This window comes from Quercus lobata, chromosome 6 (genome assembly GCF_001633185.2).
Source record: "Quercus lobata isolate SW786 chromosome 6, ValleyOak3.0 Primary Assembly, whole genome shotgun sequence".
In the NCBI taxonomy this organism is placed as follows: Eukaryota; Viridiplantae; Streptophyta; class Magnoliopsida; order Fagales; family Fagaceae; genus Quercus; species Quercus lobata.
Genome location: NC_044909.1, coordinates 13146315 through 13218403, shown reverse-complemented (window position 1 = coordinate 13218403; position 72089 = coordinate 13146315). Strand labels below are relative to the sequence as shown.

General features: G+C 33.0%; 3 protein-coding genes and 1 long non-coding RNA gene across 5 annotated transcripts; 2 read left to right on the top strand and 2 right to left on the bottom strand.

Moving 5' to 3' along the window:
• The first annotated feature begins 2453 nt into the window (after nt 1-2453).
• Nucleotides 2454-6488, top strand: LOC115994296 (alkaline/neutral invertase A, mitochondrial). Its single transcript, XM_031118380.1, has 6 exons — nt 2454-3519; nt 4141-4306; nt 4593-4804; nt 5067-5560; nt 5635-5683; nt 5818-6488. Exons 1-6 carry the CDS (start codon nt 2740-2742, stop codon nt 6151-6153), a joined length of 2037 nt encoding a protein of 678 aa, XP_030974240.1. The 5' UTR covers nt 2454-2739; the 3' UTR covers nt 6154-6488.
• Nucleotides 6489-6864: 376 nt separating this feature from the next.
• On the bottom strand, nt 6865-12273 carry LOC115994297 (gibberellin 2-beta-dioxygenase 2-like). Its single transcript, XM_031118381.1, has 3 exons — nt 11696-12273; nt 8435-8804; nt 6865-7413 (listed from the first exon to the last, which is right to left on the bottom strand). Exons 1-3 carry the CDS (start codon nt 12073-12075, stop codon nt 7162-7164), a joined length of 1002 nt encoding a protein of 333 aa, XP_030974241.1. The 5' UTR covers nt 12076-12273; the 3' UTR covers nt 6865-7161.
• Nucleotides 12274-46486: 34213 nt separating this feature from the next.
• Nucleotides 46487-47695, bottom strand: LOC115995025. The gene is made up of 2 exons (XR_004093298.1): nt 47564-47695; nt 46487-47166 (listed from the first exon to the last, which is right to left on the bottom strand). It is a non-coding gene; the product is annotated as an uncharacterized LOC115995025 (long non-coding RNA).
• Nucleotides 47696-64250: 16555 nt separating this feature from the next.
• LOC115994793 (beta-glucosidase-like SFR2, chloroplastic) lies at nt 64251-71194 on the top strand. Of its 2 annotated transcripts, none has more exons than XM_031119059.1 (11): nt 64251-64496; nt 65838-66195; nt 66342-66480; nt 66658-66824; nt 67223-67444; nt 67759-67927; nt 68005-68238; nt 68334-68483; nt 68577-68706; nt 70019-70287; nt 70868-71194. In XM_031119059.1, the coding sequence occupies exons 1-10, from the start codon at nt 64325-64327 to the stop codon at nt 70201-70203; spliced, it is 1926 nt and encodes a 641-aa protein (XP_030974919.1). In that variant the 5' UTR covers nt 64251-64324; the 3' UTR covers nt 70204-70287; nt 70868-71194. The 2 variants fall into 2 exon arrangements, with proteins under 2 accessions (XP_030974919.1, XP_030974918.1); XM_031119058.1 differs by having other exon boundaries at nt 67756-67927.
• Nucleotides 71195-72089: the final 895 nt, after the last annotated feature.

Here is a 72089-nt window from a genome sequence, read left to right as displayed (position 1 = left end):
CCCATAAGTAGGATGCAAATGGAAAGGTTGGGGAAGGTGGTCCGAGGAGGAGTATCTCCTTGGATAGACAAAGCACAGATCAAATGTATACCCTATCGATTAAGGTGACCTTCCAAGAAATTCCATTGATAGGAACGTGCATTATGAACGTACAAGAGGGATGGAAGCTCAGAAATATCTAAGGAAAGGCTGCTGCCACTACATTAAATGCTCTGCAACTAACTTTCTACCTGCATTAATGTGGAGAAGACCCCTGAACAGTGCTGCCTTGGCTACCCCAACTCACAGAAGGCCTGAAAGGGTGTCCGATGGGACAAGCTCTTAAGTAATGACTTAGATGATCAACAAGTGTAGGGCCAAGATCATTCAAAGAGAACTATATAATGTAAGAGACCCTCCATGGAAGAGAGGGATCGGAATCAAGAGAAAAACATTGTAACAATCAAGAAACAAACTCGTAATCATACCTAAGAGAAATATATAATAACTGATCTCCTCGGACTATGCCAAGGGCGATTTTCTTTAGTTGAGTCTATTTGTCTTTTTGTTCTTGTCATTGGAACCCACTTTATTTGTGATCCAACTCATTTAAGCCCAGTTCTCCAACCCACTCTATATAAATTCATTATTTTGGGCTTTTTGGGCTTGAGTCCATCTATCATTTGGGCTAAGAACATGATCAGGTGCTTACAACTTATATGGCTTATTAATATCTTATATTATAGGGATTATTATGATTTCATTAATTTTGATAATATGGTTTAAAAAATAATACAAAAACATTGTTTTTTTTTTTAATCGAGTAATGTCATAGATATAAACTATTTTACAACATTTTTACAAACTGCCGATGTGGCTTTAGTATTTTCCAAATAGTTATTGCAAGTAAAAATGTGATGTTAGTGATGGGCCCATATTAGAACTAGTAAGAATTTGCCACATTAGTAGTTTATAAAAATGTTGTAAAATAGTTTGTGTCTGTAGCATTATTCTTTTTTATTTGCTGAGTTTTTTTTAGATGGGTTTTAAATGTGAAAAATATTATTGTATTCAAAAGGCATAACTAGTGTCTTTAGAGCATCCACAATAGTGGAGCTAAAAAACTAAAAAGCTATTTTTAACACCACTATATACAAAAAAGGCACTACAATAGTGGTGCTATAGGTAAATATTTTACCTACCTTGCTATAGTGCATAGCTATATATGGCTGTGCACTGTAGCTGAAAGCTATAAAAAAAAATTATTCTACCTCTGATTAAAATATTATTTATTTTTTTCTATTTCATTTTACTCAATGACCTTTCAGACCTCTCTCTTAACTCTCAAATCTCTCTCAACTCTCACCTCTCTTTCTCAACTCTCACCTCTCTTTCTCAACTCTCACCTCTCTTTCTCAACTCTCACCGCTGCTAGCCCACCCCGATGCTCAATCATCCTCTCACTGTCGCTAGCCCACCCCGAAGCTTAACTCTCACTGGCCCACTCCCTTGACCCACACCACCACAGACCCAGCTCGCCTGCCCAGCTTTGACCCACCCCTTCCGTTGACCCAGCTCGCCAACCCACACCGTCATATATCCGATCCATGCCGACACCATCCTCCTCACCGAAGCCCAGCTCTGTTCATCCATTATTCTCACCAAAGCTCTCTATGCAATCAGCCATCATCGACCCACGCAGGCGTGATAGGTGATTTTTTATTTTATTTGTGATTGGTGATTTTTGATGGTCTGGGTTGAGGAAAAAGATTGGGGATTTGGTATTAATAATTTATTGTTGTGCTTATTATTTTTTCTCCACTCGAAACTCAACGTCACCGACCCATTTTGAGCTACTTGGTTGCTTTTTTTTGTTTTTGTTTTTCTTATTGTGGACTAGTCATCGTCATGGCTGTGGCTAATGGTGGAGGTGGTTGTGGTTTGTTACTGAAGTTTGTGGTGGATGTTTTTATTATTATTCTAATGATTTATTTGTATTATTTTAATCAAATAACTAAAAATATAGATCAATTGATATTAGGTGTGAAGAAGTAAAATAGATAAAGTGACTTTTGTAGAAGCTAAATAGCTAAATTTTTAGCTCTACTGCTATTAGCAGTTTGAAAAAAAATTTAGCTCTACTGCTGTCATTTTATGCAAAATACATCAAATTTTATTAGTTTCAATTTTAAAATTTTACTCAATAAAAGTCAAAAGCATAAATGGTCAAAAAAATGCTGCCAATGATAAACCCACTACTAGAAATTTATGATAAATTCAAAAGATCTAAATGAAAGCCCATATCCGTCATTCCATTCTCAACAATATCAAACACTTTACACGTGCAAGGACAGTAATGTAAAAACCATATCCACTTTTGAATTCACATTCAATGTTTTCCTAATTCCATCCTTTTTCTCTCTCCATCCACGAACTTTCCCATTTGCGCCTATAAAATATGGTTTGAGCAACCATTTTGAAATTTACTATTCTCACACACAAACAAACACCCACACACAATAAAAATCTCTCTCTCATTCAAACCGTTCGCTCCATCAACTGTAAGTAAAATACTTTCTAACCAAATTTCCACTTCCATTTCCAGTTCCGTTTCCATTTTCTCTTTCTCATAACACTATTGTATATAACATATTGTTTTCATTTCACAGACTCTGTTTTTCAAATTTTCAAAAAGATTAACGGAGCTTGAAATAAAATAGTACTAATATATAAAACCATTTAATTTATAAAAAAAAAAAAATGAATACTAGCAGTTGTATTGGAATTTCCACAATGAAACCCTATTGTAGAATTCTAATTAGCTACAAGAGCTCCTCAATTTTCAGTAACTTTAACAATTTGTCGAAATCACAAACCAAACAATTCAATTCCCGTCGATTTCGTAGCCGTGATTCTCAAATCACAGGGTACATAGGCGTAATCGAATCGAACCGTAGGTGTTTTATTGTCTCCGGTTCGAATTGGGGTCGGTCTAAGGTTTTCCTTGACCACGTTGATAAGATTTGGAGTAGCAGTAGCGGTAGGGGTAGGGGTAGTTTGGTAATTTCACATGTTGCTTCGGACCTAAGGAACCTCTCGACGTCCACCTCGGTGGACTCAACAGCTAATGTTGTTAACGAGAAGGGTTTCGAGAGGATTTACATTCAAGGTGGTTTGAATGTGAAGCCTCTGGTGCTCGATAAGGTGGTCGAGGCGGGTCATGGTTTGGTTCAGGAGGAAGAGTCAAGTAGGGTAGGGTTAGATGGGTCGGGTGTAAATACCGATGAGGATTCGAAGGGTTTGGGTGAGAGGAAGGTTTCGGAGATCGAGGAAGAGGCGTGGAGGTTGCTTCGAAATGCTGTGGTTAGTTATTGTGGGAATCCCGTGGGGACTGTCGCGGCTAATGATCCCGTGGACAAGCAGCCGTTGAATTATGATCAGGTGTTTATTCGGGACTTTGTCCCGTCCGCGCTCGCGTTCTTGCTTAATGGAGAGGAGGAGATTGTGAAGAATTTTCTTCTTCACACATTGCAATTGCAGGTAATTTATTTTATGATCTTAATCGTTTCGACTATTTTTTTACGTGCACATTGTAAGTAATTGATAGCAATTGTTTGGCATAAGAGACTAGGATAAAACTTAGGCACAGTTTTTATGAAAATTAGGGTGCGTTTATATAAGTTGTTGGAAAACTGTGTTTTGAGTTTAAAATGAGCGTCATAAAAAAAATTGTGGGGAGTTGTGGATGCAAAATAGAGTTTTGGGTTTTAAAAATACTATTTTAATCTCCCAAAATGCTTAACCAAACTGATCCTTGAGGTACAACCATTAGCTTGGTTTGCTTAAGTTAGCTACTGATATAGTATGTTAGAAAGTTTCTTGATATAATGCTAATTTGGTTTTGTTTTTCGGTTCATGGGTTGAATTTTGCCAAATGAGATAGCATTTATGCTCATTGTTTGTGAGTATCAAAAATGCTCCTTGCTTTTGACCAGGGAATTTGGTACCTTTTGAAATACCATGCTTGAGTAGGGAAGCATAATGACGAGGTTGTTGATTGGGTTTTGGAAAATTAGCTTGTAATCATGTAGTCTATTGAGTGAGTATTGTCAATTTATTAAATTTCCTATTCTGATCCTTTGTTTTCTGCTTCATTATTAGAGCTGGGAGAAGACTGTGGATTGCTACAGTCCTGGGCAGGGGTTGATGCCAGCAAGCTTTAAAGTTAGAACTGTCCCTCTTGATGGAAACGAAGAAGCATTTGAGGATGTTTTGGATCCTGATTTTGGTGAATCAGCCATTGGTCGTGTTGCACCTGTTGATTCTGGTAAGATAATCATAGTTTTGGTCACTATAGTAATTTTAAATTACTAGTTATTTTCCATAAATATCACAGCATAAGCTTCAATTATAATTGCTTGGTTGCTGGCAATCTTGCTTTTTATTTGTTGATGCTTCGAATTTGAATACTATTTATTTATTTCTTGCGTACAATGAGTGCCTAAGCTCAAAACCATATTATTCTCAACTCTTTGTGACATTACAAATTTCACATTAGTGTTGGCATAAGGGGAAAAAATAGAGTTTGAAGTATTCATTTACCACTTTGATAGGATTGTGGTGGATTATTTTGATGAGAGCTTATGGGAAGATCACGGGCGACTATGCGTTGCAAGAAAGAGTGGATGTCCAGACAGGCATAAGATTAATCCTCAATCTGTGTTTAGCTGATGGGTTTGACATGTTTCCCACTCTGTTAGTCACTGATGGTTCCTGTATGATTGATAGACGGATGGGTATTCATGGACACCCTCTTGAAATCCAAGTAAGTAGAGAAAGATGTTACTTCAAACTCTAATGTCTGTGCTTGGTATAAATCAGATTCCAGCTAAATTTTGGTGGACTATACTGTTCTATGTTTATTTTGCCAGGCTGATTTCATTGGTGTCAGTAATATTGCAAATATTCTTGTTTTATTCATCTTTGATGTTCTCCCACTCCTTTATTTTCCTCACTGTTATTAGTGTTATGTCACACTTTTGCTCATCTCAAGGTTTACCATTTGCTCAAGAAATCTCATTTTGTAGGCACTATTCTACTCAGCTCTACGCTGTTCCCGTGAGATGCTTATTATCAATGATGGAACCAAGAATTTGGTGGCTGCTATCAATAATCGACTCAGTGCACTCTCCTTTCATATTAGAGAGTATTATTGGGTGGATATGAAGAAGATCAATGAGATTTATCGTTACAAGACAGAGGAATACTCTATGGATGCTACCAACAAGTTCAATATTTATCCAGATCAAATTCCTTCTTGGCTGGTAGATTGGTTTCCTGAGGAAGGTGGCTACCTCATTGGCAATCTGCAACCTGCTCATATGGATTTTAGGTTTTTCACACTTGGAAATCTGTGGGCCATTGTTTCATCTTTAGGTACCCCCCAACAGAATGATGGAATTCTGAATTTGATTGAGGCTAAATGGGATGATCTTGTGGCTCAAATGCCTCTTAAAATTTGTTATCCTGCTTTAGAATATGAGGAATGGCGTATCATCACTGGCAGTGACCCAAAGAATACGTGAGACTCTTGAAGTTTGTTGTTTTTCTTATTGTTCCTATTGCACAAATCTGATTCTTTCTGCTTGCTTGCAGCCCCTGGTCATATCACAATGGTGGATCTTGGCCGACACTGCTTTGGCAGGTAAGTTGATTGTCGTACAATTTGAGAGGTTCCATATATCATCTTTGAACCTGGTCATGCTGTAAAAGTTGATTTTGGGTATTGGCTTTATCAATGATCTGACTTGTTGAACGTTCTATTACATTTATTTTTAGTTCACATTGGCCTGCATTAAGATGGGGAGGCCAGAATTAGCTCAGAAGGCAGTTTCTTTGGCAGAGAAGAGGCTTTCAGCTGATCAGTGGCCAGAATATTATGACACACGCAGTGGGAGATTCATAGGGAAGCAATCCCGGCTTTTCCAAACTTGGACTATTGCTGGTTTTCTGGCATCAAAGATGCTGTTGGAAAATCCGGAGAAGGCATCCTTCTTGTTCTGGGAGGAGGATTATGAGCTCCTTGAAACATGTGTTTGTGCACTTAACAAATCTGGTCGAAAGAAGTGCTCACGTTTTGCTGCAAGGTCCCAGATCTTGTCCAGTGAGAAGTGAGCACCTTAACACCTTCTGTAGTATTTAATTGCAAAACAATAAAGCTAGGGTAGTGTGCTCTCAGCTAAAAACTCTGATCTTACGTGAAGGTGTCATTTAATTCAAGACTCTTAGTAGTACTTTCAGCACTAATCTTAGGTTGTGGAACTGTAATTCTTCCACATCAAGCAATACTGTAAAAAATTGAATTTGTTGTCCCATCATTTCAACTAGGGACTTACTGATATCGATGGCTCTATTTTTTGAGAGCTTCTTATTTGTTCTATGATCAACAGTCGCTTGTACATGAATTGCAGTTATTTGGACAATGCTTAAAGACTCTTCATTTCCTTGCACTTTACTGTTTTTGTTAAAATTACCAGCTCTTGCTTCTTTTCTATTGTTAATAAGCATGCTGAGACATTATTAAGAAACAACTCTTTTGATAGTCAAGTGAGTGATCATGGACATACGAGAAGTGCTTGATTAGGTTTCATGATTGTGTAAAACTAGTCATGTATAGAAAATCTATTAAGATCGTAGATTTTTTTGCTAGCCATTGAAGATCAAGGTCTTGTTGCCTTGCGAATTTCTAAATGATGTTAGTAGACCTACAGAGGGAATAGAGCGGCTATATGTATTGAGGGGTGGACACATCCACACAGAAGAGAATAGGGCATTTTCCTTTGATGACTGAAATTACACTAACACGGAACCCCTATAGTAGAACAGTGCTGCAAATCTCTTTTCCCATTTCAAGATTAAAAGTCTATAATATATGGTTCCATAAGCAAAACTATGGGAAGCTTTGTATAGCCTTCAAGAGCAACCCCAACCCACCCTGCTACAAATCTCTTTTCCCATTTCGAGATTGTAAGTCTATAATATAGTTCCATAAGCAAAACTATGGGAAAATTTGTATAGCCTTCAAGAGCAACCCCAACCCACCCTGCAAAAAAAAGAAAAAGAGAAACTAAAAAAAAAAAAAACCTTCATATCATGGAACTTGCAGTAAATTTAGGGAGCAACTCAGTCTTCAATGCATTTCCTGAAAAGCTCAAGACGCCTATCCCCAAGGCGTAAGGAGTATGATGCTTTCTTGTATTCAGCCCAAGTGAAGGGCCTGTAGAGAGAGAGCCTGTTGGGTGTGACCAATTCTGGAGGTGCAGTTATCCTTGTTTGTAGGGAAGGAGCCCCAAAATAAGCCATTGACATTCTAGACTCGCATGAATTTGTTAGTACCCTATGTCGAACGCTTACAAATCTTCCATTTGTCATAACCTTCACAAAGTATAGGAATAAATAAAAATTAACTTCAGTGTACTATTTTCTTTAGTTAAAACGGGAAGATAATTAAAAAAAAACGTTTGACAATTACTTATAAGTCCTACCTCCTCAACATCTATGTGTTTGGAATTTGGATGACCTTATTTTCATCTATTTATTTGGTTTATTTTATTGCTATATCTTGAAAAATGTAATTCTAAAAAGGGTAAACGTTTTATTTTATAAAATAAAATAAACTCATCCAAACAATTACACAATTTTAAGATCTACTTTTCACCCCCTTTTTCTACCAAGTAAATGTTATTTTAGAGAAGGTAGTTTTTCTCCATTATGTATATTTATCTTTTTTCTCACAGCATGCTAACTCCACATTTGTGGAGACTATATTCGTGGAAAAAAAATAATATATATATCAAACGCATTAGGTAGTTATTAATGGCTAATGTTTTATAAATTAGAAAGTAAAAACAACTTCAGAGAAAATACTTTTATGAGTATAGAAATGGGTTGTAAAACTAAATGGTTACATACATGCTTAGAGTTCCGAAAGACTTAGCAAAATATTTCATTTTCATAATATTGAAATTTGCAATGCCCTCTTTGGTTTATTAGTTTAAAAAAATGCTCCTTTTGTTGGCCAGAGGTAATTTATCTAATGCACTTGTGAATTGTGATATTCCTTCTTTTCACTTCTGTGTATATTCTACTGATATGTTATTGGATAAAAGGACACACCATAAATGGCAAACTGACCAACGGACCGAGCCCTTTCAGTTCTCAAACATCGCTACTAGCTAGTAATGTTATTTACCCAATTGCCTGACTCTTATCTTTTTGGGAACTGATATTTGGGCCCCTACATACTATCAAATCTTTAGCTAGCTGTGAAATTTTTGCAGTGATTCCCTGCATATTCTGCCAGTTTCTGTCACCCTTATCTTCTAAAACTTGTTATGATTTTTTTTTGATAAAGTCTAAAACATTTTATGATTACCATGATAAAGAGAGTACCAACCTGTAACACGTCGCCCACGTTAACACAAAAGGTATTGGGGTCAGGTGTGACTGGGATCCACACCCCATCTTCTATAGAAATTTGGAGGCCACCCACATCGTTTGATCTAAGCAGGGTCAAGATCTGAGGGTCAGAATGCTCTCCAAATCCAACCTTATTTCTATTATCATAAGGGTGTGACGTGTCCCTATCATTACAGTCCACTTGTACAGGTGGATAGTGATTGAGCCTGAGGACTGAATCACAATCAACGTCCCTGATCAACCTGCTGAAAACTGAGGTGTCTGTGACCAATAGCCCCTCTGCCATTAGATCTAAAAGCTCACACCCCAAACCTCTAACTGCTTCAATATAATCACTCACAATAGAACTGTCATACACACAACACTACCATTATTACAAAAACATGAACATGTAATTATTCTTTAGCCATGAATGGTTTAGACCCGTTGGGTAACTTTATTTCAATAAAGTTATTTAAGTGTCGTATAAATAAATATTATATTATTTAAACAACAAAAACTATTATTCAACTAACCTCTCAACAGAACTTTAATACATCAAACCACTTGACATAAAGACAAATCCATAAAATATTTACAATCACAGACAAATTATATAAATAATTATGAAAAGAAGAAGAAGATTGTACTCCTACTATAACACCGACTCTAGACAGTTTGATTGGACAGTGCTATATATATATATTTTTTTAATTTTCTATTTTAGCATGCTTTTCCTTTCTCTATTTTTGGCAGGGTTCCCTATCCTTTTCAACTTTTCTGAAATTGATTTGATTGGGCTGCTTGATGTATCTCTGACTTGTCATTCTGCTAGTACTTTGTACTAGGCTGCTACTAGCTTTACTTTTCTTTTTTTCTTTGCCCAATTTTTCTTTGTAATTTAACAATTAGAAGGTGTCCCCCGTGCCAGTTGGGACATGCACAGAAGAGGAAAAAATGTTTCTGACAGACTATCCTGCCTTTTAGGAACAATGTATCTCGTAGTCCCATGTGACTTAGGACCGTTTTATAAGTTCATAAAAATTCATGTGTGTTTTATTTATTTTCATAAAAATTTAGATAGTTAATACGTTGTTCTATTAATATTGTTTATATTTTTTAAAAATATGTATAAGTAAAAAAATTGTATAAAAATATATATATATTATTATTTAAATATTAAAAATTATTTTTCAAAATACACGGTCAAACAGCTCCTCATTTTCAAAAAAAAATATATATTTTTACACTATTCATTTACATTGTAATCTTAAAAATGGTACACTTTCTCCCATAAAATAGTAGCCACATTTTTGTCTACAAAGTACGCTTTACATGACATTATTCATGTGAATAAACTAACCAATGCCTTTCACAAATATTTAAGTGTATAAATCTTATTATATATTGGCTACGTAGGTTATAGATGTTAACAAAAAAAGCAAATTTTTTAAGCGTAATAAACTATATCAAATGCACAGATAAATTTCCATTACGTAGAAATATATATATTTTGGAGAAGATTATCTTAAGGAAATAGAACGAAAGAAAAGTTAAAATTTTTCATATAGTCCAACGAAAACAAATGACAAGCTTAGCAACTTAAATTATGAAACCATTTTGTATTTTCTCAGCTTGCATGCATATCGTATTATTTCTCTTTTTAGCTAGAGTTTGACATTTCATAAGATCTTATTATTGTAGTAATAAACTTGATGTAAGTTCCTAAGATCTACCATAGTTTGTAAGGTCATTTTCCATTATACTAAGGACACAATTATACTTCAAACATTACAAGAGGACCAGAAAGTCTTGCTTTCTGAGGGTACAACGTACAATGAAATGTTGTTATGGGATGCTACAATAATACCCCACCTCATAAATTTTCAATGTGAAGCATAAGGTCCTTAGATTCATTATATATCACAGGAACAAGGAAATTGTAATGCCAGTCGGGCTAAAAAGATACAACTCATTCCCCACACTTTTTTCTTTCTGGTTTGTGTTTATTGGGCAACTACAACTCATTTCAAGATGGTTCCAAATTCCATGTCACTCTATAAAAGTTGCTGAAATGAACAAGTCATCTGGTATGCCAGCAAACTTTGTGCTGCCCAATGGTCCAATTAATGCAAAGAAAATATGATTGATATGCACACTTGTACAAAGTTTTATTCCATTTTGATTTGAACCCAATTTCTCTATCACTGATATTTTAACTCATCTAAACAAATTATATGGTCATTAATTTAAGTGTACTAAAAAAAATTCCTCCAAACTCATTTGACCAATAATTCCATTTTACATAATTTTGTTAGTTATTTGGTCAGTGCCCTTTCTTAGAAATGTGTTGTCCATAATCTGGCAGCCATGCATATATTATACACCACCTAAAACTTCCAAGAAATTATGAATAAAATGAAGTAATTATGTGGATTCTATTGGCCAAAGTTTATTGTTGTTAAACAAGAGGCTTATGTTCAAATCCCACTACACACACACACACACAAAAAAAAAAAAAAAAAAAAAAATCCATTATTATCTTGAGTGGATGATAAAAGATAATTGTCATGGAAGGGATCTTTAGGTTTAAATCCTATCAAACGAAGAAAAGAAAAACACATTTTCGGTCTTTATATTTTTGCCCTTTTTCTAATTTGGTTCAAGTTTTTACAACTTTTATTTAGTTTTTATATTTTTAAATTTGTTGTCATTTTGGTCATTGATATCATCTCATTTATGAAAACTTTATTTTTAACTAGCAATGAAATCAACTAGCTACGTAAACAATTTTCATGATATGAAGTGGCACAAGAATTTTTTTCAGGAGAGCTTTTGAATATATTTTTGTGTAATTTTTGAATTTATTATCTAATTTAAAAGAAAATTAATGGAAAACTTAAAAAACTAGGGGAGGCAATAGCTCCCTTGGCACCCCTTAGCTTCGCCTATTGTGACATGAGCATGGATCAAAATGACAACAAATTTAAAAATATAAAAATCAAAATAAAAATGGTAGAGACTTGAGGGCCTAATTAAAAATAGGTGCAAAATATAGAAACAAAAAAATATAGGTTACAAAACATTGAGAAAGATACAAAGGCAAACCATGCAACCGTTTTTTTTTTTTTTTTTTGGATACGATTGCAAAGGGAAATAACACCCGAATTTAACATCAAGACTAAAGGCCGACCTTTTGTTCACCATGCAACCGTTGCAATGCATACAAGAATGAATGAAAAAGATATTAATTAAATACCTGAATTTCGAAGGGTCATCGGAGATGGTTTTGGATCTCTCAGCAATGGAGAGAGGATTAGTATTAAGTACAAGATATTCAATCTCTCCCATATCTCCATTTAAACCAATGGTCTTGCAGCCATAGCCAAAGGGATTAGCCGGGCCAGCTCGTAGCTTTTCAGGCACAGGTTTGGCAAAGAAACTAAGACCCTCATGTTCAAGTTTAGCTATAATGTGATTTGGGACACCATGGTTGATGACCTTAAAGAAACCAAAGTTATCACACGCCTTAACAATGAGCTTTGACACCTCTGATCTCTGTGCCGAAAGGTCTATGATAGGAAGGTCGACAGCTCGAACTTTTTCGGTGTCAAGTGGGGTTGGAGAGGGCACCACCATATTAAAATTTGTTTGAATGATGGACAAGAAAGAAAGAACGAAAAAAGAGATGGGAAAGGAAAATAAAATAGTGAAAGAAGTTTGTGACTTTAATTTGCGTTGGTGATGAGTTGGTAATGATGGGTTTAGAAAGAGAGAGAGAGTAAATTAATGAAGAGAGGTAAGGAGGGTTGGAGAAGTGAGAATGGGGTATTTATGGTGGAGGGAGACCAGGAGTTAAAGTTGTCAAACAGAGAGAATCTCTAAGAACAGGAAATAAAATACAGATGGGGCTACCATGAGGTCGAGCTCATGGTTATTTTTGTCAGTAGGTCTTGTTCATAATTATAAAAATAATATATATATATATATATTAAATAAATTAAGAAACAGAAAAAATTATAATACAAAATTCTTTTGTATCTTAAAAAAAAATTAAATTCTATTTTGTTTACAATACTAATTAAACTGGGTAAAATACAACTATCTGCCAAAGGAGAAGTTTTAAGCTTGACCAAATACACGTTTAGTTGGACATGTTAAAATGAAATATTAGTTTTATTACATGTGTTATGCATGCATGATGCATTCAAAGGAATTTTTATTTTTCTTATTTTTTTATGCATAATCATCTTTTCATATTTTTTCTCTATTATTTTTTTTAATAGAATTTCAAACTATGGTGTCTATTTCTATTAATTTTGCACTTCATCATCAGATTAAGATATATTAAAATGAAATATTAGTTTTATTACATGTGTGCATGCATAATGCATTCAAAGGAATTTTTTTTATGCATAAGCATCTTTTCATATTTATTTTCTGTTAATTTTTTTTTTTTATAGAATTTCAAACTATGGTATTCACTTTTGTTAATTTTGCACTTTATCATAAAATCAAGACACAAATCAGTTTTTGGTATAGATAGGAATTGAACGTCAGATCTCTTAATAGTTCAGAGTACATGTATATATATATATATATATTTTTTTTTTTTAAATACTAAATAGTGCAAAAAGTGACTAATATAAATGTGGGGCCCAATGATTTGAGGCCCTGGCCCGTTTATTCATTGGGGCTCAAGGCCCGAGCCGAGGAAGATTATAGCCCAGGCTCGGTAATACGAGTACAAAATGGTCTTGGGACACAACCGAGGACGATTTAGTCCTCGGCATGTCTGAGGTCTCACTGAAAGGAATGGCAAAAATGGTATAGGAGCAACTTGGAAAAAATCTAAAAATATCTTGGTCAATAGAGAAGGATACGCTGGAAAGTGTAAACGACCAGGGAAAGCTGCCCTTACTGCCATTCAATACTCTGCACCTGACAGAACCATATTCTCCAGCTTTTACAACCACCCCCAACCACTCTGGGTATGGGTTGATGAGACAAGTATCAGTCCTGAAAAAGTCGATTCTACACGTGGATGAAGGATAAAGAACATATGCTAGTATAAAAGGAAAGGTGGGCAATCCAGAGAGAGGGCTGGGAAAAATGGCCAAAAACTAGAGCCTCCCAGCCCGCCTCCAAGAGAAAGACTCCTAGGGCGAAAACGACTTAATCATGTATGAACACCACGAAAAACTCACCGTTTGGTGACCAAGACCTACCCTTTCAAACCCACGCTCTACAAATGATATTGTTTGGGCCTTTTTACGTACGAACCCAACACTGTTACGGGTCGTTACGAATCGTGTCCTTACAATTGGCGCTGTCTGTGGGAAAGGCTTGTGTCTTGGCATAGGCGATAGGTCGAGACAGTTCCCTTGTCATGTCTGATAGCCGGTTGTAGTGTTCTATCGTAAAGTTCCACTAGGGGCTATGTTTCTTTACTAGGGGCAACGCTTCGTAGCGTCAGCCGCACGAATGGTTCCAGGGGCTGGGCCGAGAAGCTAATTCCCCTAAAACCAAGGTCCCATGCCATAGCTGAGGGGTTATTTCCCCCGACTACTTATCAAAAACTGAGTTTTGGACAGAACCAAGGTATTGCATGGTTTTCGGACTCAAACCTATGGGGAAACCAACTACTTAGATGAAAAAACTGAGTTTTTGACAGAACCAAGGTATTGCATGGTCCTCGGACTCAAACCTATGGGGAAACCAACTACTTAGATGAAAAAAATGAGTTTTGGATAGAACCAAGGTATTGCATGGTCCTCGGACTCAAATTTATGGGGAAACCAACTACTTAGATGAGAAAATTGAGTTTTGGACAGAACCAAGGTATTGCATGGTCCTCGGACTCAAACCTATGGGGAAACCAACTACTTAGATGAAAAAACTGAGTTTTGGACAGAACCAAAAACCAACTACTTATATGAAAAAACTGAGTTTTGGACAGAACCAAAGGTATTGCATGGTCCTCAGACTCAAACCTATGGAAAGGTCGGCTACTTAATAAAAATTCTAAGTTGCTCAATCCTCGGCTCAAATACCAGAAAAAGGTTAAAGTTATGAAAGTTGTTAGGAAGATGGTGAAACACCCTATTACTCAGCAACCTGGAGGGGCTGTTCATTTTTGGTTTATATGTCTTCGGATGATTACCTCCTACACCGCACCGAGCATTCAGTTGTCATCTCGGCTATTTTGGGGTAGGTGTTGTTTTCTCAGGTCGGCATTATTGTGCCAAACAACTCTATTAAATTCATGATAATATCTTTTCCTTAGCAAGAGTTTTGACCCTAAGTGTCATTTGTTCAGGTCGGTATTATTGTGCCGAACAGCACTCGTAAGTTCATAATAGTGCCTTTTTCCTTGATAAGGGATTTCGGCCCTAAGTATTGTGCTCTCAGGTCGGCGGTATTGTGCCAGACCGCTCCAATAAGCTCATCATAATATCCTGTCTTTTTCTTCTTAATATGGGTTTCAGCCCTAAGTATCATTTGTTCGATTCAGTATTATTAAGTCGGATAGTTTCAATAAACACAGAGTAAGATCTTTTTATTAACTAGGATTTCGGTCCTAGACATTGGTCAAAGTGTAAAAATAAAAAGAATTCACAAGATAATATGTCTATTCACCGCGTAACCATTTCAGAAATAAAGAGATAGAACATGTGAAATAAAGTAATAACGACTTTTATTAATATAAAGAGGTATTACAACGTACAAAGAAGGGCTTAAACAAGCCTATACAGAAGGTGGATTACAAAAAAAAAAAAAAAAAAAAAAAAAAAAAACAAACAACAACAATAAGACAAATAAACAGTCAGATGTCTTTTTAAACTCGTCTCCGAAATCCTTCCAAACTTTGTTCCAATAGCGCTCATATTGAGAGGAGGACCTTCTTTAGAGAAAGAAGGAGGAGGAGAAGAGAAAGAAGGAGGAGAAGAAGAAGAAGAAGGAAAAGCACCAGGATGAATCTGGTGGTGGAAATAAGAAGAAAGAGAGGTAAAAGGAGGCACCAATGAAGGAAGAGAGGAAGAAGCGGGGATACTTTATCCCTGCGTCGGTCCTGACTCCTAACACGCTGGCGCCATGTTAGATATGCTCATAAGAGAGCGGCTAGTATTGATAATGGGTGACCCCAGCTCAGTCGCGCCGAAAGTTTGACACGACGAGCCCCTGCTTCGGATTTTGGCTAAAAGGAGGGTGAGAAGTATCTTGAGTCTCTGTCATCCCTGTCCTGACCGAGCCATTTTTAGCTTCATAAGAACATGGTATTTCTGAGAAGGGTATGGTTCCTTCATTACTCACTCCTATCTTGAACGTATCACAATTTAAGGTGTAACTAGCAGATAAAGTAAACTCTGGAGGTGGCTAAGGATTTCTGGTTTCAGAAGGATTAAAGGGGTCTCTATATGAAAGAAATAACCTCATGCCTTTCTTCTTATATGAAGGGCAAAATGAGAGGTATTTAATCTGTCCATATTTCCAAGAAAACCTGTAAACTAGAATATACCCGTTCCACTTCCCCACACCGTCAAATACTGTCGAATTTGAATTGTCTCGTAAAGGGAAATCATTAAAGACGCGTTTTGGATAATCAAACGGCAAGAACACGTCATGAATGAATTCAAAGGAAAGGCTCGTAGCCCGGAATGTTTCCTGGGTAGATGAAGAGACACCAACATTAATGAAGGACGTAGTTAAACGAGCCGTAATAAAGGCTTAGCATTATCAAAACCCTCATCTCCAACCAAGAGGTCGGACAGCAGGATTTTGAGGGGTTATTGTGGGGCCCAATGATTTGAGGCCCTGGCCCGTTTATTCATTGGGGCTCAAGGCCCGAGCCGAGGAAGGTTATAGCCCAAGCTCGGTAATACGAGTACAAAATGGTCTTGGGGCACAGCCGAGGACGATTTAGTCCTCGGCATGTCCAAGGTCTCACTGAAAGGAAGGGCAAAAACGGTATAGGAGCAACTTGGAAAAAATCTAAAAATATCTTGGTCAATAGAGAATGATACGCTGGAAAGTGTAAACGACCAAGGAAAGCTACCCTTCCTACCATTCAATACTCTGCACCTGACAGAACCATACTCTCCAGCTTTTACAACCACCCCCAACCACTCTGGGTATGAGCTGATGGGACAAGTATTAGTTCTGAAAAAGTCGATCCTACACATGGACGAAGGATAAGGAACATATGCTAGTATAAAAGGAAAAGTGGGCAATCCAGAGAGAGGGCTGGGAAAAATGGCCAAAAACCAGAGCCTCCCAGCTCGCCTCCAGGAGAAAGACTCCTAGGGCGAAAACGACTTAGTCATGTATGAACACCACGAAAAACCCACCATTTGGTGACCAAGGCATAGCCTTTCAAACCCACGCTCTACAAATGATATTGTTTGGACTTTTTACGTACGAACCCAACACTGTTACGGGTCGTTACGAATCGTGTCCTTACAATAAAGAATCTGTTTTATATTCTAAAAGAATCTGTTTTTTTTATAATAGGTTTTTGAAATATATTATTTTCCTAATTTAATCCTATTTTTATTTTATTTTTTTACAATTTATTAGGATTAGTGTACGAAGATGCATGTTTTATAACATTTAAAAAGTGGACAATAAAAAATCACTTAGATGGGTAAGAAACGATTTTGATAATAAGCCCCCTTGTCCACGCCATTGGTTAGCATTAGTGAGGCACAAGAACTTTGATAGTAAGAAAGAGATTTGACTTCAATTAGACAATTACTTCATTGGAGGTTATATATAAATATTATATATATATATATATATATATATTGTGGGTCCGAGAGGTCGACAATCCGGCCCAAACTCTATCTGGGCCCAGGGCCCATGCCGAGGAGGTATCTTGCCGAGGACGAATGATCAGTGGCCGGGGTAGCAAGGGGAACGGCTGAGAACTTACCCTGTCCTCGGCATTCCAAAGCTTCAATGGGAAGACCAACACCTTGGTGGAGGCAATCCCCAAACAGCCCCCTCAAGGGGATGTGGACGGAATGGGGCCCATAGGGAAGCAGGGTGTGAAATTGGACCAAGGAAAATGCGTCCCCTCTTCAGTAAATGCACCTGCCAATACCCAGAACTGATTAATGAGAAAAGACGTTTGGACGGTGTAAATTTCGATCCATGCAACTAATAGAAAGTTAGACGGGACGGTTGATGGGATGGATACAGAAATAAGCTCCTGCCTGACCTACAAGTGGAGGGTCAGGATCAACCAAGACGGACTATATAATAAAAAGGAAGGTGCACCAACAGGGGGGGGGAATGGCCAAAAACCAGAGCCTCCCAGCCCACCTCCAGGAGAAAGACTCCAGGGGTGAAGGAAAACTTAAACTTGTACGAACACCATGAAAAACCCACCGCCTGTCGATCAAGGCCTAGCCTTCCAAACCCACGCTCTACAAATGATATTGTTAGGGCCTTTTCACGCGCGAACCCGACACTGTTACAGTCCGCCACGAATCGCGTCCTTACATATATATATATATATATATAATATGCGCATGAAGGTAGAAATTGGTATGGTTTATATAATCTTCTTATTTTGATGCATTCTCTAAAGGTGGGTAATATTTATCTAGTCTAATAGTAATGAATAATTCTTAGGTACTCTCAGAGTATAAAAAATAGTACTTCTTCCTCTCACATTTATAGTGAAGTTCACTTATTAAATTCATAGTTGGGTATATCACAAATGTAAAAGGATGTAGCACAATTTCTCCGTACTTTGGGAGTACCTAGAATTTTCCAATAATAATATATCCTTTAAATTGATTTTTGGTTTAAATCCTAATAAAACAATTTCTACATTAATCTTTTTTTTTCCTTCCAATATGCTAGTTCATATTCTTGTCAAAAACCTTATATTCTAATGACATTGATGAATTTTCTATGCAAAAGGAAAGACAAATTGACATTTGGTGCAATGATTAGGATTATTGCATGCATCATATAATTACCACCTCATGTGATGTATCAAAATTAATAAGGTAATTTTTTTTTTTTTTTTTTACTTTATTAACTTTTACATCTCACGTAGAGATAGTAATTGTATGGTACTGTTACAATAATATAATTCAAACCCTTTAAGTCTAATACTTTAGAGTAATGCTACATGTAAAAAAAAAAAAAAAATTACAACAATTGAGTTAAAAAGTTTAAACTAATTTTTATCTGAATTTACTATTAACATTATTATTAACAATTTACTACATCAATTAATATAAAATTTGTGGTCAATTTTATCAGGTTTATAGACTTTTTTTTTTTTTGATAAATATGTTTATAGAGTTTTTCTTAAATAGTAAATATGTTCATTACTTTTCGTGCCCAATCAACTCGAAGTCTGAGTTGAACCCGTGAAGTGCATGGTAAGAATATCTCACCGTCACTCTAAACTTTTCTCTCTCTTTCTTTTCTTTTTTATTTTTGGTGAAAATCACTCTAAACTTTTCAAATTATATATCAAAAGATTTAAAGTGAGCTAAGGAATCGAAGACTTTTGGTTAAAGTACAACTACCAGGTTCCTATCGCCCAAAAAGGTTGACTTTCTTTACTCGTGCTTGACCTAAATTTCTCTGCCCCAATTTAATCACCTTTTTATCTCCTTTAATTTGATCAAATGTGAAATGAGGTACTTTTTTGTGACCTTTAATTACACATTTTTTTGACTTTGACTTTGCTTTATTACCTTTCCCATTCTCTCTTTTATTTATTTATTCTATACTTCTATTACAAGTAAGCTTTGTCCATGTTTCATAAAATTTAAAAAAAGAAAGAAGGGTAAGCTTTATCCATGACCCATATCTTCCCACATTATCAGTCTTTTGGCTTCACTTATTTTTTCCATTATCATCGGACTATATTTAATTTTACGAGAGAACATTTAATATATTTTATTAATGCTTTTAATAAAATGAAGGTTAAAATGTAAAACTAATCCTCTAAGTTTTACATTTTGTTATTTCAGTCCTCTAACTTTAGTTTCAGTAAATTTAGTCCTTTAAGTTTCAAAAGGGTTTCAAATCAAGCATTCCACTAACTTCTGTTAATGCTCTACCATTAAGTGCATTTTTTTTTCTTCTTCAGTTTTTTATATTAAAAAATGCAGAAAACTAATTTAAAATAAATAAAAAAATTAAGAAATCCCATAACACACCACAAACCCAGCACACAAACAACAAAAAATTTCTTTACATTGATCACCAAAAAGAGAAAAAGAAAAGAAAGCAAATTCACTCATGTCGTGTAAATCAGAAAGAGAGATCAAGCAGAGAGTGGTAGAGACGGCATTGGTGGAGAAGATAGCAAAATTGACACCGCCATCACGGGCGGTGGCACCAAACAGCGTTGGAGAATCTCTATACACCTCGAATCGCTCCAATTTCGGCTTCTCCCTCACCACCACGGCAGTGTCGACCTCGGCTCCACCACCACCACTTTCTCTCCTCGCATTCACGATCTTCAATCGAGGAGGACCAAGACCGCTTCTCTTTTGGTTTCGGAGAGTGGTAGTAGTACTAAATGCCAATCGTCGAGAAGTTTTGAGAGGATTGTTGAGAAGTTTAGGGGTACGTGATAGTAAGCATGAAGTGCATTGAGCTGTTAGCTCCATTTTGGTTTGAAGCTCAGTGAGAGTGAAAGTGAGAAGGGGATAGAGGCATAGGCATCTGATCTTAAGTCTATGGAGCTCATTTTGATCTCCGATTTACATGACGTGAGTGAGTTTGCTTTCTTTTCTTTTTCTCTTTTTGGTGATCAATGTAAAGAAATTTTTTGTTGTTTGTGTGCTGGGTTTGTGGTGTGTTACGAGATTTCTTAATTTTTTAAAATTATTTTAAACTAGTTTTCTACATTTTTTAATATAAAAAACTGAAGAAAAAAAGAAGAAGAAGCACTTGATGGTAGAGCATTAATAGAAGTTAGTGGAAGGCCTGAATTGAAACACTTTTGAAACTTAAAGGACTAAATTGACTGAAACTAATGGCTTGTTTGAAAGTTTAGAGAGGGAGGAGAGAAGAGAGGAGTAGGGGAGGATAGTAGTGGGGAGGAGAGTAGAGGGGAATGGTTATCCTCTATCTCGTTTGGATGTTTTTAAAATTAGTAAGGGGAAATGGTGTAACTAGCCATTCCTCTTATTTGGATGTTTTAAAAATTAGGATGGAGAGAAGAGAAAATGATTTAAATAGACAAATTTACCCCTATTTTAAAATTTTTCAAAATTTTTAGAGAGAGAAACTAGAAAATCCAGGCACTACCTTCCAAAATAGAAACTAAGCAAAACATTAAAATCCAAAACCAATAGGAAAAAAGATTTTAGAGAGAGAAACAAGAAAATGTCAAAGAGCGAAAGATTTTAGAGAGAGAAAGAGAAAACGGAGAATAGAGCGAATTGGCGAGGAACGAATGATGATGCACAATAACGGAAACAATGGCTACGGTAATGGAGTGATGACGTCAGTGTCTCTCACAACAACGTCGTTGTCTCCTTCTTCAGTTTTAGTGAATGGGCAATCGACGCAGCAACAAGGGTTGAAGACATACTTCAAAACCCCAGAAGGAAGGTACAAGCTCCATTCCAAGAAGACTCACCCTCCTGGTATTCTTCCTTATTCCTTTTTTTGTTTGGTTACCGAGAAAATGAGGTAGAAAGTGGAACTGAGAGAAAGATAAGTTCTTTAACCTAGTTTGAGTGCAATTAGTTGTAGTAGGCTCAATTGATATGTTTCTTGAATTGCAAATTGCTGATTTTCAAAATTGTGGGAAGTGATACTATGCAAATCTTGAATTTTTCAAAATTTTTTTTTGAAGAATTGACTTTTTTTTTTCCATTCACCTTAAATTTTGTCAAGAAACAAACAAAGATTATTTATATAATCAGTTTTAAATTTTGTTAATTTAGAAATCGTAAATTGGGAAATTCATTTGGTCAATAATTTATTTACTCTACTCTCCCTCCAAATCTCTCAAATTTGGGAAATTAAAAATGAGGGGTTAGAGGTAGTTGAAACCCCTCCCCCTCATTCCTTAAAAAACTTCAAAACAAAGTAATTGAATTACTCTCCATCTCTCTACCCTACTCCTCCTCATTTTTTAAACATCCAAACAGGACATAAAGTTAGAGAATTGAAATGACAAAAAGTGAAACTTAGAGGGTCAGTATTATATTTTAGCCTAAAATAAATAATAAATTATAAAAGTTATCTATATCTATAATTTATCAATATATTTAATATATATAAAAGGGTAATCATGTTAACGAATATTCTTAGAGAATTTTTTTAATGGATGATTTTAAAAAAGAAAAAATTGATATCATTTTAGAAAATATAAAAAAGTTGTCAACAAAAATTAATTGTCTTTAGTTATATATATATATATATATATATATATATAAAATTAAATTTAAAATTTTCATTATATATTTGAACTCTCCAATGGAATTTTGAGACATTATATTTTATTTAAATGGTAGTATATATAATTCCATTATAAAAACATAACATAATAAATGCCTAATGGTAGAATATGCTTTTCTATATAAAAATATTCATAATAAATGACAACTAATATCTACCATAATTATAAAATTTTATATTTACCCAATAAAATCAATTGTTGAACTTTTCCATGGGTTCCAATTCAATTATATTGAAAATAAAGAGCAATTATCATAGAGTAAAAGTCATAGGTTGAAATTTTATTGCATTTATAAAAAAATAAAAAATAAAAACTTTATTGTGCATTTTACAAGTTATTGACTAGTAATAATAATAATAATAATATATATATATATATATATATTCATATATATAATTGAAGTTGTTTGACTTTTGGTTAGCTCCATAATATTTTATCACATAACTTTTGGAAGCCTTACAACTTTACATGTCCTTATATTTTTAATAAATCTTAAATCATTTTATATATATATATATATATATATAAACCTTAATAAAAATACTTACACAATTAAAATAATGACTATTATTAACTACCATAATTACCTATTGTAGTTGCACGATTTTCCTGGCCCAAATTCTATTAATCAGGCCTTGGCCCAAAGCGCAACCCACAATATATTATTTGTAGAGGATGGGTCAAAGAACTTGGTCTCAGTGAGCCTATTCGGTCTGATGCATGGACAGTATGGTTGCAAAAAAAAAAAAAGACACAAGAATGGATCTCTCACGTTTTATTCTATTTCTTTTAGTTTCTGATACAGTTCTCCGTCCCCTTCTTTGAGGGATTCTACTACATTATATAGTCCTCCTCCTCTCATCTCAACCTTACACTTGTTGATCATCTAAGCATCTACTTGAGCACCTATCCCATCAGCCGCCATCATCACTCTTTTTGTGAGTTGCAGAGGCCAAGGTGGTACTGTTCAGGGGTCCTTTCCTCATTAATGCGGCCAAGTGGGTGGTTGGGGCGCATTTAATGTGGTGGTAGCTTCCCGTGAGATATTTTGGATTTTATTCATTTTATATGTTGGGAGGGTGAACTAAGTTGGCTGGGGAGAGTTCCTTGTCTGGACTTCGTGACGTCCGAGGAGGAGTTACTCCTCGGACAGGTTACCTTGCCGTTATTGGGATTGAATAATGCTTCATATATGGTTTCTCTTCAGACAGGACGCTCCTCGGACGGGCCTGAATTTGGAATAGCCCATTATTTCTGGGCCGGGCCCCACACCTATTAATATCTACCGTAATTTGTAAATTTTATATTCAGACAATAAATAAAAGACTATTAATAATTTCCATTATTAACAAATTTCATATTAGAAATAAAAAATAAAAGAGATTAAAATAAATCATATATATTTTTTAGAACAATAATAATAACAAATTATATTTTGTAAAAAATTTTTGTACATTGCACGAATTAATAACAAGTAATATATAAAATTAAAAACATTTGACTTTCAGTTAATTTCATAATACTTTGCAACTTATGTTTTTAAGGTCTCAAAATTCTACTTTTCATTATTTTAATATACTATATTTTACAACTGACTTCCAATTATTTTATTCTATATTTAAATATGTTGGAGTATTTTAATATTATTTAATTAAAATGAATAAATATTACAACATAAATGTAAAGATGTGGAAGTGAATATGGATGAAAAGTTAGTGAAAATGTTTAATCCCACATTGAAAAGAAGATAGACTATTTTATTCTTTTTAATTGTGGTAATTAATGGGTTAATATGTATTGACTTAGATATTAGGCTAGATACAAGTTACAACGAAAACACACAAAAAATCCATCAAAGGTTTAATTGACTTTGAGGAGACTCAAGTAGAAAAGGACATTTCTTGAGTCAATACATATCTATTTTTTAGTGTATAAGAATGCTTGCAATTGCAGAATTTTTTTTTTTATTGGGTAAATATAAAATTTTATAATTATGGTAGACATTAGTTGTCATTTATTATGAATATTTTTATATAGAAAAGCATATTCTACCATTAGGCATTTATCATGTTATGTTTTTATAATGGAATTATGTATACTACCATTTAAATAAAATATGATGTGTCAAAATTCCATTGGAGAGTTCAAATATATAATGAAAATTTTAATGGTCCTCTTCTACTTGAGTCTTCTCTGACCCAATACAAGTTACAACAAAAACACATACAAAATCCCGCAATTGCAAGCATTCTTATACACTAAAAAACAGAGAGGTTCTTGGCAAAGAAATGTGTTCTTTCTGGTGGAGCTTTGGGATCGAACACTTTTTGCAAAGGTTGTTCTAGTCATACAACATTTGTTGGGTTGTTGTATCCTAGGAGAGACGAGTCAGAAAAGGTTTACACCAGTTACAAAGATTAGCCAACTAAGGGCTTGAATCTCCTTAAAGAGAGCGAGTGCCGCGTCTCAGTCCAAATAGTATAGTGTATTCTCTAATCTCATATTAATATTATTTAGAAGTATGTAGACGCTTGATTTTGTACCCATGATTTAATCAAGGAAGATGACTGGAGTGACCATCCATGTACCCAAAAAAAAGTCATTCTTGCATCACATGCATCATTTTTCCTTTGCATTACATGCATTAATTCATTCATTGCATATCATAAAAAAGATCTTGAGATTCTAACGGTTGCAACGGTGTTTCCGGTTTTCGAATTGGACCATCGGATCGAAAGATATCGCATGATTAAGTTTGTACAGCCAGCATGCATTGTGTCTAGGTAGAATTGACCGCACATGATTAATTAAAATTAATTTTGATTTGTTAAACAATTAAAATTAATTAGATAATTTTGTGATTAGTTGATAATTATTGTTTAAAATAGGGATGCATGCATAGGAATAAAAGGGATGATTGGATAATAACAAAATTGGGGATAATCTGAACATTATCAAGATTTATTTTAAGGGGTTTATCCACAAGATAATTGTTCAAGATAATTGTTTTTAAAAAAGCTTGAATTATCCAGAAAAGAGATAAAATTATAAACGGAGGTTGAAAACACGTCCAGGTACAAGGACAGGCCAAAAAACCCTAGAAAGAGAGACCAAATGGCACCCGAACACGAATGTGCGTTTGGCCTCCAGGAGCCAATTCGACACATTTGGAGTGTCGAATTGCCATCATGTGTGCTTTAGCCCAACGGCCTTTGGGTGATGATAAGGCACACCCTTTTTGACATTTTCGCAAAAGCATGCGTCCAGATTCAAACCCTAATCGTCCATACCTTTCTTTTTAGAGTCTTTTAGCATCTATAAATAGAGACTAAACCTCATAATTCAGCACCTTTTTTTTTACTCTCTAAGAGGCATACGTTTTTTACTCTCAAACCACACATATTTTCTGATCATCTCTATGAGTGTTGCTGCAAAATTAGGGGTTTTAGGTTTCAAAGAGAATTGAACAAATTTCTTTGAACCCTAAAACATCATCTCAAGAACAAAGTGTGCTCATACAAGTGGTTGTTTCCTTCACCCTTCTCTTGTGATGTGATTGTGCATATTATATCTCTTTCTTTTTCAAATATCTATGAATTGTTAATTGTCCTTTTGTTTAAAGCATGATATTTTCTATATGATTGTTTTAATCTTTTTATTGAATGTCAATAAATTTGCATGTGAACAATTGTTTTTCTTAAAACAAAAGAGATCTGCATATTTATAAGATGTAGATTTGAATTTTTCTTAAAACAAAAAAGACCTGCATGAGCCATGTATGAGGATACCCAATCTAAGGACATGTGATCCTGAGAATTGGGTTCAATGAGAAAAACGAATCATATGATGGTTGTAAGAAATGCACTATTTATTTCTTTAATTATTTATTTTGTAAATAATTTTTTAATTGTTCATCCCTATGATGTAAGTGCATTTATCCTGTAATATGGAGAGGTTGAGTAAAAAACTCTTAATGAAATTTGTAACTCGTATGAATGGGGTGTCAGAATTATAGGAGCATCCTTGACAAAATTTCACCTATGTGAGTGTGAGAGTGGGGCTGCTTCCTATGAAATTTGGACTTAATCTCAAATACACTCATGAAACTGGAATCAGTACATGACTGTAAAGTGCTAGCTATAAAAGCTCATGTTAACACCTAAGTTGTTATATGTAAGCAATGACACTTAATTTCTTCAAAGCAGTCCTAGTTCAAGTCGGAGACCACTACGACTCTAGAGTTAAGATCGTTGTTTTACTAAGTGAAGGTTCAATGCAAAGCACACTTTTATGATACATAGTGACCTGTTTTTTCCTGGTAATCTCTCTTTAACTAAAAAAATTTAATATTAAAATGAATGGGGGATTGTTGGAGCAATTTAATATTATTTAATTAAAATGAATAAATATTACAACATAAATTTAAAGATATGAGAGTGAATATGGAAGATGATGGATTAGTGAAAATGTTTAATTTCACATTGAAAATGAGAGAGACTATTTTATTATTTTTAATCGTGGTGATTGATGGGCTAATATGTATTAACTCAGATATTGGGTTAGATACGTGCGTAAGGGGAAGGTAAAGGGAGGAGGTGTCAAAAATGGAAATGAATCAACCTCTTGGATCCTCCTACTTAATAGCCCATCATATTAATATCCACAAACATTAGCCAACCAAGGGCTTGAATCTCCTTATAGAGAGCGAGTACTGCGCCTAGTCCAAATAGTATTGTGTATTCTCTAATCTCATATTAATAATATTCAAAAGTATTATTCAACTTATCTTTGCGTTATTTCCATTATTATTATTGTTTGCACCAACAAAATATAATCATAGTACATACCTATTAATAACTACCATAATTATCAATTTTATATTTTAAAAAAATTAATAGAAATAAGGAAGAATATATATATATATATTGTTAAACTTTCTCATATATTATACGGGTTACTGACTAGTTAATACTATCAATAACAACAAATTCTTCAAATAACCAAACATTCAAAATTTGATCAATGAAGAAAGAAAATGAGTATTTGTTTTTTATATTATACTTGTTTATATATGTTATATACTTTGTTTGGTTTAGATTAAAATAGAAGTAAATGGGATTATTTTTTAGGTACAATTTTTTAAATTGCACTCTTTTTGGGCACAACTCTGTAGAATTTGATTTAGTACTTTTGGAAACTATAGAGCTTTATTTATTTTTTAATTAAAAAAATTTAATTTGTTACTTTTGAAATTACCAAGATTAATTTGTACCATCCTTTATATTGTAGGGGTTTAAATGTCATTTTTACTAAATATTTTGAACAACTTAAATCAATGAAATTAAACTAAGGCCTAAACACACAATTTTTATTTTCTTTATTATTGTTATTATTTGTGGATGAGAAGAACGTAATACTTAACTAGTCCATATTTTTCTATTTATCAAAACTAATTAAAGAACAAATTAAATTCCAGCTATCAATTAACAGGCTGTAATAATCTTGGCAGTCCTTTAGGCTATTCCCCACGGTGTTGACATCTGAGGTTGAACTTGAAGGAGCAAGCTTTGCTGGTTGGATTTTACTCATGTTTCTAGAATCTCACTATATTCCACGTGTAGCTCAGCTTTATTGGATGCTCGTATTTCTATTTTCTAGGCTAGATACCAACTCATCTCATCTCGCATCTCAACATGCTGTGCACAGCAGCAGTAGTAAATATGAACGTACAGCTCTCTGGTCAAACCGCCCTTCCTAGCAACTTTCATATTAACAGATTTTGCTACAAAGTATCCTACTACAGTAACAAGTTTCCAGCAGTTTCTTTTGCTTTATTTTATTTTATTTTATTTATTTGTTTATTTATACTTGAATAAATATATTTTCCAATTTCATTTGTAGCAAGTCCCAATGGTAGTATTGGAGGTAAGTTTTGGTAGCGGGTTATCGCTGAATAAGAGATATAAAATTTAATTTTTGTCTGCACTATAAATTAATTGATATCTTAATTTGATAATAAAAAATAATCATTAGAAATAAAGCAAAAAGTGTAAGGTTAGGTATATATATTCTAGTATTATTCTCAAAATATTCTTCAAAATAAAAAAATTATTCCAATTATGCCATTATGGGAGGAATACATTTTTTTTTACTGGATAAAAAAAAAGGTCTCTGGTGTGGATTCGTTAACCCCATCACGCCACGAGTAATACAACTTGTACCACTGGAGCCTTACTGGAGCTATCACTCGAATCGCTCACCAAGTGAAACAATTCGAGAACTCTTACCATCAAATCACACCTAACGGTGGTTTACGAGCGAAATACTTAAGGATAGAGATATAAAAATATGCATAATTTGTTTTCACAATTTATTAAGCTAACAAATTGTGTTGGGGGCAATATTTAGTATGAGTTTACCAAATTCATTATCAATCATAACATGCCATCTCTAACTGTTTGTAAACTAAACTTGGTAAAATGTTTTATGTCATTAAACTTATTGATATTGATTTGTGAATTATTTTACCATTTAAAAGAAAAGGAAAGAAAACCAACTTCTCACTTACTACTATTATCATTATGAGCATTATCAATCATTAATTGAGTGTGCTGTGTGGTGTGGGAATCAGATTGAAGTAGCTGAGTAAAAGAAAATTTTTCGAGCACGAGGATGATCAGAAGCACCTAATACCCTACCAAGGACAGATTCCTTTTTTCTTTCATTTTTTTTAAAAAATAAAAACAATAATAATTAGGTTGTTGACTCCAAAAGAAACAGGGTTTGCATTTCCATGCACTTCGTAGCCCCATACACAAACACACACAAACTTCGATGGTAATTGAAGGCCAACGAATTTGAAATCCGAAAGGAAAGAGAATGCTGTGTCTTTCTTTCGAAGTCATAGCTTGTAGCCTCTTAACCATAACAATGAAGGAAAAAAAAAAAAAAAAATTAGGATGTTATTGGATACAGTTTATTTTACTAAAATTAAAAATTTATTATTAAAAATACTGTAGATAAAGGTAAAATTTAGTTGAAATAATACAGTAGGATCCATAAATAGTAACAAAGAGTGAAGTGAGACTCATGAATAATATCAAAAAATACATGAACAGTACCGTGGGACGCACCATTTTTCAGCAAAACACAAAAAATCTTCATCCCTAATGCAATCCAAATGCTCGCTTGGTCACAAAAGCACACAACAACAATGCTAATCCTTACTATTATATTTGACCTTTTTTTTTTTTGGTTAATGAAAAAATAATGTTAAAGGAGCGTCTGATCGTGGATATATATAAACGTGATTATAATAACTTTTACTAATAGAAAAAATTAATTTTTGAAAAGTCTAGAATCTAGATTGTAAAGAGTTCTTATCTTTGTATCATTTTCAAAAAAGTTGGTAGGCTAGTGGATACGTGAAGGATATTCTTTCTTTTCCATCACTTTTACATGTATGAAAAAAATATTGTGACATTTCATTTTATATAGCATTTTCAAATCAATCATTTTTTATATATCGAAATGGACGATTCTATTGTTTAGAGTCGAAAAGAATAGTCATAAGAGGTCTTTCAAACAAGAATCTTTCTTTGTCTTTATCTTTTATTTCTTTAAATATATCTAACTTTGAATTTTCTTGATTGCCATCTAGATAAGAAGTTTCATAAATCTAACTTTGAATTTTCTTGATTGCCATTTAGATAAGAAATTTCGTAAATGGATCTATTTTGATAGTGTGTCTCTTTAAATTCTTAACTGTTGGTACCAAAAATAAAGCAACCGATTCAGTAGCACGGTCTGCAATAAGGGCCCATAAATGATCTCTCTCATAATGTATTTGGTTAGAATATATATATATATATATATATAGAGAGAGAGAGAGAGAGAGAGAGAGAGAGAGGTTGTTACCTCCCTTGTTTTGAGTATATTATCAAAGTTGAGGCAAAAAGTCTTGCTTATTTGTAGCTTCTTTGTTGTATTTAATAAATACTTCATTCCCATTAAAAAAAAAAAATAGTAAAGGTTTCTCTTTTAGGTTAATTTATTAGTTGTAATTTGAGCTCAATCCTAGTGAAGCTCTAATAATTTTAACCAGTAGACATTTCACTTGACTTGACATTGCACTTTCAAAGGAAGGAACTCAGAAAGTTGATCCCTATCAAATCATGGATCACTCATTCTCTCAGTGGTTATTATATTAAAATTTTCTAAATGTGTGTTTTTTCAATTAATATAGGAGTATTTCATAGTGAAATTTAACTCCAATTGCCAGCTTAATGTCACTCTCGGCAATTGATGGCGTGCCACTAGCTAGTAGCCCAAAGTTCAACACAACAATGATGCATCAGACAGAGATCGATGGGAGCGATTTATAATGTGAGATTTGTAGACACACAATAATTAGACGACCGAAACTAGCTCTATATTTATGATCACATCTGTAAACATCAATTTAATATTGATGCTTATCTGTTCTATGTGTAGTAGCTTTCTAAGTTGTGGAATAAGAAAATTGCCTCTCTTTGATGTAAAGTCATTGTATGAATTAATTGACTTTAAAATAAAGACTCCTGAATTTTAACGGCCTTAAAAAATCCTAACAAATATATCCTTAGAAGCTCGGAAAAGCATCATCACAATTTATTATTAAATAAAGAAAATCCATGTCATAATAAATATTTGATAGTTAATAACAAATATATTACTGCTACTCGATAGTTAGTAAATGAAATCTACTTGATAGTTATTATTATAATAATTATTATTATTATTACAACAACAAGGGAAGAGAATGAACCCAAATTCTTAATTAATAGGAAAATTGAAAAATATCACTAAAGTATAAGGCTCCTACACATTATTTACAATTAATTATCATTCATTTAGTATAATATATTTTTAAATGATATGATATCGTATATTCATAACATTAGATTTATGAAAACTAAAATCGTAAACTAGGCTCTCTTTATTTCCAGAAAAATGAAAAAGATAAAATCATAGTAGTATAATAAATGAAAAAGATATATATATATATATCTCACAATTTCCAAACAACCGCTTGAAAAATTACACTTAGTTTTGATCAAAATTTTCATAATTGTAACCATAGTTTGTTTTAATTAGCAAGCTTATATGGCTTTATTATTTATAGCATTTAGAGAACGATTAAACCCCAAAAGGATAACTTGAACGATGACTAAAGTCAAAGCAAAAAAATTAGCAAAAAAACTCAATTTAAACCCATGATATATATCTATACGCTATACAATTATAAATATGGTTGATACGTATTTACAATATGATAACTCGTTTTTTTTTTTTAATTTTAATTTTTTTTTTTTTAACTTGATAGGTATAATATGATACATATTGCGTATGGATACTAATAATTATAGTCATAGGATAAAAATGCAACATTTTATACTAAAAGAGAATTTTAGCTCAAAAATAAGAAATAAAAGGATTTTGTATTTTTAAATATGCGTATAACACGTTCATGAGGCTAATCTGCATTTTTCAAAAATTAAACATTATGCTATTTTTTTTTTTTTTTTGAGGGGAATGATAAATTTATTGATTGGTAATTAAAAGTTACTACTGGAAAGAATTTATGTTTAAAAAACGTGCTCATATCTATACATCAACATAACCTCACCTATTGCATTAATCATGATATATATGACGGACCCATCAACACTATCAAGGGAACAATCACAATCATATATAATTTCTTATGTATATACGCAAACTTGCCTATTGCACGATTTAGCATATATGGGGCCATTTAGACTATTTTTTAGGGAACAATAACCTTCATAATTCACCGATCTAAAGTTGCAGATGGGCAGCAAGGTGGTCCTATGACTCAAAGTATGCCGATGATTATGCGTACACTAACTACCAAGGTATCGGTTGGCAGTTAATCATTTTTCATGAAAAAAAATATTGCTAGAACCACAAAAAAATTATATGGTTTTTGTCATAACTCATCATGCAGCAAGTTGAGAGCAGTAAAAAAAAAAAAAAAAAATAGTGCGACCATGTGGGTTTACACTTTCACCCCACTCACTACTTCTAACTCACCACGTGACAAGTTGTGACAAAAATTGTGTAATTGTTGAGATACTAGTATTGTTGCTTTTTCCATAGTAATGGCTATTCCATGTTTAACAATCACAAATAACAATCATAAATAAGTGGGTGTTATAGGTTTAAATTCTATCATTTTATTTATTATTAAAATATGTATTTACCTATTTATTTATATATATTATCTTTTGGGTTGGTGGTGACCGGTGTTTTTTTTTTTTTTTGTTTAATATTAAGCACTTGAATGTGACATTACAATGTGCTTACCACACATGAATAATGAATTGGAGAGAAGTGCATTATATAAATTAAAAGCATTTAAGTTGCTAAGGGAAGATTTCACTTCAATGCACAGTTTTTTGATAAACTCTCTTCAATGCACAGTTGAGATTGGATACGTCTAGACTTTTCATGAAATTAATTCTACATCAAACCTATTCTTCGCAGTCTCATTGGTCCCATGTACTGCAAAATTATACTGTTTCATTCTATTAGATGGGTACCCATAGAATTGACTTTTTCTTTTTCGTTTTTGAGAAACGCATAGAATTGACACTCGAGCCTCTATTTTCAAAAATTTGGGGGGGTCCAAGTATAAGCCCAGTCAACAGATTTAAAAAAAATATTTTTAACTAGACTCTGTTTTCATGCCTTAGTAATGAATTGGAAGACTAGTCAACTTCGATTTTGATACATGATTTAAGCAATGCATCTAGGTAAACCCCACCCCCAAGAGAAAATAAAAGAAATAGTTTTAGCTAATAACTTGAAGGTTGAAGCTCCCAAAAGAACTTATGCTTAAGTGAAAAGCTTTCATATTTGTATTGGATGAAAAGGATGGTATGTTAAAAAAAAAATGCATAGACATATATATTTCATTGAAGCTCCATTGGACCTACCAACTACACTGAGTGAAAATACCTTCACAATGTGGATATTCATGCTCTTTTTTATATTATTATTATATATATATATTTTTTTTATTGAATGAGAAGTTAACATTCATCTTCTAGAGCTCAGCAATGTAAGATACATTCATTTTAATTCATTAAAAAAAAAAAAAAAAAGATACCTGCACTTTTACATGCTAAGATCTAGAAATAAATATATAGAGAGCAACCTTAATATATTATTATTACTTGTTAATAAGAATATCCGAGCAAGATCCTTGTAATTAAAACATTAACAATCCTATTAGTTACCTATTAAATTGATGAAGCATCTCATTAAAAAATTTGAGGCTGGCTAGGTAGAGTTTTCAAGTCCAATCAGAAGTAACCTCTGGAAAATGAGAGATTTGATTAGTAACATAAGGAAAAGGAGAGAATTGATGGTTATTTAAAGAAGAAAGAAAAAAAGTTGTTCTCCTGGGTGGGATTGACATTGAATTTTCAAACTTCTATATATTAAACGTAATTAGTTTAATCAATGACCATTCAAATGGTCTAAGAGCCACATCATTAAGCTATTAACTTGGTATCAAAATTTTGAAAAATATGTTGGGATTGAGTTCAGAATGTGGTTGATAATGGAAGATAGGGACAGCAGAGGTGTTCCAGTTACGTAGACGCAATCCATTTCCTGTGGTTCTTCATTATGGACCATATATAACAATATTCAAGTGAGACACTTCAGAATGGAAAAATTATACGTATATTACACTGAATGATCTGAACCGGACTCATAAGAGTAAAAGAATAAACTAGTATATTATATTAAAGTTTTTTTTTTTTTTTTGGCTAAATAATATTATATTAAAGTTGAAGCATAGTCATAGTCCAAATCAAATTCAAATTAGCTTTTAATTGCAGTTAAGTATTCATTTTAATTTTCTTAATTTAAAAATTAAGTCACCCACTTATAATAGTCATCAGCTAGTGCAAAAGTCAAAAATGACCGCTTATTATTATTGTTGTTGTTGAATGTTTTTGTGCGTAAGCACGAATTAGAGCATTTTTATCTGTTCGTATATAATGGAAAAAAAAAGTGTAAAATTTACACCATTTTAAAATAAATCACATCAATTTGTGTATAATTTTACAAGTTTATTTAGTAATCATGTAAATTTATATTGACACTATTAATTTTGTATTTAGATGTTTATTCTTTCTTTATGTACCTTGAGGATGAAGGAAAAGAGTGGACGGTGATTGTTGTATGTGAAGCAAGAGAAACAATTAAAAAAAATCAAGAAAATTTGATATTTTAATGAAATGTAGTGTAAAATAGATAATCTAATGTATGGTGTTTTGAAAAATGAAAATGTAAAATGAAAAAAAGTAGGTTCTTATACTAAAATAAGAAATTTTTTTTTGTACAAACTAATACAAATGCTCTTACAAACTAGTTTATAATAAAAATTGCAATCTCTGTGCCATTTTTTTAGTTTGAAATCATTGAATTGTGTTTCCAGCAATTTGGCAATTGGTACCTAAAGAATGTGCTTTAATTAATTCGTTGGTGAGAAATGACCTCACCTAGAAGATGCCATTGTTTATTTATTGGTCTAATGGGTATACTTTTGGTAGGAAGTGGAAAGGGACGTAAATTTAAAATTAAAGGAGGAAAAAAAAAGCCTTATTTTGGTAATGCGGGTTATTTAACTACTATATACTAAGGTATATTATAATTTACCTCCTTATTGTTTGGTTTTATCATTATTTAATTCACAAAATTTTAATTGTTACATTACTTTCTAAAATTTAGACTAAAATGCAATTATTAGAATTCCATTACAAAACTCTATAACGGTTTCATTTTAATCCAAAGTTAAAGAGGTTAAAATGTAACCATCAAAAAGTTGTGGGAAAAAATTGTGATAGGTCACTCATTAAAAAAAAAAAAAAAAAAAAATTGCAACAAGTCCATGCTAAAAGAAGATAAGCTGTAATTGAAAATTTGTCCACAATTACATTTTTTTTAAAAATAATTTGGACAAAATCCTAACAATTTTAGTTTAATTCATGAGAAGTTCAAATGACTAAATTAAAAGTTTGTTAAACCTATATATAAGAATTTTTTTAATAGGGGTTGGGATGTTGAAGACTAATGTGATTACTTAGGCAAGCACAGCAATTGAACACGAAATGTAACAGTAAAATTTCTAACTATTACAACTATAAAACATGGTTTCAGGGATTTTTATTTATAGGATCGAAATTTATAAAGACTCATCTGTTTCCATATAGAAAGACTAGTAACCTATTTCTTTTAAAATTTTTGAACACATACATATATATGTCACATCATTTCTGTTTAGAAAAGTATCAATTAGTTTTTGATTGGTACTAGTGCAATGTTCTAAAAAATGAGAACTTTGATTCCAGATTCAATGTGTCATGTTTCAACCAATATTTAAATATGTTGGTCTTAGTGTCTTTTCAGCTGGGATTCAAGATGCCTCAAAAGGCATTGACCCAAATTTGATCAAAGAAACTTTCTTCACCCAAAAAAAAATTATAAAAGAAGGTCTCAGAGACCTTATCCTCTCAGTCCTCACTTTTCAATAAGGGTGAAAAGATAAGGAGAAAAGAAAATGAAGAAGAAGTAGAAGAAGAAGAAGAAAATACACTATTGCCAGTTTGAGAAAGCTGGCATAGACCAAACCTCATAATTAACGCTAATGGGCTCAAGCTGATGATATGACCTTAAAACCTTGACTGGACTTCTGGGGCATGGGCCACCTAATCAATTGGAAACTGAGACTACTCTCTCTTTTTTTTTTTTTTTGAGAGGAAAACTGAGACTACCTAGAAAGGCAAGTCTATGGAAAAACACTACTCCATTTCACATAAATGGTTAGGATTGGTCCTCTAATAAAGGAAAATAAAATGTTTGAATCATTGAATTATCACTATCACATCAAATAAATTTATTGTCCATTTATTACCATTTATCACCTCAACAAATTATAAAAATTTAAAACAAACATGTTCCCTTATACTTATTCTACTTAAATGTCATACTATCCCTAACCTTTCGGCTAAGATCAAGCCACTACTAAAAGGTGTCACGCTTTAAAATTACACCACTTTTACGTGAGTCAAATTAATCTAGTTGGTAAAGTTTCTTGATGTTACATGAAAGAGTTTTAAGATTAGTTTTGGTTTTCACAACCAATGAGAGGGAGAGATAGAAAGAGAAACCCAAGTATTGAAAATTTTAGAATAAAAGAAAGAGTCGGTTAACTAGTACCTTTAAGGCATTTGTTAATTGACAATTTTAGAAAAATTTTGATATCATTTTCATGAAAAATATAAAAAATAATCAAAAAATATATATTTTTTTTCTTTTTCCATAAAATTTTTATAAAAATAATTTATAAACCTTAGGGTATTAATTAACTTTTTCTTAAAAGGAAAAAAGAAAAAGAAAAAGAGAATACATCATGCCTTTTCTTTGATATAAAATTTATCCCTGGAATATTCGCGTCTCTTATTACAACCTTACATCTGATAGCAATTTTTGGTTCAATTTTGAAGAATATAATAGTCATGGCTCGTCTTTCACTAAAGGACTACAAGAATTTATTTATTTATTTATATAAAATGACTACAGGGATTAATTTCAAAAGAGGGTTCCACATATTTGGTTTGCAAACCTAGGTAAGTTACTCTACCCAGCCCAGCCCAAGTAGAAGCGGCATTAGTATTCCGAGTGCTTAGACTCATTTTCGTCCATGAGTAATTAAGCCCGGTTATTTCAGGCTGACAGCTCCATCTAATGCTAATCACACAAAATAAAAAAAGTTCAAATCTTTTTGATAATTTTTTTTTGATAAAATATTTTCATAATTCTTGGCATGTTTCAATTGGTAAAATCTCTGATGATTGAATAAGAGATATGAAGAATTATCATCAGGAGCAGATGTCATAAATTGAAACTCTCTAAAAAAAATTCAATATTTTTTTTCCAATTTATTAAAATAACAGATTATAGGTAGTAAAACATTATTTTTACTAAAACCAACACTAATATTATTTTTATTGTACATCAATCATTATAGGTTATCTTAACAATTGCGAAATTTTTTGTATCTTTATATATATTGATCGAGTTGTAATTGAAGCAATATCATTTTTACATTGACTCAAACATAAGTGTAAAAGATTCTAAGAAATTTTGTAACTCTAGAGTAAAACTGTAAAAGCAGCCCATATTTATGACTTCAACCTGCAGACACCGCCCTAGAAATAATACTTTCTTCCTTTTCGGCCAGCCCATATTTATCATCTTGTACGTTATTTACTGATTGATATTCTTATTGTCAAAAGACAACAACTCAGAGCTAGCTTAGCCATTATGACAAATTGATAGCTCAATTTTATGAGCTTGACACAACTGAAAATTGGAATGCCAAATTCTGGTCTTGTGCAGATGAATGATGAATCTTTCAAACGAGGGTGAATTACCTATGAAAATTAGGTGTAGACTTTTTAGTGTATGAGTTTGTATATTAAATTATTAATTAATTGGACCTAGGAGTCTAAGACCTCAACTAATAACTTCATTTTTTTGGGGCCATTTGTATTAAAGTCCGGTTTGCCTGTTTGTTTGTTTCATCAATTGAGTAAAATTGTAAAAGACTATCACATTACATTTTAGGTTCTAAAGAATCTATGAGGAAGAGTGACTACCTGCAAAGATTGACTCCACCCCTCCACGAATTTGTTAAATTATTCTATTCTTCACTATAATCTCATAAGCTACGAAAATTAACGTAATTTCTTGAAAGCTTATTTCCTCACTTGAAAGCTTCACATGATACAAATGGGCGTGGTTTTGCCATAGGTCCTCTCTATCTCTCTAAAAAAAGAATTTCTAAATGAATATACACAAAAGGATCCACTTACCCTTTTTTTTTCAACAGATAGGGAAAGCCTTCGGCAAATAAAACCAACAAAAGAAGATAGCGAAGCCCATTTTCCTATAACGTAAGCCATATTGGCCGAGTGGCGCCTCCAGTTCCTCATGATTTGGTTTTTTGGGTCCATGGGGGCACACTAGGCCGGCCCGTTAGGGTGAGGTGAGGAAGGGATGTCAAACTTGAGAGGTGAGAGAGCAATACTTTAAGAGCTTGCACCTAACCACTAGGATGCCTAAATTTATTATGATAATATATGTTTTTTAAACATATATTTTTCTAGTAGTCTAGTAACTTTTATTTATTTTTAAATAATAAACGTTAAACATTTTGTTTATTAAAAAATATAAAAAGAAAAAACTAATTAAAACATTAATATAAAAAATTATTAGGTTTTGACCCAAAAAAATAATTGTAAGGACACGATTCGTGGCGAACCGTAATAGTGTTGGGTTCGTACGTAAAAAGGCCCAAACAACATCATTTGTAGAGCGTGGGTTTGAAAGGCTAGGGCCTTGGTCATCAGGTGGTGGATTTTTCGTGATATGCATACATGGTTAGGTCGTCTTCGCCTTAGGAGTCTTTCTCCTGGAGACGGGCTGGGAGGCTCTGGTTTTTGGCCATTTTTCCCAGCCCCGTTCTAGATTACTCCTTTTTCCTTTTATACTCGCCTGCGTTCACTGTCCTTCGTCCACGTATAGGGTCAACCTTTCCAAGATTGATACTTGTCCCATCAGCCCATCCCCAAAGTCGTTGGGGGTGGTTGTAAAAGCTGAAGAATACGGCTCTGTCAGGTGCAGAGTATTGAATGGCAGTAAGGGCAGCTTTTCCTAGATATTTTAGATTTTCTTTCAAGTTTAGTTCTGTACCGTTTTTGCCCCTTTTACCGATGGGACTTTGGGTCTGCCGAGGACTGAACTGTCCTCGGCAGTACCCCAAAGCCCTCCTGTGCTTTATATTATCGAGTTTGGGCCATAACTCTTCTCGGTTTGGGCCTTTGGACTCCCTACGGGTAAATGGGTCTGGCCCATAAATTATTTGGGCCCCACAATAACCCCTCAAAACCCTGCTGTCCAACCTCTTGGTTGGAAAGGGGGGTTTTGGTAAGACCGAGCCTTTATTATGGCTCACCCAATTCGACCTTTCACTAATGCTGGCGGTTCTCCATCTGCCCAGGAAATGTACCGGTCTACGAGACATTCTTTTGATCTTACTTCTGACGCGTTTTCACCGTTTGGTTATCCAAAACGCGCTTTTAATGACTTCCATTTACGAGACTATTTAAATTCGACGGTTTGTTTGATGAGGTGGGGAAGTGGAACGGATACATCTTTGTTTACAGGTTCTTTTGGAAACCTGGACAAATTTAATACCCTCCGTTTTGCCCTTCCTATAAGAAGACAAGTAGGAGGCTATCGCTCTCGTACAGAGACCCTTTTTACCCTTTTGAGATCTGAAATCCTTAGCCTCCCTTAGCGTTTACTTTACCCACTAGTTATACACTAAATCATAATACGTTCACCATAACAACGAGTAATGAAGGAGCCATACCCCCACCGTAAACACCACATTCCAATAAAGCTCGTAATGGCTCGGTTAGGGTAGGGATGGCGAAGACTCAAAATCTCTCTCACCTTTCTTTCAACCAAAATCCGAAGCAGGGACTCGTCACGTCAACCTTTCGGCGTGACTGAGTCGAGGACACTCATCATCAGTACCAACCGCTTTCTTATGAGCATACCTAACATGACACCAGCGTGTTAGGAGTCAGGACTGAGGCAGAGGCCAAGTGCCTCTGCTTCTTCCTCTCTTCGTTCACTGGTGCCTCTTTTTTTTCATTCATCTCCTCCATCTTCTTCCGAAGAAGGTCCTTCTCTCGATATGGGCGCTGCTGAGAAGAAGGTCCTTCTCTCGATATGGGTGCTACTGAGGCAGAGTTTGGAAGGACTTCGGAGACGAGTTTAAAAAGAGATCTGATTGTTTATTGTTTTGGCAATCTACTTTTTGTATAGGCTTGTTTAAGCCCCTCTTTGTACGTTGTAATACATCTTTATATTAATAAAAATTGTTATCACTTTACTTCACATGTTCTTTCTCTATATTTTTGAGATGATAGCGCAATGCATAGACATACAATCTTGTGAATTCTTTTTATTTTTAAACCGTGGCCGACGTCTTGGACCAAAGTTCCAGTTAATAAAAAGATCTTGCTCTGTATTTATAAAAAAATCCGGCTTAATAATACTGAACCGAACAAATGATACTTAGGGCTGAAACTCCCATTAGGCGGGGAAAGAAAGGACATTATGATGAGCTTATTGAGTCGGCCTAGCACAATACCGCCGACCTTCGAGTACAATACTTGGGGGCCCTAATCCTTTATCAAAGAGAAGGGCGCTATTATGAATTTGCAAGTGTTGTTCGGCACAATAATATAGCATTTGAATCAATGACACTTAGGCCAAAATGCTTGCTAAAAAAGATATCACCATAACCTTAATAGAGTTGTTTGGCGCAATAATGCCGACCTGTGAAAAACGATACCTACCCCAAAACTAGCCGAGATGATAGCTCAATGCCCGATGCAGTGTAGGAAGTAACCATCCAAGGACATATCACCCGCAAAAGTAACCATCCGATGCAGTGGGGCGTTTCTCCATCTTCTTAACACTCCTATTGGCATTAACCTTTTATAGTATTTGAGCCGAGGATTGAGTAACTTAGAATTGTTATTAAGTAGCCAACCTTACAAAGCTCAATCTTTTTCTCATCCAAGTAGTTGGTTTCCCCATAGGCTTGAGTCCGAGGACCATGCAATGCCTTGGTTCTGTCCAAAACCCAGTTTTCTCATCAAAGTAGTTGGTTTCCCCATAGGCTTGAGTCCGAGGACCATGCAATGCCTTGGTTCTGTCCAAAACCCAGTTTTCTCATCCAAGTAGTTGGTTTCCCCATAGGCTTGAGTCCGAGGACCATGCAATGCCTTGGTTCTGTCCAAAACCCAGTTTTCTCATCCAAGTAGTTGGTTTCCCCATAGGCTTGAGTCCGAGGACCATGCAATGCCTTGATTTTGTCCAAAACCCAGTTTTCTCATCCAAGTAGTTGGTTTCCCCATAGGCTTGAGTCCGAGGACCATGCAATGCCTTGGTTCTGTCCAAAACTTAGTTTTCTCTTTGCGTGGGACCTGGGAGTTGGCTCCTCGGTCAAGCCCCTAGAGTTATCCATGCGATTAACGCCACCTAGCGTAGCCCCTAGTCAAGAAGCGTAGCCCCTACGGAACCAGTTTTACGACTAAAACTCTATAACCAGTTGTTAGAAACGACAAATGAACTCTCTCGACCTACCACCTATGCCAACACACAAGCCTTTCCCACAGACGGCGCCAATTGTAAGGACACGATTCGTGGCGGACCGTAACAGTGTTGGGTTCGCACGTAAAAAGGCCCAAACAACATCATTTGTAGAGTGTGGGTTTGAAAGGCTAGGCCTTGGTCACCAGGTGGTGGATTTTTCGTGATATGCATACATGGTTAGGTCGTCTTCGCCTTAGGAGTCTTTCTCCTGGAGGCGGGCTGGGAGGCTCTGGTTTTTGGCCATTTTTCCCAGCCCCCGTTCTAGATTACTCATTTTTCCTTTTATACTCGCTTGTGTTCACTGTCCTTCGTCCACGTATAGGGTCAACATTTCCAAGATTGATACTTGTCCCATCAGCCCATCCTCAAAGTCGTTGGGGGTGGTTGTAAAAGCTGAAGAATACGGCTCTGTCAGGTGCAGAGTATTGAATGGCAGTAAGGGCAGCTTTCCCTGGATATTTTAGATTTTCTTTCAAGTTTAGTTCTATACCGTTTTTGCCCCTCTTACCGGTGGGACTTTGGGTCTGCCGAGGACTGAACTGTCCTCGGCAGTACCCCAAAGCCCTCCTGTGCTTTATATTATCGAGTTTGGGCCATAACCCTCCTCGGCTTGGGCCTTTGGACTCCCTACGGGTAAATGGGCCTGGCCCATAAATTATTTGGGCCCCACAATAATAAAATAAGTTTTGAATTATTTGATGGACCAAATTTAGTTACAAAATTTATTATAGTCTAAAACTACAGTTTTACTTAATATCATTAACATTACTACATATTTCAAAAATGTAACTGTTAAATTGCATGTTCTTTACGCTTTTAATACACATGTCAAATTTTGTGTCAATTGAATATTATTTACTATATGATCTATAAGATTATATTTTATACATAATTTTAAACTATAAAAACTTGCAATTTAAAAAAAATTTATTGATGACATACCTATTGATCTTTAATTTTCTAGAAATTTGGCAAGTATAGAGGATATAAGAAGAAAATGTAATTCAATAGTAGATTTGTCAAAATTCACTTCCAATAAAAAGATATTGAGTAAGATTGTAGACTTAAACTACAACCAATTTTATAGCTAAACTTTGTCCTTATTTGATTTTTTCCTTAAAATAAATAATTTGACTATTTCCCTTTTTTTTTTAATGAAAGAAAATCCAATTAAAAATGCCTATGGGTAGCCCATTTGGCTAGGCCTAGTAGCCCAACCCACTAAAAACAAAATGGGGAATGCCCATAAGTAGGGCCATGGGCTAGGGTTTCCCTTACGGCCCAGCCCGTTTATTGGTCAATAGATCACTTGACTTAGCTCAATAAGCCCATGGCCCAAGCAAAAAGGGTCAGGCCCGCTTGACTTAGCCCATTGACAACCCTTAAGAATAGGATGAGGATTTTGCATGTTACAATTGATATAATTTGGCCCCTTTCTATTTAGGCAAAACAAGGCAAACAATCCAATACAATATGGTTTGTGATTTGAGTTGGTTGATAGTGTTCATGTTGTATCGAAATGTGAGTATTCAATTATGCAGGTCAATATGAACACAACTTCTTAATAATTGTGTCAAGACTAAAAACCCCTCAACTCCAATAAACCAATTTATAAAGGGGGTGGAGACGACACAATCCATGTTACACCCTTAATAAACAAGTCATGTTGGGTTGGCAAAGACACGATCCATTTCAATTTGTTTAATAAATAAGTTATGTTTGGTTGAAATGGGCACAACCTATTTGATAATTTTGACTTAAAATTGACACGATTAATATACTTTTATATTTGTAAGCACATAAATTAAAATAGTGATAACAAATAAATTATACGTAGATTTTATTTATAATAGCATCAAATTTAGAGTTTTAGAAATTTAATTTAAGGTTAATAAAATGAAATGAGTTTTTATTTTATTTTTTACCTTGTTTTGGATAAAAAGATTAGATACTCTAGGGTTTCATAGAAGATTTTACTAATATAGAGGCCGTTAACATTATTTTTAATTATTCAATGATATATTTAAAATTCAAGTTTTTTATTAGATAAAAATAAAATTTCTTTGTTGGAACGAATAATTAATTGGATCATTTCAAATTGATTATGAATTTAAAATTAACAGTGAATAATTCAACAGATAACACAAAATTGACAATTTACTAGACTTAGAAAAGCAAGAACAAAAGGCAAAAAGCTTAGATGTTACCATAATGACTATAGGTTATTTGACTAATTGATGCTACCTTTTTTTTAAAAAAAAAAAATTATTTTATTTTATTTACACTAAAGGAACGGTCAAAATGTGATCCATACATAACTTTTCATCCAAACATTCCTTAGCTTCACAATTTAATCAATATTGCAGAAAAAATTTCCATCGAGGCATTATTGAGAGGTCATTCCCCTCCTTTTCAAAGTCACGAAAGGAATGATTCGAGCAAAAGTAAAAAAAAAAAACCCAATGAAAGAGCCATGTTAGCATGTTACCTAAAGCGGGAATAGAGTTTGACAAAAATGGGCCCTATGCTGGTGATACCTTAGTACCTTACACAACTAGAGCTCAGATTGGGTGTGAAGGAAATTATGAGAGTGCTTCAATCCAGGCTTAACTTTCATGTTGTCACATTCGCTTCACTGCCATTTTTTTTTTTTTGAGAGAGAGAGAGAGAGAAAAAGAAAGAAAGAGAGGTAAAATTGCTAAGTCCTAGACAAGGGTAAAGGCATTCAGCTTTTCAATGCCCACTTGTGGATATCATCATTTCCTGCTAGAAGTCACCACCCTAACCACTTTTTAGTACTCATGGTACTCAAAATATGTAACCCAAAGTCTTTGCAGATAATTAAGTAACCAAATTGGTATTCATCTTCACCTTTTTTTTACTGTTCAATTAACTACATGAGTGTGATGGACACATTTCACCAATTCATTTGATTTCTTCTTCATGTTATTAAACATTGGTAGATGGTCTCTTCATACATGCATACACACTAAAAGCAAATACAAAATAGTCCATTTGCTCCAAAATTTATGGGAAACAACTAATTTCAAATGCAAGGATAGATTAAGTGTGCATTGACTTGCTTTGTCTGAAAAGCTTATTTGTTGAAGTTAAAGTTTAAAAAAAAAAAAAATGTATGTAAGTAAATAATCTGATATAAGGGAAAAATGCTAATCTGAACTCACAACTCAAATTTCACTCAAAAAGTAAGAATAAGATATAATTGAAGTTTGATGTCTCAAATTTCAGTTAAAAATATGTATAGATAACATTTGAGCCACTTGTTCAATGCATTTTATTAACGGAAAATGTTAACGGATGTTCTAAGGACATTTGTTAAAATATCAATGTTAATGGATGCCGCCCCCTAGGGGCATTTGTTATTAAAATATCAATTTTCTCTTAATTCTATATTAATTATTATTATTACTATTATTTTTGTGAGTAGTCCAAGAGTGAGAAGGGAAAGGGGATGGTATTTATTTGTCAATGCAATGAAAACAATGCAATAATTTCATAACTAAACGACGATCACATCTTAGCCTAATATTCGCACAAAATTAATGCACGTTATATGGGCATTTGTAATAACCCTGAAATTTACAAAAACCATCATTGTTATGACACGTCAAACCAGCTAATAATTCAAATATGTGTAGGGGCTAGCATTTGTTAATGATTTTATCGTTCTAATAGGGTTTAGCAACCTAAACCAAGTCATTATATAGTCTGTACACTGCCTATGAAAAAATTTTCTTTATGATGTTGACATGTTCTTTATTTAGCATGAGAATCTTGATCAATAATCATATGCAAAGTTGAAACGGGGAAGAACATTATAATTCAAACAAATGATGATTCATGCATGATAGTAACTTAGGTGTGTGAGGTTGTAATGTCGCTTCATACATATCTCTATCCTTTTGGAAGATTGGTGAAATATTCGCTTTGGTCTATTCTATTCGAAAACTAATTGCTTATCCATGTTGTGTTATTGAAAGAGAAAGGGAATGCACTACTTTTTGCATGTCAAAAATTGTAGCCATATATATATATATGGTGTGGGAGATTTTAACCATTATCAAAAGGGAGCAGCACAAAACTTTCATTTTCCACTTACAGGACTTTGCCAAGGAGATGAACACATTAATTGTTATGTAGCTAGTTTTTTTGTGATCAAAAGATTTGGTTTTTTAAGTTCTTCATCATAACTAGCACTAGCACAAAAAGCAGAGCATAGTTTTCATTAAAAGAAGGTTCTTTTAATTTCCATTGGCTTAAAATTTATTCATCCATTCAATCTACACTGTTAAGTCCATCAAATTGTCGTTTTGAAAATTTTTAAAAAAAAAAAAAAAAAAAACGAAAACTATGGGTGAATCAAGATAAAAGGGAAATGGGTGAATTTGGATGTTGCTTTTTGTTGAAAGTTAGTCAAAAGATAATTATATATAAAGGGTTTTAAAAAGATTGTACATAAATAAATAAGCTAAAAAAAGCTAAAAAGTTGAAAGACAAAAAACTAAACGTACACTACATGGAAAACATATAAAAGTTAAATGGTGTAATTTATAAATTATTTTTCAATGGTTATACATGTATAAATATATATACAAACATATATACATATATCAATATCATATATGAGAAATGAGAAATGATTTATTAATAAATAACCAGTATCATCCTAAATTTGTGTTACATTTGTGGGACTATTAATTTGCAAATGAAAATGCTGAGTTTTTGACAATAAGCTCATAAGTCATAACCACTGTAACAAATTAAAGTACAATATCAAGGGCTTATGAGCTGCTAAATTGATCAGCTCCTTCAGTTTATCCTACTTGTCTTGTTTAAAAGAAGAAACAAATCAAAGCATGAAAACGATCAATGAATTGATTTATTTATTTCTCTCACTTCATTTTCCTTTTTTGGGGTTTTTCTTTTGCTTTGCTCGCCACATTTATGAGGTGTGGAGAAAAATCACTTTCTCACATCAAGGGTAATCAGCTTTTTCATGAACAGCTTTCCTGGTAGAAAAAAATAAAAGTCTTTGGGGAGAACTCCAATAATACAGTGGATATTTTGTACATCAGAGCAGTCACGAGGGGAACTCTTCCACAGATCTGAGAGAATATTTACTCTCTTCCTCACTTTCTCAGCCAACAACATATAAAACAACGAAATTGATGACTGCAACAGCATATTTCTGCACACAATAATACAATTGAAATTGATGGCCTTAACAGAATATATAAAAGAAACAAAGAATATTTACTCTGAATAAAAACAAAATGGAAATATTTTATTAATAATTCTAGCTTCTTTTACAACTCTACAGCACAAGGACCACTATAATTTGCATCTTCTTCAATCCTTCTAAGTTTACATGTAAAACCCAAGAAATAAAAAATAAAAAAGTAACCCATGTTGCAATTGAGGTATCCATTGCTTGCATGAACGCTAAGTGGCTCTCAAGACTTTTGTAACACAACTTTTTAGGGGAGATACATGACACTATGACAGGCTAATTTCAAACAGCTCAGGAGGGATAGACAAGGAAGGAGAAGATGAGTTGGACGGAAACAGGGATGGACGGAGATTGGATTCTATATCGGTGGATTTCGATATAGAACCCTTAAAAAACTGGAAAATAAAGATAACAGACACAGAGTTGGGTCTTACAAGGTCAAGAAAAGGTCTTACAAGGTCAAGAAGATGGAAAAATAAAGAAAATAAAAATAGATTGGATGAAGAAGGAGGTAGGATAAAAAGCTCAGGGAGGATAGCACCCAGGTATCAGAAAAAAGCCACCATCACAATGGAACTCTTGTTTCCAAATTGAATGCTGGTGTAGATTTCTGCTTCATGGAAGATTTCTCTTTGGCCATGAATTCCAATTTTTGAAGGGTTCAGCATGTTGATGTTGTTGCTGGTCCCATGCACGACAATGGCTTCTAGGTGACCTGCATCATTAAATTATTATAATGCAAGATCAGGTATATGTATGTACAGAATAAGAAAGTTTGGAGATATAAATCAGCTTTGAAAGTGTAATTGAAACCAAAAGTAGAACTAGAGTTCAATTACAATAGTCACATCTTTGAAGTGCAAACCATATTTATCTTTCCATGGACTGTTTATGGCTGAGAAACAAAAAAGGTTGAACTTACTGAAAATATGTATCAGGTCAAAAAGAGAGACAGAGAGTATATATATATATATATATATATATATGTCTGTGTGTGTGTAAGATTTGCAAAAATGAAAAGCCATGAGTGTGTCTATAAAAAAAAAAAATACTAACTAGAAAGAAAGAATACAAAAAGTTTGACATGCCAGGTAAAGCTTTCAGAGTCATACCTTGTAGAGACTTACAGTGTCTTGCTTTCATCTTTGGAAGCTTTTTTTTTTCCCTCTCTCTCTACAGAGAGAGAGAGAGAGAGAGAGAGAGAGAGAGAGAGAGAGAAGTGTAAGAAGAAGAAAGTGCAATGCAAGAAAAAAAGTGTGGATGTGCAAAGGCTTATATTATGGGAAAAATATGAGGGAAAGTTGTTAGGGACAATTAGTGGGCTGCCCTGATGGACCTGACAATGACAGGTCCAAGGCCCAGAAAGAGTATAAATGGACTGAATGACGTCAGCATTGGTGGCCTCTCTCCACCGGATCGATCTGACCGTGCTGCCCGGCAACCGTCTTAATTAAATTAATGGTTTTTTTTTTTTTTTTGGTAATTAAAAAAGAAAAAGATTTGAACATACAATATCATTTTTTTTTGTCTTTAGGTTAAGATCACGTTTTAAATTCTGTTCGGTTTGGTGCTTAGTTAATCAGGTGCCACTTACCTCCTTTATTTCATCTTAGTCTAAATTTCACTCTATTCCATATTTTGGACGAATATTCCATTCCAATTAGGTCTTTGAAAATAGAATTCAAAACGAATATATGTTTGACCCTAGTTAACTTAGCTTTTAGCTTTTATATGTCTATCTTTTTAAAATTTCACTTTATTTTTTCTTACATTTTCTCATTTAAAAAAAATAATAGTATATTTTAGCACACTTTTAACAAAAAAGCTAAATAAGTTATTCCTAAATAGACATATAATGTGTTTATTTATTTTGTATAGGAGAGGTTCAATCACAGTCCATTATTTAACCAAAAAAAAAAAAAAAAACATTATCAATTGATTTATATAATTGGAATCCACAATTGAATTAAAAAATTATAAGTACATGGAGACATGGGCGGAGCCATGTTGAAGGGTGGGGGGGCCATGGCCCCCCCAAAATTTTGAAATTTTTTAAAATATATATATATATATATAATTATTTTAATGTTTTCAAAATTTAGTCTACAAAAATAAGAGTTGGCCCCCCTAAGTATTTGAATTAGTCCAATGATGCTTTAAAAAAAATAACTGGTCTAATAGTTATAGAGACAACTTTATTTTTCACAATTCTATTTTTTATTATTTTTCACAATTCTATTTTTTATTGTAAAATGTGCTTTTATATCTGTTAAATATTTGAAAAATTTTGACACCAAATATGTTTGAATTTATCTTTTTCAATCTGTTATGTGGCGATTAACAAGTCATTGACTCATTAAAAAATTATTGTCACTAAAACTACACATGAAATGTCTCTTTAGTTGCCACATAATGGGTCAAAGCAAAATAGTTTTAAATATGTTTGGAGCCTAATTTGTTCCTCCAAGTTTTGGATCATTCTTGTTTTTGAAAATTACATTAGTTCAATTGAATAATTTTACTTACATTAGTATAAAATTTGATAATTTTTATAAAAAATGAAACTTTTTAAGAATTTCACTATGAAAATTGTGAAAATGTATTTTATTAATTTTATGAAAGATAGCCATTAAATATAATTTTGATTGAAAATATTAAGCTCTTTTTTTGTTGGGTGTGTGTATATATATAATTTATCAAATAAAAAAGTTTGTGTGTATAATAAAAAAAAGCATGTGTATTTATGTATGTGTATGGAGCTGTCTTGATAAATATATTAGTGTTGCAACTTGACCCTCCCAAACAAAAATTCCTGGCTCCGCCCCTGCATGGAGAAACACTTTTTCATATTAGTTTCACAACTTGCGATCATTGATAAGAACCATTTTTAAATAGGAAAAGTCTACTGGCACAAAAAATTTCACTTTCTTTTGATTTCATTTGTATTATAGTGAGTCAAGATGAATTGTACCTTAAAATTTCAGTGTTTGTTTTTTTTTTCCTGTCCATGCCACAAAGCTTTGTTCAAATGGGCTTTTTACTGACATTCTTTTATTTGGAAGGGGGAAATCGACAGTGTCTTTATTATTTACTACAGTATATTGAGAAAAAGAAAATAGAGTCATGGACTTCACCGTAAATTAAAGACTATAAACTGTAAAAAGTGAACAGCGGTCAGTCAATAATTAAGCCAAATTTGGGCGTGTCCGTACCATTGGAGGACTAAATAGTCCTCTGACTTGTCCAGATGGCAGTTTTTGGTCCATTGGGTGCAAATAGGTTCGTACACTCGTGTAGTTCCCAAATTTTGCATGTTCTGGCGAACAACGCAAGACTGCAAAAATACCCTTCCCTTAATATAAAAACCCTATTATATGGTTATATATCTTTCTTCTTTTTCATCATTATTTTGTCCATCAAATAATTTTAATTCTGGCAAGTTTAAAGGATATAATTATTAGCTTGAGCCTAAATGTTAAACTACTTTTACTTTTTTGCCAAAAAAAAAAAAAAAAACTAGTTTACTTTAATTCCTAAACTCTTAGAAGACATAGAAAAATCAAGAATATAATTTATTTTGTTAACACGAGTATTCAAAATTCTTAGAATACACTAAATTAATGATTTAAATGTGTGTAATCTTCTGTTCCACTTGATGTGGAATAATGTGTAATAAGGATATATAACATTTCTCTCATATGAGGTTAGATATCATACATGTAAAGTCTTCTCATATAATAAGAGAAATGTTATATATCTCAATTATAATTGCGTGAGATCCACCCTTTGTGTGAGAGAGAATTTACATCTCTGCTACACAAAATAAAAATCTGTCCCACAAACGTCAAATAGCACCCGACAAAGGAACGGAATATTATTAGGGAATATAGGCTATTTGTAGATGTTAAACTAGTCTTTCTCTTAAGCAATGAGCTGCCATGAATCACGATGTCAAAACACCATAAATTGAGCACGATAAAGCGGTGAAGATTACTGGCTATATTCTAATCACAACTGCGCATTGGTAAAGCTAGTTAATTGGGTAATCAAAAAATTGAGTTTGAGAGAACCATGATGAAAGATTAATTAAAGCTTGAATGGCCGGTCACTTTTGAGATTGGTCCCTCTCAAAGCTCAACCAAGTCAAAGCTTGGACGGTCCAATGAATTGTATGCTTATAATAATAATATAAATCAGTCAATTATGTAACAAGGGGCCACTTTAATGGCAGGCCGGAGTTGGGGGAAAAAAAAAGGGGACCATGGAATCTAGGTAACTGTAACAAAGCTCCAAAGTACTTGAAATTTCCCAAAAGAAATAAAAAATAAAAATTTTGATATATGGTTGTGTTTTTGTTATTCTAATATTTGATTTCAAATGAGGTTTTATTAATTGGAGGATTGTGGGGTCGAGAGACATTACAATCACAGTCTCCTAAGATATGGTCAAAGTAGTAATGCAAAGTCACCTTCCCCAATTTCTTGGCCTGCGTTTTTTTTAACTATTGTATATTGTTTTGTTTCACATAGTTTGACTCGAGCTCTTTCCCAGTCTCTTTAAACTGGTTTTTGAATCTTTTGGAGCCACAACTAAGCAGCAAATATTGCCACATTAGCATTAGCTACATTGAAAAAGAAGTATGACTTATGACTCACTCAATTAGTTCATGTACGCACACTCGTACACAAAATTTAATCCTCAAGGCGCCCACTCGATTTGCTCACAAATGCTATCTGAATTTGAACTCGACAGTAAGACTATCACATAAAAATTTGCGCTCAAATTTTGCATTAATGTTCTTGTGTCAGTGTGTCCAAGATTGTCCTTGTAATAGTATTTTTTAATTCTTTTTGTTTTTTTCCTCTCTTTCTGGTTTGATTTGGGATTATGGTTTACAAAAACTAGAAAATAAAGCAACCATACGACACATTTAGGGTTTACACGAACTATAAAATAAAGCAACTAATAAGACAATAATATTTATCATGATTTGTCAAACTCCAAACCTATTACATCCCTAAGTAACACCAACCAAAATCTTCTATTAACGGTATAGATTATAACTAGTCTCAATCATATCTTTCAATCCAAATTTTTACTAAGTTTCTCTTCAAAGAAACCCACTCATGTGGGAGGAACCTTGATGAAAGCCACAAAACCATTTGTAACAATACTTAGTTCTGAGACTCTAAATCTATTCCTTGATGGATAAGGAATAGCCAATTACTTATTCAATGAAAAAATATATTTCTTTTTATATCAATAGTATGATTGAATAGCAGGATTTGGATTTGGCTAAATCCAGCAAGGATTTTATACCTTGAGATTCTTGGATTTGAAATAACATCTAACCCTCTTGGAATTTTAGAAATCATTTCAATAGATTTGAAATTTATAGATTTAGAATTAAAAAAATTTAAATCCATTGATTTAAGATCCAAATTCAAGTATCCAAATGTCACCCAAGGAAAATCATTTTCTTTCATATCACATCATGCAAAAAAATTTCCTTCCATACTTAGAAGAACTTAACCAAATCAAATTAAAAATTTTAGACAATTACTAACACTTTCTTTCTTTTGAGTGAGGGCCTAAGATTAATCTTAGGCAACATACAGTTATTTAGATAGTAATGAACATATACGTAGAAGACAATAATATACCCATTTCATATAATTCCGTCGCTTGACAAAATTCTCTATTTATGTTTAGTTTAGTGTTTTTTCTCTCTTATTCTTGTTCAGCTTATTTGTTTATGTACAATTTTCTATTATTTTTTCTAATGACAAATTATACTTTTACTTACTTCAGTAAATAAGCAAATGATTGGTTAATTAACTTATATTAGGTGTGTCCGGCCTTGCTTTTATTTTTATTTTTATTTTTATTTTTTAATTATGTGTATGTGTGCGTGTGTGTGCACTACATGTGCATGCATGCGTCTTAGATTTACGAATTATGCCCGCAGCTGGCTATTTTGGCCTCTTCCACAATCACCCTTCAGTTCCATGCCCTGCTCTCATACCCAGGTGACATATATCAGTGTCTAGTCCCTATACTGGGCTTTTACTCCCATTCCCTGCACATACTCTCTCTTGCGTACGACTTTGATTTTCTTGTTTTATATGGTTTTTATATAAATTACTGCGTCCTTATCGGTGTATCCTCTGTCCAGAGAACCAAGAGAGACATAACTTCACTAGCAGCAGCAGGAAATTAAGTACTGTAAATGAGATATGGTTAAGGAAGAATTGATGGTTTCTAACTTTCTATCTAGGTTTGAGAATAAACAAAATGGTTTTGTGCCTTTGTTTCTTGAATTGCATGATCAAATCTGCTGCACAAGTAAGTTAGGCTTGAAGTGAAGAAACCCTCCAAACCGATCTCATGTAGCATTAGCCATATTTTGACTTACCCCTTGGTGATAAGGATGCAGTCCCAAAGTAAATTTAGAAAGATATTCTTCGCTTGGTAATTGAGATGGCTATATTGTATGTTGTATGGTGTTTCTAGATAAAAATCCACGTGAAAAGTCATTATAAAATAAGATAATTAACAATCACAAAAAAAAAAAAAAAAAAAAAAAAAAAAAAAAAAAAAAAAAACAATGGCAACAATATTAGATAATTTTGTTAAAATAAAAACCAATTGTTGTTGTGAAAACCAAGTTATAACTACTGAATAGGTGATTTGAAATGTCAAGAGTAGAGTGATTAATGCATTAATGAGCAAGAATGAGTTGATTTAAGTCGAGGAAACAAAAAGAAAATATATAAAAAATGACATAAACTAATATTAGTAGCCGACCACAATAGTCAGTTAAGGATCCATAATCAACCACAATAATTTGGAACTAAAGTTTGGTTGTTGTTGATATTATTGTTGTAAAGACCTGGATGCAATTATTGACATATCCAATCAATTAAAAAAACATTTCACCTTTACCCTCAAATGGTATTAAAACTAACTGTTGGGAAGCAGCATTGGACTTTTATATGAGTTGCAATCAACTAGTTGATGTGCCTAATGCACATGGGGAAGTTGATGTGACCTCTGAGTCCTTCAATCAGCAGGGTAGTGAGAACCACGTTAGGACAAGGAATCCATGGAATACTAGGAGACATACGCTACTTGAACATACAGAAGGTGAATAAAACTTATATGTAGGTGATTGAATAAAATAAAAAATAAATAAAAAAGAAGAAGCTATGAGCTTCTTCAAGTAAACTAGTCTTTGTGGCCTGAAGTGACTTTTAAGTGATATATATGCACAACCGAATCAGGAAACCAATAATATAGAAATTATGGATAAAGGAGAGAGTTTGAAAGATGTTTGAAATTCCGTATTATATATGTTTCATTTGATTTTGTATGTGTCCAAACTCCAAAGTACTGGATCAATTTGGTTTTTCTGAAGAGGCCCCCATTTTGATTTAACAAGGGAACAAAAGCCCTGCAAAGATTCTCGTGGGGAAAGGAAAAGAGTGAAAAATAATTCGAATATTTTGTCTTGGTGGTCCAAGTCCAACTTCATTTTCCAGGTAAAACTGTAACACCTTTCTCTTATTTGTTAAATATTTATTTATTTATGTGGTGCTAAGTGATAACTTCTTTAATTTCATCTGCAGTGTTCCATACATTAGTGATGACATAATTTCTTATCACAAGAGGGGACACACGTCATTCATGAGTATTGGTGCATTGCTTGGGTTAGGTTGAGTTAGGTTTGAGGTATTTTCAATCAGTTCAACCTTTTCGAGTTGAGAAATTTTCAATCCAACACAACCTGTCGAATTGGGCCATCACTTTGAGGTGATTTTGTTCGATCTAGAAAAATTAAGTTTTTTTAATGAGTGAAAAATTGGGTTTTTATTCATGTTTATGCATGAAAACATTCAATAGTAGTGATAATTGAGGTGGTTTTACATAGGTGAGTGAGGTGGTCATTTTGTCGTTCATGTTAATTATTAAGAATAAGTCACTTGACATCAAAATTAAGAAAATTAAAATAGGCATTTTGTGCAAAATTAGACTACAATTAGAAACTAATTTGGATTTTGATTATGCTTTAACTTCAATATAATATATATGATTATTAAAATTTACACAATTGAGCATTATGTTCTAATGCTCAATTTACCACACAATTGGTCTTTAGGGTTTTTGAGGTATCTCATGTGTGGGGAGTGTAATAGTCTAGCTAAAGGCTGAGATGCCACTTTTTTTCATAATTAAAAAAAAAAATTATTATAGTCTTCTCAAACTAAATCTCAAAATACCAAATAAATAAAACTATAAATTTTAAAAAAATATTCTTAAACTATTAATAAAATAAGTTAAATAAGGTTCACGGGTTGGAAATTTTGTCTACTTGAACCCAACCTAACCCAACTCACCAACAAGTGAAAAATCATCCTAAGTGTCAAATTAAGTTTGGTTGGTGGGTTGAATGCACACTCATGTTCGTGAGTTGGTGGATAACCATATTATGGGATTAGTGGCACTAAATATGAGGAAAAAAGGCCCCCTCCCCTCAAAAAAATATATAAATAAAATAAATAAAGCAAGAAAGAGCACTTTGTTTGGGCGAAAAACAATTTTTATGTTTGGTATGACAAAAGGCAAAAACATAAATTAACATAAAATCTCTTTTTCTATGTGTTTAATGGAAGGTAAGCTCAATAGAGTAAAAAAATGTGTTTTGTTATTTAAAGCTCTGTTTGTTTCGATGGAAAATATTGTGTAAAGATAGTTTTCCGTATTTTTCAGTGTTTGGTGGTATCAGAAAAAATGAGTCAAAAGAAAATTATCTTTGGTTAACTAAAAAAGTATGGCTTATTTTTAGAGATTTTTTTTTTCCACTAATTTTTTTTGGAAAACAATTCTATCTCACAACAAACTAAATAAGGGAAGTACGAAGATTGTTTTTCAACTCATTTAAAGTTATTACCAAATATAGGAAAATGAGATAGTTTTATAGAAAATACTTTTTGAAAAACAACTCATTTTTTTAGAAAATATCATCAATAAAACAAACAGAGCGTAAAATGAAAAACCTTTTCTCGAACAATAAACACATAATAGATCACCATAACAAAACTTGTTTAAGCTCAACGATAATTTCTATCTTCACCCCTCTCTTTCGAAGTACAACATCATTGTTGATTTGAAAATGGGTTTTAATGAGTCACATTTCCAATTTGGTCCACAAATTTGAGCTCTACCAGCTCTGGTCCTCTAGATGTTGTACTTCGAGATGAAAGAAATTTTGTGTCTAACAGATGTGTATTCTATTCACGTAAATAGGTTTGGGTTGGATATAATGTCACATTATTACTCTGTGGATTCTAGTTATCTCAACTGGTAAAATCTCTACCACCGCATACCATTGGTGTGATGATCACTCCACGAGTATAAGTGCTTGTGGGGTGTGAGGACTAAGAGTCGGGGTTCAAGTCTCTATGAGAGCGTTTCACACACATTTACACTTAGATTAGGCTAGAGTAGAGATTCTATCTTTTAAAAAAAAAAAAAAACTGGTAAAGTCTCTGATGGTTGTATAAAAGATTTAGGGTTCAATCTCTGCCTACACCAAAAACTAATTGGTGTCTTGGTCTGATAATAAAGATCATTAGGAGCAGACGCCATAAGTTAAAACTCTCTCTAAAGAAAATTAGAATAAGGGATTGACAATGATCACAAAAAAAATGTGTGAACTTTAAAGGTTTTTTTGTTTTAATTTTTTTAATTTTATTTATTTTTTAAGAAACTGTAAACTTTAGAGACTTGTATAGTTACCACTTACCATAAAAACTTGAAAGGATCTTAGTAGAAACAAACAATATGAACGGAAAGAATATACAGCTGGCAGTAGAGGTCCAAGCGTTCACATTCAAAACCATTCAAAAGTGAAATTTGATAATATGATTATTAAAACAAAAAAAATGATAATATGGTTATTGTCGGCACTTTAGAGGAAGTGAAAATTTATGACCAAAAAGAAATTACTAGTGAAAAATGAACCATCGTCCATCTTATTCCGAAACTCAAAAGGATAACAGACATAAATGATACACCTATATATCTAGAAAGCATGGACATAGGCATGAGCACAAATACAACACAGCAATACGAATAATTTAAAAAAAAAATTATAATATCACTACAGGTACAACACCTCAATTAAAGTGTCTATACTTCTTAATTGCATATTCAACAAAACTTGTCAATGCCAACTTGTAAATCTTCAATCCAACCCAACCTATTGAATTGGGTCAGGTCAAATTGGGTCATCAATTTAAGGTGATTTTGTTTGACCTTAGAAAAATTAAGTTTTTTTTAAAGAGTAGAAAAATTGGGTTTTTATTTAACTCTATAAGCCCATTACTCAATAAACTACTTGTAACGCATGTTTATGCATGGAAACATTTTAATAGTAGCGAATATCGAGGTAGTCTTACATAGGTGAGTGAGGTGGTTATTTTGTTGTATGCGTTAATTATTATGAATGAGTCACTTGACATTAAAATTAAGAAAATTAAAACATACATTTTGCGCAAAATTATACTACAATTAGAAACTAATTTGGATTTTGATTGTGCTTCGACTTTAATATGATATATATATATATGTGTGTGTGTGTGTGTGTGTGATTATTAAAATTCACACAATTGAGCATTATATTCTATTGCTCAATTTATCACACAATTGGTTCTTAGCTTTTTTGGTTATCAAATTAAATATCAAATACTATAATAAATATAAATAAAAATTTAAAAATATATTTTTAAACTATTGAGATAACAAAAGTTAAATCGGGTTTATGGGTTAAAAATTTTGTCAACTTGAGCCTAACCTAACCCGACCCACAAACAAGTGAAAAATCATTCTAAGTGTCAAATTAGATTGGATTAGTGGGTTGAATGCATACTCATATTTATGAATTGATGGATAACCATATTATGGGAGTAGTGGCAATGAATATGAGGGAAAATGTCCCCCCTCCCCCTCCCACACAAAAAAAAAAAAAAAAAAAAAAAAAAAAAAAAAAAAAAAAAAAAAAAAACCTTCGCAAGAAAGAGCACTTTGTTTGGGTGAAAAACAATTTTTATGTTTGGTATGAAAAAAAAAAAAGTAAAAACATAAATGAACACAAAACCCTTCTTTTAGTGTGTTTAAAAATATAAATTAACATAAAACCCTTCTTTCTGTGTGTTTGTAGCCTTAGGCTACAACTAATTTTGTATCTAAACTTTATCCTTAATAGAAGGTAAGCTCAATATAGGAAAAAATGTGTTTTGTTATTTAAAATGGAAAATGTTTTCTCGAAAAATACATACTTAATAGATCACCAGAAATAAATAAATAAACGTGCTGAAGCTCAACGATAATTTCTCTCTTCACCCCCTCTTTCGAAGTACACATCATTGCTGATTTGAAAATGGGTTTTAATGAATCACATTTCCAATTTGGTCTACAAATTTGAGCTCTACCAGCTCTGGTCCTCTAGAAGCTGTACTTCCAGATGAAAGAAATCTTATTCTAAGAGATCTGTATTTTGTCCACGAAAATGGGTTTGGGTTGGATAAAATGGGTAAGGGTTGAGTAGTTTTTTCAATAAAATAGTCTTGTCATATTATTAAAATAATGTCACATTATTACTCCCTTAGTTGCATATATAAGAAAATTAACAATTTTTTTTTTTTGGTCATAAGAAAATTAACAAAATTAGAATAAGGGATTGACAATGATCACAAAAAAAATGTGTAAACTTTAAAGGTTTTATTTTATTTTATTTAGAAACTGTAAACTTTAGAGACTTGTATAGTTACCACTTACCATAAAAACTTGAAAGGATCTTGATAGAAACAAACAATATGAACGGAAAGAATATATAGCTGGCAGTAGAAGTCCAAGCGTTCACATTCAAAACCATTCAAAAGTGAAATTTGATAATATGATTATTAAAACAAAAAAAATGATAATATGGTTATTGTCGGCACTTTAGAGGAAGCGAAAATTTATGACCAAAAAGAAAATACTAGTGAAAAATGAACCATCGTCCATCTTATTCTGAAACTCAAAAAGACAACGAACATAAATGATACACGTATATATCTAGAAAGCACGAACATAGGTATAGGTACGACTACAACATGGCAATACGAGCAATTTTAAAGAAATTATAATATAACATTACAGGTTCGTCACCTCAATTAAAGTGTCTATACTTCTTAGTTGCATATTCAACGAAACTTTTCAATGCCAACTCAGAAAATTTACTCAATTGCTCATCCACTTCTCTTGTGGTGTAGTATATGATCACAATTTACATCATCCTTTGTAAAGTTGTTTAGTCCAATTGGGTGCCCTTCAACAAATAAAGAACTTTTTATTAGCCTGTAACACACTGCACCCAATGGTTTTATGCACATCGTAGTTCCAATTTTTGGAACTAATATTGAATTTGAGTTAGCAACAAGTCAACATTAAACCTTTTCTCTACAGTGCTAGGTCAAGTTGTCCCATTTCCATGGAATTTCAAGTAGCTAAGCTAGATATTGTTAATTATACTGAGCCACTAGTACTCTTCCTAGCATAGTTTTAAAAATTGAACTGGTTGGGAACCGAGCACCAATCTGGTCTGGCCAAAACCAACCAAGAACCAATAAAACTTGAGAATTGAGTGCTTTTTTGATTCTTTGATTGTACCGATTTTTAAAACCATGCCTTCTACTACTCTCCTTAGACATAAAAAAAACAAGAAGGCAAGTCTCCACTGTGCAAGGAAAATATACAAGAGAGACGATAAAAGTGGGTTTAGGCAATAGCCATAGAGATTAGTTGGTTGTGTCTTTACTAGTCGTTCTTTTCCAAATCTGCATAACAATAGCACAGAGATAGCATGCCAGAATTGTAAGGTTTTATTTATTATTATTATTATTATTATTATTAAATCAATAGTTGGGATATAGTGGATTTAAAATTTAGACATTTGTTTTTTGGAAACACCAAGAGGAGGTGATAGAATTGTAATAAATTAAGCAATTGAAACCTGTAGGATGAGGTTGCACTTGTGCCATGTCTAAGAATATAGTTATAGAAATTGTAACACATTGTTCACATTTCTTGGTATCTTATTCAATATGCTAAGTTACCTTTATTATATATTTTAATTAATGTGTGAGGATATTATTTCCTTATGTTGATTAATGCTTCTTTAATAAGATGTCAATAAAGTGGGTAAACTGCGTGCAACCTTTTGACACAACATAAATCTGACACAAATCTCCAAAAGTTTTATGAGAAAAACCTCTAAATAGATAAACCTAATACAAAAATGCACGGCTTGATGAAAATTTATATGTAAACTCAAAATTTTTTAAATAATTAAAACAAATTATTAAATAAATAGTAATAATAAATTATAAAACAAGTAAATAATTTTAATAAAAAAATTACTTTAATTTATGATTGTTTAGAGTTTAGACTTATATGTGTTTATCTATTTTTATATTTTTTAATAATTTGTTTTTAAATTTTTGTTAAATCTTATCCCTTAGTTAAAAGGTGGGTTTTTATTTTTATTTTTATTTTTATATAAAATTAATTTACTAATTGGTGGTGAGTAAAAGAATTTACTAATTAAAACTAAATTATTAAATAAATGCACGGCTTGATGAAAATTTATATGTAAACTCAAATTTTTTTAAATAATTAAAACTAAATTATTAAATAAATAGTAATAATAAATTATAAAACAAGTAAATAATTTTAATAAAAAAATTACTTTAATTTATGATTGTTTAGAGTTTAGACTTATATGTGTTTATCTATTTTTATATTTTTTAATAATTTGTTTTAAATTTTTGTTAAATCTTATCCCTTAGTTAAAAGGTGGGTTTTTATTTTTATTTTTATTTTTATATAAAATTAATTTACTAATTGGTGGTGAGTAAAAGAATTTACTAATTAAAACTAAATTATTAAATAAATGCACGGCTTGATGAAAATTTATATGTAAACTCAAATTTTTTTAAATAATTAAAACTAAATTATTAAATAAATAGTAATAATAAATTATAAAACAAGTAAATAATTTTAATAAAAAAATTACTTTAATTTATGATTGTTTAGAGTTTAGACTTATATGTGTTTATCTATTTTTATATTTTTTAATAATTTGTTTTAAATTTTTGTTAAATCTTATCCCTTAGTTAAAAGGTGGGTTTTTATTTTTATTTTTATTTTTATATAAAATTAATTTACTAATTGGTGGTGAGTAAAAGAATTTACTAATTAGTGAGAATAGCCACTTAGCGCAACTGCAACTTTTAATTTCAACTTTTATTATATGGTATATGATATAATATGATTTATATATATACACTTTTAATTGCACGTTATTAAAAGTATGTTTGAGGCGCAACTTGTTGCCTTTTAGTTTTACCTATACAACATTAAAACTTCACTTTCGCCTTGATAACTCTCTTTCATAAAACCAGAACCTAGTCTTTTTTAATTTTTTTTTTTTTGTCTTAATTGCTCGGTGTTCTACTCTTCTCCCGATGCTATTATTGCTATATTTAGTGACCATATGATTGATGATTAACACAATTATATTTTTGCATAAGAATGATTAAACTGATTTTTTGACTATATATGTATATATAGATTTTGAATAGGGTCTTTTGGCTATATTTGTTAAAAATATTTATAATTATATTTTGATTTAAGGGTAATACTTAATAGTCACTTTTTTTTTTTTTAATATTTTAAATAATTCTTATCATTTGGAGAAGTAGAGGAGAAACATAAACTAAAGTACGCCCAAGCCCAACACATAAATGGGAAAATGAAGAAATGCTTTTTTAATATGTCTGCAGGTTGCAAAAATCCTTACCATCCAGCATCCATGAATAATATTGGTCATAAAGTCCATGTAAAAATCTATATGGACCATCAAATAATGGATCATTCAGAAATTCAGAGTTATGTGGCCCAAGACAATATCAGATTGGGCAGGACCACAAATTTACAGGACCACCTGAACCCTTCTGACCAGATAAGATCCAAAGGCCTCCCCCATTTCCCAAGGATTAAACCCAAAAGAAAGTCCGTCTCATGTAAGAAAACTGTTCTATGGTGTTTGGGTTGGGTATTGAAATAGGAATGAAATAGAAAAACTCTACCGAACATAGAATCAGCTTATTTCCATCCAATCTATTTCCACCTCGGTTTAAAAGTTAAACTAAAAAAGCCTTTGTACCAAATAATATCAAAATGGTTTTAATGCCAATATCAAAATGCGGTCTCAATATATATAGACCAAACTATGGTCTTGAGAACAAAATTGACAAGAACATTAACAATTATAATTATAATTAGCATATGTCACATGAAATCTTGTAAACCAGGCCATGTGTGAATTTGGTAACCAGGCCTCATGTAATTTGGCAATTATGCCATGTGGTGAGTAGTTATAAAAGGACTAAAAACTAAAAAGTCTAACTTCTTATCTTGAGGAGTAAGTTTGTAGGAAAGGCTCCTTTAAAAAATAAAAACAAAATAGTATGTAGGAAAAACCTACCTACTTACTTTTATTGTATGTGGCAATAATTGCTGCTTGTCAATGAACTAAAAGACATGTAGTTAATTGTCACTTAGAGTCCGTTTGAATTGAGGGGAGAGTGGAGAGGAATAGAATAAAATTTGCTAAAATTAAGTTAATTTTAGGCCAACTCTACTCTACTCTACTCCCTGATTGGATCATTAAGATGAATGAAATGAACATTATGTGTCAATATAATAAAGGAGTTGAAATAATCTAAGTGGTTAACAATAAGGTAAAATAAGTAAAAAAAAAAAACTACTCACTTGTCCTGTGAAGTAGCGATGTAACGCTTCTTCAAGATGTCTTCTTTTTATCATAGGAGTGGGGTAGGTTTTTTTTTTTTTTTTTTTTTCAATAGTTTTGAGGAGGAAGGATTTAAACCATTGATATCTCCCTTGAAAAAATAACACTACAAGGCTCTTGGAAGGAGTGATGTAGTTCTTGTAGTTTGTATCTTTTTTCTTTTTCTATGTTTTATTTTTTCCTTGGTAAAACTAGTCATTGGTTAGTTTGTTGGTCCACATTATTGAACATTTAAATTCATCTTTTTCACTACATTATAACTTCAAGTATAGATTTTTTTAACACTTTAATATTAGAGCAATCAAATTACATATAAAGTTTTATGTACTTAAATAAATCTCTTGAAGGGATTGCTATTAGTTATGAATTGATTATTTTTGTTTCTTTATATATATATATATATATATATATATATATTACATACACTTTTAGTTATTTAAGGTTATAGTGATAATCTAAGCATAATAATTAGTTTCTCAAAAAAGAAAAAAGAAAAATAATAATTAAAATTTAAACGAACTTGCTTCGAGGTAGATTTTGCCATATTCCTCCAAATTCATGTTTAAGAAGAAAATTTTCTGATTACCATCGTAATGATAGAAATATATATACTTGTAGTTATTTATTTTTAATTTTTTAGTGTTGATTAATATTAATTTTCTTTCAAGAAATATATACACTTGTAGTTATATATATACTTGCGCTCTTGAAATGAAATCCTAGCCATACCATTTGTCTCACTAGAGATCTTCTATGTAATCACTTATTGTTGATTTTTTAGTTGACAATTCTACTCGCATTAGTTTTATTGTTTTTATTGTGCTTTCCATTCGCCCATTGCCAAAAAGCAACAGTCCTTATGATCAAGGGATTGTTAAACCTTTTTTTTTTTTTTTTTTTTTTTTTTTTTAAAGAGAGAGATAAAAATTTATGGAACCCATTTGATTTATTGGAAGTTGTATTCATTTTTAAGTTAGAATAATTCTTGAGAAAACAAAACCAGAAAATTATAATATATTTTTTATAAATTGAGGGGTTATTTGGTAATATTGTTCTAATAATGTTGTTTGTATTTTTTAAAAATACATATGAGTGAAAAAATATATAAAAATACGCGTAATGTTATTTAAAAACTAAAAAATATTGCTTAAACTACCATACCAAACTTCCCTTAAGCATTATGAAACATTTCATCCATATTTTAAGGGTATCACTTTATTCATTTATTTCAATTTAAATTTTGAAGGAATCCTTTTATATATATATAATCATTCTATTACATTCCTTTAAAAAATGGCAAAATGATAATTCTATTACGGTGCGGTTTGGATTGCACAGACGTATGGCGTATGGCGTTTTGCTTCTCTCTCTCTTTTTTTTTTTTTTTTTTAAGCCGCTTATGTTGACTTTTAGAGACAAAATTTACTGTTTATGAACAGTGTATACATTGTTTACGTACTGTACATATACTGTTTACGTATTTAAAAATATTAAAAATAGATTCTACGGTACTATTTACACATTTAAAAATTATTTACTATAGTATTTTCAGTTTTCAATTTTAAATTTCAGTAAAAATAAATTTAATCCAAACAAATCTTACATTCTTTCAAAAAAAATGATAGATAATTTGATACCCTTCTAAACCCATTACAAAACAAATATCATTTAATTAAACAATTGCGTGCACCCTAGAGTTTTTTTTTTTTTTTTGAAAGGCGTGCACCCTAGAGTCTTGTCGGCAGTCAACCTTACCTATTCATTTCCCACTCAGATTCTGTTACAATTTACAAGTCCGTTAACGTATTGGACACGTGTCAACTCCTCGTCTCATATCCTTTTAACTTCAAAATCAATCTCTCTCACCAAATGGAGCTCAGTATATTAGAGCTCTTCTCACATTGCCTCTCGAACTCTCTCGTTTCCTCATCTCTCAGCTCAGAGAGTAATCAATACGATGCCGTTTATAGCACTCTTCGTCACTGCCACCCAGCTCGCCGGAGTAATAGTCACCGTCACCGTCGCCGCCAACGCCTTCTCCTTCCATCGCTACCGGAAAAAGAACCTCCGCCCGTTCCGATCGCCGATCGACGAGTCCTCCGACACTCTCGCCATCTTCGATGCTAACGGTAAGTAACGCATGCACTTTCAAACCCTTACAACTCTAAATTCTACTAACAATACAAAGTACTTTCAAACTCTTGAGTTTAACTTTATCTACTTGTATTAGCTTGTAATACAGTAGTTGAAATTGTTTTTTAAGATATTGCAATCTTAGATTCTTTGGAAGAATCTCAAGCGTCCATTTTGGATACGGATATATGATACAGACACGCGAATACGTCAATTCTTGAAACTTTAGGATACGATACGCGTGGATACTTCAATTAATTTTTAGTTAAAAAATTTTATATTAAGCTTGGAGCAAAATACTGAACAGAGATTTCTCTTTTTGGTAGTTGGTACTGTATTTACTTTCTAGTTCTTTGAATCTTTGGAAGGCGTTAATGCAAGTAAGTAGGTTGCTTGTAATCATTATTACTCTTTCATATTTATGAAAATTTCTTAGATTCATAACAAGTTTGTAGCTGTTAACTTTGTAGATCTTTGGAATCCTTAGTTCAATCATATTCCATCAATATAGCTTGGTAGCATCATAGTTAAATAAGTTCTAATCTCTTTAATATTTTTGTTAATGATAAACGCAGTGTGATCCAATAGCATCAGCATCAATAGAGTAAAAGTCCTTTTCATCGAGGCAATACTGAACCACATCGTTTTGAATATGAAGTCATATCACAAAAATCGACGCCTGAGAAAGGTCATCAATACATTGGCAATCAAATTGATTCACCTGTAATTATATCGATATGTGAAAATTAAAACTATTTCAAACATGATTCTCAGAGTTTTTAGTTTGAGATATAACAGAGAAAAAAAAAGAAAAAAAAAAAAAAGGAGTAGAATATGTCTAAGTAACAAAACTTATTAAGAAACTATTAATTTTATAGAAAGAAAGTAAGTCAGAATGAGGGAGAGAAAGATTATTATTATTTTTAAAAGTTTATTAGAAAGTGTCGATATATTGGATATGTGTTTGATATAGATACGGCTGTGAGTTTGAAATATTTGTGCTTCCTAGGTTGTTATTAGAGACTTCTTAAAGCTTTACTTTTCTAAGTACAATTGTACTTTTGTCTAGATTATTTTTAAGCCAAATAAACTAATGAAATTATGAAAATAAGTTATCCCAAACAAGCACTAGAACTAGGCACTTAAAAATGCCTGAAAGACAGCAGCAAAGTCATAATAATGATTGCGAGCTGTTATAATTGTTTTCAAATGTGGTGGATTGAACAATTCTGTTTGCTGGTTGGAGAGTACTAGGTTAATTGTAAAGCGCTTGGCCTTTGCATCTTTGTAGATAATTTATAATTTATGATATATTTTTATGTTTTGATTTTCTGCAGAAGGAGAGAATTCGTTTTTCTTTGGACTGGCGACAGCACCAGCACATGTTGAAGACAAGCTCAATGATGCTTGGCTCCAATTTGCAGAAGAAGACACTTGTGATAAATCAGAGCACCACAGCCAGCAACCTGCAGATGCTTTGATAGGTTCAGCTTCTGCTGATGGTGGGTCGCAGCAAGCTTCATTACCACAAAAAGACACTAATAGAACACTTAAGAGGAAAAAATCTCGTAAGATAGCAATGGAAGCAATGATTAGGGGGTTCGTGAAGTACATAGAAGAAAAGGGTGAAGAAGAACCTGTACAAAGCGAAGAATGCCATCACAAAGTAGCTGCATGGCACAATGTTCCACACCCGTAAGCTTTGGTTTCCAATATGATGTCTTGAAAATGGGTTGATTGTATAAGATGTAACTTGCTTATGTGTAGCCCTTACATTTATGCAGATCACAAAAATATATGGTTGGCTTAAGGATACATTAGTTTGCTTGCTTGATTTTCAGGGAAGAAAGGCTTAAATTTTGGTCTGATCCTGATGTAGAAATTAATTTGGCTAAAAGGACAGGCATCAGTGTTTTTCGAATGGGAATTGATTGGTCAAGAATCATGCCCGAAGAGCCTGTCAGTGGTCTTAAGGATATTGTAAGTATAGTTTGACCAGTCATAGACAGAAATGCTTTTGATGTATGATGATTTCATTGGATGAAATCTGGTTTTTGGCAGTGCATATAGGAAATTATACTGGAGTTTAACTAACAATTTAGGGCTCCTTTTTAAATAAAATCTGTACCTATTCAGTTGCATGATGTCCTTTTTTAGGTCAATTATGCGGCATTGGAACATTATAGGTGGATCATCAATAGAGTTCGCTCTTATGGAATGAAGGTGATGCTTACTCTATTCCATCACTCATTGCCACCTTGGGCTGGTGAGTATGGAGGGTGGAAGCTTGAAAAAACTGTTGATTATTTCATGGATTTTACCAGGTTAGTCTTCCTTTAAATGGTTGATTTAGAGCACTTCAGTTGTTAAATTGTCAATGTCTATTTGGTTTCCCCAGTGACCATCCATTTCTCATTTATTTTTTATTTGAATGCTGTCTCATTTTTCTTTAAAATATCTCTTCATCAATAAAGTAGCTTCTAGTTATCAAAAAAAGGGGGGGGGGGGGGGAAGGGAGAGAGAGAGGAGTAGAGAAGAGAAGAGACTGCTAAGTCAGAAATGTTGAGGCCCCTTTTAATTTTCATTCTTTTTAATTTTAATTTTAATTTTTAATTTTTTTATTAATGCCATTTTGCTCTTTTGCATTTAGCTCTTCTTTTATTTGTGGAGTGAGTCATATTTGTCCTGTCAGTTCTGTGAACTCTTTATTTATTTCATGCAGGCTGGTTGTTGACCATGTATCAGATATTGTAGACTATTGGGTGACTTTTAATGAGCCTCATGTTTTCTGTATGCTGACGTATTGTGCTGGTGCTTGGCCTGGTGGTCATCCTGATATGCTGGAGGTTGCCACATCTGCCTTACCAACTGGTGTTTTCCAACAGGCGATGCATTGGATGGCCATTGCACACTCAAAAGCCTATGACTACATACATGAGAAAAGGTTTCTCTTCTTCACAGAATCTCGAATGTGTGAAAGGTTTTCATATAAATTTGAAATTTTGAATCTTGAGCACTTTCATATTTTACATGGCCCATGGACCCTTAATGTGCCCTACTGTATGGACTGCTCAACCATGTTTGATCCATACTGAGGTTTTTATATCACGTCTATTTTCATCATTGAGTTCTACTTAGGGCTACACCCTCCATTTATTCTTGGCAATCTCACCTTCTCTCTGTTCAAAATTATTCACAACATTTAATTGCTTACACAAGATTCTAAGCCTCTTCAAAATTTCTCTTTATTTCTAGCAGTACCTTAACAAATCCAATAGTTGGAGTTGCACACCATGTCTCGTTTATGCGGCCGTATGGGCTCTTTGATGTTGCTGCTGTTACATTGGCAAATTCCATGACTATTTTCCCATATGTGGATAGTATCTCTGACAAACTGGATTTTATAGGCATAAACTACTATGGACAGGTACCTCAAGTTTTCTTGCTAAGTACATCTCATACATACTCACATTTTTAATTGACATTATTTTTTTGACCAATTAGGAAGTGATCTCTGGTTCTGGACTGAAGCTTGTAGAGACTGATGAGTATAGTGAATCTGGACGTGGGGTATATCCCGATGGCCTGTACCGCATGCTGCTACAGTTCCATGAAAAATACAAACATCTCAATGTCCCCTTCATCATTACTGAAAATGGGGTTTCAGATGAGACAGACTTGATCCGTCGGCCATATATTTTAGAACATTTGCTTGCTGTTTATGCAGCCATGATCATGGTTTTTACACTGAATTTAACTTTTTAGTTATTTTGGCAATAATTTGGACTTCATTAATGATAATTGGTGATGACCTGCCTATGTTTGTTTTGTAGGGTGTCCCTGTGATTGGGTACCTATTTTGGACAATTTCAGATAATTGGGAGTGGGCTGATGGATATGGTCCCAAGTTTGGACTTGTAGCTGTTGATCGGGCTGATGGGCTTTCCCGGATTCCACGTCCTTCGTACCATCTATTCTCTAAAGTTAGAACTTTTGCTTGTTTTGTTGCCTTGGTCATATTTCTATCCTCTGATTGAAATCTTTAGTAGAATTTTAAGTGGGTGTCCTGATTTCAGGTGGTGACATCAGGTAGAATTACACGTGAAGACCGGGCACGAGCATGGAATGACCTCCAGAGAGCGGCTGAGGAGAAAAAAACACGTCCATTCTATCGGGCAGTTAATAAACATGGTTTCATGTATGCAGGTAAATCATGCAACTCAAGTTCTTTTTAGTTTCAAATTACAATCTCTTGTTTCTTGGATTTAAGTTTTGTAATTCATTCTCCCGAATTCGCTTATTCAAAGGATGGATTTGCAATTCATATTAAACACTGATAACTTTATAAATAAATTTTGTGTTAGTGATATGGAAATTGAAATGGGGCCCTTAGCCACGTACAAAATATCGGAATATTTTTTTGTAAGGCTATTTTAACAGAAATATTTTTTATGAATATAATAGATAACCTGAATAAGGAAATTTTAACAAACACAATGCATTCTCAATGTTAATATTTTCTTTTCATTTTCAACTGGTAACGGATGGAAGGCGCTTTAATCCCAGAATGAGTTGTTTGCTAGGAAATTGATTCCACACACGAATCAATTGCCACCACATGCCTGACTTGAATTAGCCCAACGTATCTTCAATTGGGCAATTGGGTAGAGATAGCCACTCTTTCCCTTGGAAGAGTATTTGGAAGGTGAAAGCCACTTCCAAGGTAGCTTTTTTCACTTGGACAGCTGTGAAGGGGAAGATTCTTACCTTGGATAATTTGGGGAAGAGGAATATTTGTGTTGTTAATAGATGCTGCATGTGTAGGAATGATTGGGTATCAGTGGACCACCTTCTCCTTCATTGTCCTAATGCAGTTATGCCTTTAACCTGTGGTCATTTGTGCTTAGCTTGTTTGGTGTTTCATGGGTTATACTTAAACGAGTGGTTGAGTTGTTAGCAGGTTGGCAAAGTGGTATTGGGTGGCATAGAGTAGCATCTATTTGGGGTGTCATTCCACATTGTATTATGTGGAATATATGGAGGGAGGGAATAACCAAACTTTTGAAGGGGAGGAGCGTTCTACCATTGAGTTGAAGTGCATTTTCCTTTTGTCTCTTTTTAATTGGATGACTGCTTTGCGTGGTTTTGCCATACCTTCTTATTGGATGTTTTAGATTTATGTAGTTTTGGATAGTTATTTTCCTGGTTTCGTTATACACTCCCTGTATACCAAGGAATCTGTTTCTATTGCTATATGTCTTTTTTCTCCTTTTTCAATAAAGCTTCTTATCTACTGATCAAAAATAAATAAATAAATAATGCATTTTCGAAATACTGTACCTTCAGGTAAGTTCTAGTTTCCTGAACTTGCTTATATATGGTACTGTCTCGATAGAAATGTGGTAGTTTCTTGTGCATGACCCAAAGTCTTTGCTAATGGCAGTGCATATAATTCGTTTGTATTAGTATCCCAAAAAATAATGTATATGTTGATTCTTATTCTTCTGTATTTTAACAGGAGGACTTGAGGAACCTATAATGCGACCTTATGTTGTACGAGATTGGCGATTTGGACACTATGAGATGGAAGGTCTGCAGGACCCATTGAGTCGCTTATCAAGATTTATTCTCCGCCTTTTCTCTATCAAAAGGAAAAGGAAACCTCAAAAGGATGACGCTGAATTGGTTCTTCAGCATCTTTAGCCTCTGATGGCTTACCCACTCTTGTCCAGAATCTCTATATACTTTATACACTTATGGGAAACCTCAAACTATAGCACTACCAAGGCAAGGGACATGAGCTCCACCCATTCTGCTCAGGGTTTCTTAATGATCTAGTTTGATTTGCTGTCTTTAGTAACCTAAATTTTTTTTTCTTTAGTGTTGCATATTTTAGCATATTTATCCAATATTCTAGCATATCTTAGTATCTGCATCCAACAAACAGCTAATTGCCAAAGCATGGCTCCTGCTACAGTAAACTTCAGTTGCATGACTCAACAAGTTGATATGACCCCCTGTAAATAATTTTTCATATCCTAAGAAACCTCAAAACAGAAAATAATTCATACAGAAAGGGACACAATCCCCTGCATGCAGGGGTTGCAACCAAAAACGAAAGCACCGACAAATCCTTGATTTCCCATAGGATCAGTAGCTGTAGGTTGAGGACCTTGAGCATTTCTAATCCATGTTCACTCCTGGACAAGGCATTTTCGTTTTGTTTTTAGTTTAGTTTTTATTTTATTTTTATTTTATTTTCTTCTTATCAGCAGAAACATCATACAATATCTCTGTATTGCTCAAAATGCTATGTGATATTTTTGTGAAGATCTTAAAGTGTTTCTTTTCCTTTTCAAATGCACAGCGAAGACAAGATTCCAAGTTCCTGAAAGCAGTCTTTGATAACCGAAGCATATATAGCTTCTCAAGTAATTTGATTAAAACATGAGGAGACTGCTTGTTAGACATGGAAGGCATTAAGTTGGTGTGAATTCTTTCACAGCATGTATTTCAGACCTTGTTTCTTAACTGTAATATAATGTATATGTAACATGTTATCTTTTTACCATATTGGTTTCATGTATATTAGGATATAGTTCCTGTAAAAAAAAAAAATTATTTCCAGCACTTTGGAGACTTTGCCATGGAATTCAGAAAAACAAAAGAATACAAATTTACTCTTTAGACTGCTTGTTAGTTACCTACAAAATCTTGTGTTGACTAAAAGAATTTTAGTTCTGGGGTTTTACTGTTGCAGTGGAATGACCTTTCTAAATTCATATATTTTGTTATTACCTAATTGGGTGCATTAAAAGAAAGTTACGTGTAAATCTTGAAGTGATGTGGTTCTTTGTCGGTAGGCTTGCAAGGTTGTGCTCAGTTCTTTTGGCTCATATACTTTTTCATAGCGACATAGCACCAATCAAAATTAGTTTTGTCAAAAATGTAACCACAACAACTACATATCACCACGCAGTATGCAGAGTACACTGTACAAATGGACCAACTGTTTGAATGTAGACTTTACTTTAGACAAAAACTTGTGCATCTTTAGGCTCCATTTGCTTGGTTATAAAATGTTCTCCTGGAAAACATTTTCAGCATATTTAGGTGTTTGCTTTGTTGTAAAACAAACCTTAGTCAAACCAGAAAATATGATTTCTATTAAACATACAAACAGAACGCCATGTAAAAAGATGATTTACAGATTTTGTTTCTGTAAAACGTTTTCCAAACCACTTGTGCCTTTATTTTAGTCCACAAACCAAGCTTGACGCGTAAGATAGGGTGATAAAAAATAAAATTATTATTTTCATTAGTAATGTGTGTATACACATGTTTATATTGACTTAAGATTAGATTTTTAAGTTTATAGATAAAGCAATATAATGGTTTTTTTTTTTTTTTTTTTTTAAATCACATCTTCAATTTATCGGCATAATTAGCCTACTTTTGTGGCAAAAAATTTTATAAGAAATTTTTTAGACAAATTCAGGGTTGTTACATTTAATTTTTTATGTGCTTTGATAAATTTTAGTTATCTAATTAACTAATTGTTAGCATAAATTTGCAAAGGGATTAGAAAA

Coding starts and splice junctions, on each gene's coding strand:
- LOC115994296 (XM_031118380.1), top strand. CDS start 2,740: ATGAATACTAGCAGTTGTATTGGAATTTCCACAATGAAACCCTATTGT. Junction 4,805..5,066: donor GACACCCTCTTGAAATCCAA/GTAAGTAGAGAA, acceptor CTCATTTTGTAG/GCACTATTCTACTCAGCTCT. Junction 5,684..5,817: donor GGCCGACACTGCTTTGGCAG/GTAAGTTGATTG, acceptor ATTTATTTTTAG/TTCACATTGGCCTGCATTAA.
- LOC115994793 (XM_031119058.1), top strand. CDS start 64,325: ATGCCGTTTATAGCACTCTTCGTCACTGCCACCCAGCTCGCCGGAGTA. Junction 66,196..66,341: donor TGGCACAATGTTCCACACCC/GTAAGCTTTGGT, acceptor CTTGATTTTCAG/GGAAGAAAGGCTTAAATTTT. Junction 66,481..66,657: donor TCAGTGGTCTTAAGGATATT/GTAAGTATAGTT, acceptor GTCCTTTTTTAG/GTCAATTATGCGGCATTGGA.
- LOC115994297 (XM_031118381.1), bottom strand. CDS start 12,075: ATGGTGGTGCCCTCTCCAACCCCACTTGACACCGAAAAAGTTCGAGCT. Junction 8,805..11,695: donor GATGACCCTTCGAAATTCAG/GTATTTAATTAA, acceptor TGTGTATGACAG/TTCTATTGTGAGTGATTATA. Junction 7,414..8,434: donor ACGTGGGCGACGTGTTACAG/GTTGGTACTCTC, acceptor TACTTTGTGAAG/GTTATGACAAATGGAAGATT.